A 72,089-nucleotide genomic window follows, 5' to 3' on the forward strand; every position below is an offset into this window, starting at 1 on the left:
GTGGGCCCTGAAATTGACGGCGTGATTGCCAGGACCCAATTTTTATCTAATAAACACGCAAATGCCATCGTTAATATTGACACAGGGAAGTTAAATGGAGATACTCTCTATGATAAAATGTCATCCTGGAAGAATTAATATGAAGATCATGAGTTTAAATACACAGAGGAGACATAAAGTGGAAAATTCTGGGCCCTGCAAATTGTGAAAGTGATAATTGGAAGGTAGCTATCTCTACAAGGTTCTATACATTTTGTTTCTTTTGTCTTTTAAGTTGGTTAGATGGAAAGGACTGCTATTGTACTAATTTCGGGGTAACTATTGTCTTCATCACCAATTTCAGGTTTCAGAAAAAGTGCATCTATTTCCAAAGAAATATATTGCCATTTCTGCCTTTCCATCAGCTGCAGGCCCCTTACTTCTGGCCCTGCAGGGAGGACAGTACACAATACAGATCTAGTGACTTATGTTTCAGGACCAGAGTTGTCTGGAGTCCTGTCCAGATCCTTCTTATTAGCTCTGCGGCCTTGGGTAAGTTGCTTAACATCTTTCCGCCTTTGTTTCCTCATCTGTCCGTTAGGGATAATCCTCACACATGAGATTCAAGATTAAATTAGTTGATGGATATAAAGTATATAAAGTGCTCATAAGACACAATATACCTAACAAACAGTTAAGTGTTCAATTAACTTCAGCTATTACTATTATTACTGCTTCTTCCTAATGCATTTGCTAACCTCAGAACACGTCTCTTTCTTGCTGCATTTGCTGTATCTCCAAGGTGCTTCTGTTTTACTGGCTCATGTTTTCTGGCTAGTTCTCTTCCATTACTATGTATTGTTTTTTGTGATGTGTGTGTGTGTATGTGTGTGTGTGTGTGTGTGTGCACGCGTGTGTTTAGGATTGAATCTACAGCAAGCAATTCCTGGTGCCAAACTTACTTGAAAGTTCCCGTTTGTGCTTAAGAAGGGTTTTCAATGGTGAAAATGTCTTACAGATAACAGGTACCTGTCAACCTTAATAGACAGAAGGGCTCCTGGATGTGTTTCCAGGGAGATGGACTACCACAGACCTCCGTATGCAGGCACCAAGATTCTGATAAGAGGCTACCACCACTGATTTGGATCTTAGTATGGAAAATTTTCCAGCTTTCTCTCTGCAGGAAGGGAGCTACACTCACTTCTCTTTCTAGATTTTGCTTATGTTTTACTGTCTTTACAAAATGTTTCCAGAGTCATCATCTTCCAAGAAGAATTGACCATTTTCTCCTTGGTGCTGCCACTGCATCCTACACCGACTTTGGTGACTAACATGGCATGGGACTCATGCCATTTTAGTGTAAGCTTTCGTGCCCATGTCTGATCTCCTCTATATATGAATCCCTGGAAGGCAGGTATCTCCAGTGCTAAAACCAGGCCTGGCATAGAATAGGCCCTTGGAAAATGCTTCTTGAGGGAAGATGAGGAGCAGGTAGGCTTCCAGGAAAATGGCTCTGTTGGTGAGGAACCTTGATGCAGGAACATTCATTTGTTCATTCAAACTGGATCAGGTTACGTTCAGACATCATTTTTTTTAAGGAAGACTTCTTTGTGAACACCAAGAAGTAACTCCCAGGAAGGGTACTGTCACCTGGACTTGGTGCAGCTACCTTTAACAACATTTGAATGGGGTTATCTATCTCAAGCATAAAGTCACACACACAGACATACAATAATGTACAGATATGTAGAAGAGTATTGGAATCAGGTTTAAAATACCAAACTCATACCAACATATTCCATGGTATGCTGAACTCCTTGGCCAGGAGGTTAGCATTTCATCTGGCCTTACTAAGGATCTTTTTGTTCTTGGATCCCTGGGTTTTGAGTCTTTAACTCATTTGGTTACCTCTGAGTCTCATGCCAGTCCTCTGGTATGGAATCCTCCTTGTGTCTGAACTAATATTTTCAATGTAGACAGGTCTCATCCACTTGGCCTATAAGCACAGATGTAAATTCTTCTAGGTTTTCCAATTTGATTATGCTGAGTATAGCAACTACATTTCAATGGTCATTGCTATTTTTAGAACCAATTGTTATTACAAAGTTAAGTTCAAAAAGTTAAGAGATGACCCAGAAAGTCCTAGCCTTCTCATACCTTCCTGTGCCTTCTGAAGTAGATGTGATTTCAGTTGGGTATAAAGAATATCTTTCAGGTTGACTGATGACTGCAATATTATTTGCTATTCAAATGTCCTCTTTCCTCTTTGTTTTCTGTCTATCACCACAAATGTCTCCTGATGACACTAGCTGAGGTCAAAGCTGTCTGCTCAGGATTCTGTTACAATATCTTGGCTGAATATAACATATTTGGACCCTTGTGAATTAACTCTTTCATGACAGTCACATATGGTAATGTAGTTTTGGTATAGACTTGATATTTAACCAAGCAACTGTCCAGTGAAACCTTTTACTATTTGCGTAGAGCAAGAAGATTAAGAGAAGAAAGTGAAAAGGCAGTGTGATACAGTAGGAAGAGTATGAATTAGGGTTATATGGATCTGACCTTGAACTCTAGGCCCATTTCTAAGCCACGTGATATCAGGCAAGTTATTTAACCTCTGTGAACCTTAGGTTTCTCATCAGAGATGTGGAATTAATAAATAGTGCCTATTTCATATAAGTATTGAGTATTAAATGAGATTATACAAATTATATGCAAGTAAATGTTAGCCTAAAAAATAAAACCCGTCAAATCATTGAGGCCTCTGTCTGAATTAGGTGATCAGATTCTTTCTACTCTGAGAGCAAGCTTGAAATGAATTTAAATAAGGAGCAAGTGCAAGTAACAGAAAGATCTAGAGACTGCAGTAAGATTGAAGAGCAGAGGGGACTTTAGGACAGGGATTACCCTAAAGAAAAGAAAAAATAGTGGAGCACTGCCACTTTGTCATAGACCTGGAGCTAGGCTGTCTACCCATATTATCTCATTCCATTTTGAAACCTTTTGAGTTATGCATTCAGACAATTGTACAAATGAGAAAATTAGGGGGTCCCACAGAGAGGGGAAATGATTTGGGCATTCTGTCACAGGGAAATGATAAAGCTTAAATGACTGAATAGAGATTGACTCTGAGGTTCACAGGCTGAGTTGTAACCCTTTTCCAGGGAGGAAGCTGAGGAGAGTGCTGTGGTGGAGTTCACGGGTTGGCCAAAACCAGCTTAATTCTCACTATTTCAGAAACAGCAGTTTATATATAAGACATGATAACATTTGATCCCCAGAAAAAGTCCACAGAAAAATTTTCACCTTTCCAAGTGTTTTAAGAGACAGAGGATTTCTTGGATGATTTAAGAGACAGGTTTTGTTGGTTTTGATTTTGTTCTTTCCTTTTCAAAATTGACCAAAAGGAAATTGTAAGGCCAAGACGTAGTCAGGCACTTGGTCCTTTTAAAATGTTGCTTGATGCTAGCTCCACCACCCACCAGAATGCCACTGGATTTAATGAGTCCCTAATGCATCCCAGGCACCGTGCTAGGCCCTGGAAACACACGGGTGAGCAAGGCAGCATTGCCTTAGCCCCACAGAACTGTCACTCAAGATGAGAAGACAGGCCCTGAATTATTATGCAGATAATTCTAATTACAATAATGAGAAGAGCTACGCCAGAAGAGTAAAGATTATTAAGATAATAATATCAGGAAGAATAACCTACATGGCAGTAGGGAAGATCGTCAAAAAAGCTGCCCCAAGGCTGTGACATTTTAGTGGAGTCCTGAAAGGAGAGTAGAATTTATGCAGCAGAAAGGAAGAAGCTCTCCAGGCAGGACACACGCTTGTCTGGCATCTGGCATATTGCTTTTTGACCTTCTTCTTCTTTTTATTCTTTTCTTTTTAATATTTGCTCATGCTTTGATTTTGGTACCAATCTCACTTTACTCTGAGCATCTTCCATTTCAGACGGAAGGTAATTGTTTCAGGCTTCAATCGGTGACTATCCTTGGCCTTTCTCCCTGGTTTTAGAACTAATTCACAACTCCTTTTATATTGCCTTCTATATGCCTCTCAATTTTTGCTTTCCTCTCTCTGCCTTGTGTTTGCACATTTAAATGAAAAGAGATTTTAGAAAAATATATTTTTCATCTTAGAAAATGCTAGTTGTGTTGGAGAGTGGTTCTCTGAGATGCAGAACAAATTTAAATTGCATCTCCTATTTGATGCAACTGCTTGTGAACATAAGAAAATAGCATCCATTTATTAAGGAAGCCATGTGCAAATGCAGAGCATGTTTGCAAAGGCTTATTATAGCACAAGAGGCAATTGCTGCTTTGTTTGTTTGGTTTGTGGCTAAGTCATTACAATGCTCCTCTTCCAGAAAATAAATATATGTATACTGAGATGTCTTTGGCAGAATAACTACTCCCATTTTATTTAAAGACAATCCAAATTTTAGAAAACCATTACTGTCATGGACATTGCTTATTCTGAGCTGTCCAGCATCCATTTTATCTACACTTAGAAACATCACCCCAATATTATTTGTATTATTGTATTGAAGTACTACTGACTGCTACACTGCATAACTAGTAAAACTAAGCCTAAGAAAGATGTACTTCTTATATGTTAGTCTAAGGTGCATGATCCCAGCAGGGTGACTTCTACTTATTCATTCAGAGAGCCCTGCTCCTTCTATCCTTCTTGGCTCTGCTCTCTTCTAAATTTTCACAGTGCTCTAATTTTAGCTGGCAGATGGAAAAATACAGAAAGGATCCCGTGTGAGAAGATGGTATCCCATAGGCAAGGCTTTTATGCCATTGGCCAGAACTCAGTCACATTACAACACTTAGCTGCAAGAGAAACCAGGAAATGTATTCTAGTTGTCTGTGTGTGATAAAAAGGAAGTACTGGTCTGTGCTATAGATATCTAACTCTTCCCCATGTTTCAGAAGATACTAACTCCATCAAAAAAAATATGAAGCACGTGACTCAATCCTTACCTAATCTAGTCAGAGATAGGCACGTGACCTAAACTAGTCCAATCAAACTAGAACTCCAGACTTTTGTTTGGCAGTTGGGTTGCATGCTTATTCCTGTTGGAGAGAAACAAGGAAACACACAGCTCTATGGCAGCCGTCTTGAGATGGGAGATGGATGACAGTAGGTGCCTCAGAGATTGAAGACAACACCTTTTGGCTGGGTCCCAAAATGGAATCAGAGAAACTAAGTTGGGATTATTGTTTAACTGTCGGGTCAAGTATTTCCTAAAGCCATATCTAGCGTTCCAGTCAAATGAATCAATTAATTCCTTTATTTTCCTTGTTTAATTCAGTTTGAATTAAAGTTTCTCTTCTTGAAAACTTGTAGTCTTACAGATGGCATCCTAAGTGTATAATTTCCCAAAGACATTGAAAATATATACTATTTATGTGACTTTATTTGGGACACAGTTTAATTGGAGAAATGGACTGTTTCTTAATTTAAGGCATCATAGTTACATCTGATTATGCACTCACTAGTTTAACCAAGACTTTATATGGTATGTCTATTGTGCCTTTTTAACCCCATCTGGGGCAGTTGCTATTATAAACACTGAGTTCTTCACTGTCCACTTCCTTGAATTCTTCCTTATTTGCAATATTGGTCATTCCACTATTTAAACTCATATCTCTAAATACATTGTGTTTTAAACAAAAGCTAGATTGGGGCAAGGATCAAACTTGTCTCATGGTTTGCACACATGTGGGTAAGAGCATTCAATGTTTTTACTCAGCACTTCCTGAGGGCTACAAATTAATGTGATTGTACATTGAAATCTGTTTATAAATGCCCTGGTAAAACACAAACATTTTCTTCAGTCCCCAGGAAATTCTGAAAGTCTTCTTTGTTACTATGACATTACACATTTTCAAACTTTTGTCTTTGAAGAGTGAGCAACTAGCCAGAGGAGGCATAGCTTATTTTATTAAGTAGGATATATATTTGCTTTTATCATTATTATTATTTTTTGTAGAGATGGGGTTTCACCATGTTGCCCAGGCTGGTCCCAAACCCCTGTCCTCAAGAGATTCACCTGCCTCAGTCTCCTATAATGCTGGGATTATAGGTGTAACCACCGTGCCCAGTAGTAAAATAGATTTTAGTTCAAGCAAAAGAGAAGTTTATTTCTCATTCACAGAGATATTCGATCTGGTATTGTGGCTCTGAAAATTCTTCAGGGATTTTCTATTTTGTTGCTCTTATATCAATCAGGATGTCACTCTTGTTCACTCACCATCAAGTCTGAGTTCTAGCTAGGTGATGTTGAAAATAAGAGGAGGGAGTCTTAGTTGGAATAGGCTGGATTGGGCTACAGTACTGATCATATTCAAATTACTGGTGACATATTTTGCTCATGTGACATGTTTGTCATGAGCCACCGGGGATTCTGCTTCACGTTACTCTCACTGAGGGACACCAGCTGATGAACCTTCACCATCTGGAGCCTTTCTGGGACCTGTAGTGGGAGAAGGACAAGGTGGGCAGTGTTGCCTCAGCAGTGAAATGACTTTGTGTTCTACCTGCTGCCCAGAATGGATCATAGGGCTACTCCTAACTTCAAAAACTCAGGAAGTACAGTCCTACAGTGGAATGCACATGAGCAGCTCTAATGACTACCACAGAGGGCATGTCCCTTCAAAGCAAAACCTGGAAACTGAACATATAAATTATCCTCACATGCTATGGTCAGAACCCAGGTGCATGGTTATACTTAGCCAAAAAGGAAGCTGGTAAATGTAGTCTTTATTACTGTTACAGTGGTTATGGTTTCCAGCATTTCATTTGTATTGTTTATTAGAGTTTTCCTCTCTCCTAGCACATTACCCTGTTCTTACATTTCATCTTTTCCCTTTATGGCCCTTAGCATATTCGTCATAGTTATTTTAAGTGTTTTGATAATTCCAAAATCTCTGCCCTATCTGGGTCTGGTTGTGTTGCTTGTTTTGTATCTTTATTTTGCATTTCTTTCTTAGCTTTTAGTATGACTTATTTTCTTTTGGTTGAAAACCAGACATGATGTATTGGGTAATAGGAACTGAGGTAAATAGAATTTTACTGTGAGTTTTTATGTTTATCTGGCTGATAATTTTGCTCTGTTTACTGTTTGCTCTAGCTGTAGGTGCTTGAGGCTTCAATTTCCTTTTTGTCTCCCTGGTTGTCTTTGGGTTTCCCTAGGTACACCTTCTTAAATAGTGTGTTAGCTTCATAATTCTTCTAGTTGTAATTTTCAGTCATTGTACTGGAAACTTGTCAATGCAGTGCAGAAGTGTGAGAAGAGGAAAGCGTTCTATACCTCTATGATTTGCTCTCAGTCTTTTAGTCAGCACAGCCCTTCGGTGACCTTTAGAAGTGCTTCTTTTGTTTGTTTGGTTTTTGGTTTTCTTATGTAGGTGAGACAGAAAGTTTAGAGAGGGGCTGGAGCTGGATGCTTCTCTTCTCCCACATAAGTTAGGCTCTGATAAAGTAGTTTTCCTTAATGGCAGGAAAAGAAGAGAAAACTTTGGGTGTATTTCAAAATAGTTTCTTTTCCCTTGGGCATATTTTGAAATAGTTACTTTCCCCCTCTCCCTGCTAGAAGCAAAAAAAGAATTTGCTCTGATCTTCACCATCAGAACTTGGTGAGGTTCCTGTAGATGCAACTTATGAAAGTTTGTGGTCCTTTCTAAGGTAGGGAGCCCAGGAGACATTAATTCTCAGGTTATTCCACATTTGGCTTTCAGCATTTTGTCAATTGCAGTTTAAATATTCTTACCCATTTCTGGCTCCATTAGCTTTTTCTCCTGGTAAGCTGTGATTCTCTGTATTTGTCTGTCTCTCCAGTTTTTTGAGTCATGGTTTGCTTGTCACCTCAATTCTCTGATAGATCTAAGAGAAGTTCATTTCAGTTCAATTTTTTTTTTCTATCTTTTTGAAGACAGGAGTGATGACTTCCAAGTTATTTACATGTCAAAGTGGAAATCTACCTTTAATGGTGTGTTTATCACTAAAGTAATGTTGACTGGTAAATATGGTCTCATTCCTGGAATAACAATATTTCAGCTAACAATTTAGTACCATTACTATATAATAAGATGGGGAGAATGGATATTGGGGGATGTGGCAGTCTCAGACATACCCACATCATTGGGCCCACAGTGAGAATACTGCAGGGCTTTGGTATCTGTGAAGGACCCACAAAACACCCATGAGTGGACAAATCAGCATTTGGAATCTACTACACACAGAAAGTCCCAATGCTGATTTACAGCTGTGCCAGGAAAGTTAGAACTTTCTTTCTCTTCCTCCTACAGCTGCAACTCTGGAGAGCCATTGACAGTCTGAGTGGACAAGAGGAGCAGAGATGAGGCAATACAAAAGCTAACTTTGTCTTATTCTCCAGTGGGCATGTGGGAGAGGCTTTTTCAATGAGATTTGTAGTTTTAATATTATAATAGACAAAGCCTTTTATTACTGGCCTGTGACCAGAGGACAATTGAGCTACTAGAAGAGCCACGGAAGCTGTGGCAGAGATTGCCAGGTGCCTACTGATTCTCCCTTTCCTACTTTGTGACAGACTTGAATTTTCAACTAGGCACATTGTAACCTACCTAAAAAACAAACATACAAACAAACGAAAACAACCCCCTAAAACCCAAAACCTTATTCTGCCTTCTTTGAAGCTAGATGTGGCCAAGCTTCATATAGCTAAATTTCTGGACGATAAAGCTTTAAGCAGATGTGTTGTGTTGCACTTCTGGTAAGTATTTTTAAGTATTCCTTTCCTTTCATTTTTCTCCATCCTACTCCTTGAATGTGGCTGTTGTCAGCCGAATCTCCTGCAGCCATTTTGGACCATGATAGGGTCACACTTGAGGTAGGGGGAGCAATGTGCAGTCCTTTAGAATATAAAGTTGCAATACCAGCTTTGGACATTTCACCCAAAGGGTGGCTTTGTATGAGACGGAAATAAGCTTCCATCTCATTTAAGCTACTCATTTTTAGGGTTTCTGTTTCTCCTAATAAAAAGCTTAATTCTAACTGACGTAAAACCCATTCAAGATTATATGCAGTGAGGAGAAAAATAGTTCTACGGAGGTAACACGAGGAGAGAAAAATGGTTCCATGAGAGAAGGTTTACAGGTCTGCAGTGTTAGAGAGAATAAAGATGATTTTTCTAGAGGTTAGGTCCTTCTGTAAACCAGTTACAAAATAAGAAACTTACTCCTGAACGAGGTCTCTTACACAAACCAAGAAAGAAAAGGTAAGCTGTGTTAGCTCAGGTCCTTTGAGAAGTATATATAAACACAGGATATTATATGCCATGATTTTATATGCAAAGAAATACCTGTATGAGGGAAAATAATGTGGGAGCCCAATAGGACTGAGAGAATCATCAGACTGCTATGCAAGTATAGCTTCATGTAGAGAGAAAGGGAGAATGTTGGATGGAAGCATCCCAGATTTTCATGAATTGAAGAAAGCCTGGGCAAAGCCACCAAGGAAACCTGGAGCCAAAGCTGACCTTGGAAGAATTGTGTGTCTCCTAGAAACAAGTCTGTCTTAATATCCTGCCACAGACAGCTACTGACTGAGGGCATACCTAGGCACAAATCCTGAGACTTTAAGAGCTCAGCAGCTAGAACCCTTGGCAATTGTACTCGCTAAACTGGGTGATCTGTAAAGTGCATTCTCATGGCCACCACAGAAAATAAGAGTAGGCATCTCCAAATGGTAGGTGCCTAGATGAACACAGTAGGCTGCTATGTAAGGGGAACAGACTCCTGGAGGGGTGGCTGGACTAGCCTACATGTAACAGGATCAAATTCAACCACCAAGATTTCCTGCAAGAGGGTAAATAAGCACGTGAGTAATGTCAACTCAGGAGGCGCTTTGAGCAGAGGCAAAAAGACCTTGTTGTGGAAGGAAACACAGACTGCAAGGCCCTATGCAGAAGTCAGATGCACTCAGTATCAGCTGCAGTAAAACAAGGCTGGCTGCAGTTTCTGTATCACATGAGCCACTCGAACCATCACTGGATTTGCCAAGATTTTAAATGTACAGTTGAGAGTTTTGTAATGGTAAAGGTAAGATGATGCATAAAAGTCATCTTAGAGATTTCTCAAAGAGTTGCATGTATAAAAATGATAATATATGATATTAGGGGATTCAGAGATAAAATTATTTTAATAATTATAAATTTATTTTTAGGGTTTCATGATTAGTTATATATTTTGTTGCGTGATGATTTAAAGTTTTTAGTTTAAATTTTAAAATTGTGTTAAAATTTCAATCAAATTTTAAAATTGTGTTAAAATTTCAATCAAATTTTAAATGTAGACTTTATTTAGGATTGCACCATAATTTAGAACTTTAACCTAATACAGAGGGCATGCTACCTGATGAGTCTTGTTCTGTTGAGGAATCTAGAGAATATGATGTTCATGACTTTGATGCTGTTCGTACACTCTGGTTTTTCTGGGTCAAAAGGTTTGATATTCAGACTTGCTTTCAGACAGGTTATTGGGCAAATGATCTACAGATAGCACTGAGTCTCAGATTCTGCTCCCCCTACCCTCCCATAGCTCTTTCAATCAGGAGATATGTAACTTCTCCAAGAATTCTGGTAGCTATGTTATATCAACTCTATAATTGAAAAAATGGTCAATATTACCATAAAACACTGATTCCTCTCTATTATAGCTACAAAAGATCTTCGGTTTCTTGTAGATATTTATAAATATCTGTTAGTTAAATGAGTGAGTGTATGTTTCTTATTCCAATTGATATAGATTGACTTTTATGTGTATTTTCAATAATGATTGTTATTCGATATCCCCCTATGGTTTGCTAGTTTCTCTGAAGGCAAATGTGGTCTATTCTTGTGTTATTATAAAGAAATACCTAAGTGCGTAATTTATAGGAAAAGAGGTTTAATTGACTCATGGTTCTGCAGTCTGTACTTAAAACAGTGATGACATCTGCTTCTGGGGAGGGCTCAGGAAACTTTTACTCATGGCAGAAAGTGAAGCAGAAGAAGGCACTTCACAGGGTGAAAGCAGGAAAGAGAGAGTGGGAGGAGAGGTGCCATATACTTAAATGATTAGATCTTGTGAGACCTCACTTACTATTGGGAACACACGACCAAGCCATGAGGGATACACTCCCATGAGCCAAACACCTCCCACCAGGTTCTACCTCCAACATTGGGGATTACAGTTCAACATGAGATTTGGTCAAGACATCCAAACTATGTCAGCAAGGGCTAGGTACAGCGTCATAAGCTCAAAGAAGTTATGCCCTGCAAGGGTTAAGGAAGAAACACTAGACAAGACATCATAAATCTTTAGTTCTTCTGTTGACTCTATCAAGAATATTTATTCTAATTAACATTTGTTGCATGCTTAAAATATGCTAGGCACATTACATGCAGTATCTTATTTAGCTCTCACAGTAAAGCTATGTAGAAGGTACAACAGGAGTGCCTAATGATACCTAATATTCCACCAGGATTTAGTGAGGTTTTCTCCTTCTCTGGCACACTGCTAGACACCATCTCTCAGCCCCCTTGTTTGAGGGAGTGGGTATAACTATTCCCTTTCATGGATGAGGAACACAAGTAATATGAGTCACCTCCTGTCAATGTGAATAAGTGCTCTTGGGCTTTCTCCATACATTCTCTTCTCTGTCCCCTGCCTGCAAGCAGAGATGGGGCCCAAGAAAATGATGACAAAAGTTAACATTATTAGCTCCATTTTATGGATGAGACAAGCTGAGACTAGAGAGATCGAGTAACTTTTATAGAACAGGCAAGTGTTAATGCCAGGATTTGATTACGTGGTTTTGGTTTAACTCAGTACATCTTCATAGCCACTGAGTGTACAGCCAGCCATGCAAACTTGAGTCACTGTGGCTAAGTCTCCATCTTTTCAGCCATAAATGGAGATATTAAGATTGTCTTACGGCTATGCTATGGCGATTAATGAGTTAACACATGAAAAAAATCTAGAAAGAACACAGCACAGAATAAGACAAAATAGTAAAGAGGTGTTTGTGTGCACGTGCACACGTGCCTGTACGCACAAGTGAGCTAGCGTGCATTTGGAACCTTGTCACATCAAGGCTGATTTTAATAAATGGACCATGGTTGAGGCCTGATAATCTCTTCATCACTCAGGGATTTCTATTCAGTGACATTTGTTGGATAGGATTAGACCTGTTGTATGAAATATGCCTTCCATCTAAGGAGACTGTTTGGATACTAATTTGCTCACTTGCTTCTCAGCAACCATGAACAGGGAGAGAGGGTCAGGCAATTCCTCAAGCAGTTTTATGGCAGCATCTGTTCCTGGGTCCTAGAGGGAGCTGTGTTCAGTTCTTCTCAGAAGAAGGAAAAGCAGCCAGGCTTAGAATGGCAGAGTGGGAGGCGGGGAGCAAATGCATAGCGGGGCAGGACCCTCCTGAGCTTCACTGAACTTCAGGAAAATGCCATCAAGATCATCATCCAAAGCAAAAGTGATTCAGATTTCTATATGGAATAAAAACATTTCAAGGTGACATGGTATAGAGGACCAAGAGTCAGAATTGCGGGGTTTTAGCCTTCGATTGAGCTAATCTTTGACTCTGGTGAACTTACTTTCTGTAAGCCTCAGTTTTCTTATCTATAAAATGGAGATAACATTGACTCCAACTATCTACCTATAATTGTTCTGAGGATAGAATGTGGCTATGCCTATGAAGACAATCTGTAAGTGCCAAACAATTTTATGAGTGTGAGTCCTTGTTGCAGCTGTGACATCTTCATGACACCTAAGTGGATATGAATACAGGGAAGACTTCCTGCAAGGGGTAACTTCTCGAGTCCTGAAGGGTGAGCAGGTGATATGATCTGGAAAGCACATAAAATGATCTGGGGAAGACGGGGAAAGAAAGGCATTCTGGGTAGAGGGACTACCATGATCAAAGTTGAGATAAGAAAAAGCACTCTGCAGCGTGACACCATAAGCAGTTTGGTGTTCTTGGGATATGACAATGTGTGTGTGTGTGTGTGTGTGTGTGTGTGTGTGTGTGTGTAGGGGGGGTGGAAAGATAAGGATAAAATGTTAAGAAAGTTTGATCAAGAATGGAAATATTGAAGGTTTTTTTTTTTTTGACAGGTTCTCACTCTGTTGCCCAGGTTGGAGTGCAGTGGTGCAATCATGGATCACTGCAACCTCTGCCTCCCAGATTCAAACAATTCTCATGCCTCAGCCTCCTGTGTAGCTGGGGTTACAGATGTGCACCACCATGCCTGGTTAGTTTTTTTGCATTTTTAGCAGAGATGGGGTTTCACCAACCAGGCTGGCTGCAAACTCCTGGCCTTGAGTTGATCCCCCTGCCTCTGCCTCATCCCAAAGTGCTGGGATTATAGGCGTCAGCTATGAAGGGTTTTAGGTGGATGGGGTTGGGTGTGTGGCTGGGGTTGTTGGAGGCTATGTTAGGAGAAATACTGTTGGAGTAACTTTTGTGGGAGATACTGAGAATCTGAACTGTGGTCGTAGCTGGGATCAAAATTTTTTTAAAGAAAATCAAGAGGTATCTTGAATGGAAAATCAATGTCCCTGGAAGAGGGAAAGGTTATTATTAGATTCTAGTTTCCAGTTTGGACAATGGGGCTGGTGGTTTTGTCATCAAATGAGAGGGAAAACTCAGGAAGCAATTCAGATTTACAGGAAGACAGTAAATTCAGTATCGTGTTTATTGAGTGTGAAGTCAGACTGTATGTCACTCGGGTGGGATGCCAGCAGGCATTTAGAAACCAGTTGAAGAGAACTTGTGGCTCTGTCCCAGGCACGGCCAGATCTTCCTGGGCATGTGCAGGTGGACTGGATCCAGTTGGGGACAGGTTAGTAACTGTAAAGTGAGGAATTTTCATTCTTTAGAGCAGACACTTCTTGCTGTCCGTGGCAGCTGTAATCTAGATATGGTATTCTCTCAAACTCTCCACCCTTAATTCCAGATAGCATCCTTGTGAATAAAAAGTGAAAAATCAAATGTGAGGTTCTACATCCCATAGCAGCAAAGAGCTCTGGGCAGGGAGTTGCGAGTCTTGGGTTTAAGTTCCTACTGTATTTCTGATTAAGTCAGTTCACCACATGGATCTCTTCTTTCTTATCTTTTCAAGGGTGAATTTGGAATTACTGACTTCACGTTTTCTTGAATACTTGAGAACAGCAGGTTCTCTACAATAATTTTTTTCAAGTCTTGAGGTTTTTGTGAACGATCTACACTGTGTTTCTGTTTCATGGTACTGACTTTCAACTCTGAAATTAGTAAAATATAAAGCAATAATCTGTCTTAAATAACAAAAAAGCAAAGGTGCAAAATTAAATTACTCTGCTGCTAGAAACTTGTCATAAATCTGCACACAGCACCCCTCTGCTACCAGATTTCCATTAACCCAGAGCTCTCATAACCAGCCCTGCACACACTGCATAACCTTAGAGTAGGGATCTAAGTTTACGCCCTCGGTATGTTGATTGATATTCAGCAAGCTTGCCTTGAGGCAATGTGAAAATCCAAAGTCATCAAAGACAGAGGAAATTATGTCCAGTCTAGTTTCAAAGGTGAACGGTATTGCTTTCACATGATTTGAAAGTCATTAATCTATGTGTGGTTTATACCAGGGCTCCCTGACCTTTTAGTGAAGAGAATTTTTTAATTTCCGTAAGACAGACTTTTTGATTAACCAGAACTTCCTTCCCCCCCTTCCAAATATATTAGATAACAGGGTTTCATATTTACTTATGAGATCCATGGCTATCTTCAGCTTAATTTGATGCCCATCTGATGTTAAGCATAGGGAAAGATGAATCTGATCTTTGAGGAACAGTGGGAAGGCCTCTGGATGAAAAGTCAGGAGACCCAAGGTTAAGTCATAGCTCTGTCACTAATATGCTGTGTGGCCTTGGACACACATTACTTTGCTTTCTGGGCTTCAGTTTCATTATCTGTGAAATTAGATGGATGCAGTAGATAATCTTAAGGTTCTTGCTGTTCTAAATTGGCATAAGTATCTGTTTTCTAACGCTTCAGTTAAATGTAATTTTATTACAGTATTTTGCATACAGGCTTATATCTAATCAGCATAATATTAGATCCGTTTTATAACAACAACAACAACAACAAAACTGAGACCTGGAAAGAATGAACACTTTATTAATGGCAGAGCCAGAGTTTGAATTCCAGTGTTGTTTCCTACACATGTTGTGTGGCTCTCATGAGCACAGAGCTGGGTGGCCGACTGGGGCTTTGAGAACAAGATGCTTTGAGTGCCACTCTCTCCTGAGAGGGTGATCTATATTTCAGTGTCTTTCTCAGTTTAAGGAATGCTCTGCACTGCTTTTTCGTGGCTTTTGATTGTTGCTTTCAATCTTTCTTGGATCAAATCATGTCTCCTGGCAGTTGTGATGCTGTAATATGAGGATCAGATCTGCCTGCCTGTCTCAATAGCTGGCAATTTATCTTGGTATTTTTAGGAGCCTCAGATAAAGGTAATATAAATATAATGAAAGAACGAATTTCTTTCTGACACTTCGTGCCATTTGTATGAGAGAATGAAAATCTCCTTTAAAAATGTTGTTTTTAAAGCAGTATTTCTCCAAATGTGTTCTCTGGATGTAACTTGGTGTTACAAAACTATCAAAGCATTGTAGTGACCAAGTGAATTTAGGAACTCTTAATGGTAATTCTCAGAACCTTTAAAACAGTAATGTTCAATTTGAATTTAAAAGAGGAGAAAACATATGTCTTTTTCCCACCCATAGTTAACTACAGAATCTCCCCCAGGCTGTCTTCCTAACCCGACACAAGAATACTATAGGCTTCCTTTCTAATGAACTGACTGTGTAAATAGTGGTTGAAAGTACTGTGTGCCAAAAGGTAGGGTAACTACCACTTATTAGCCACTCACTATGTACCAAGTACGTTTACAAATATTATGTATCTTTTTCATCTTTATGAGGTGGTCTTTTGATCTATATTTGTATGTTGAAGAACTCGAGGTTCAGGTAGGTTTGGAAACAGTTTGTAGGGGTGTAGCCTATGGTCAAATCTACATCTGTCAAGTCCCAGCTGTTCCCTGCACTTCACTGTGTGTATTAAGGTGATGTAGCAACAGTGATCCAAGTCTTTGAGCTAAGAGCATAGTATTCTCTGGATCACTCTGACTGCATTGAAACCTGTACACAGCCAGCTCAAGATAACATGGTGGCTCATCACTAGTGATCTTTCCTACCCATTACTCTTTTTTTCCTGCTATCTTGGGATTTCTGTAATGGTTTCCTTGAAACCAAAACAAAAAGTATTGTTTTTCTGAGTCTATGCCTTGATTCATAACAGTACATCTTCCAACATTTGGTTCCTTTTGAATGGAAATTTTCCCAACAGACAGGAGAAAGCCTAAGTGTGTGGCAATGTAATAAGTTGCTATTGGTGTCCACATCTTGGATGGATGCATTCCCATGACATCTGAGTTATGTGCAGTGTTTTGTTTATGTTGTTTGTTTTGTGACAGAGTCAGTGGTAGCTGTCTGGAAAGAATGAAGGCATTGGAGTCCAGCAGTTTACCATGTGAATTCCAGATCCAGAACTTACTTATTGTGAGGCCCTGGACATGTTATTTATGTCCCTGACTCTCAGTTTTTTCACCTTTCTTGCAAGGTAGTTGGAGGATTGTATTAGATGATACATGCACGATCGCTGGTACATGGTAGAAGTTCAATGAATGGTAAAAATTTTTGCTATTATTGGGTCTTACATTCCTGGGCCCTTCCTTTATATATCAGAATAGCTCTTCTTTGCTGCCCTTAGTGAAATGGAAATCAAAGGAATCTTCATGATTATTCATGGTGGGGAGAGTCATCTGGTGGTCTGTAATCTTCTCTGGATCTCCTCTTTTGACAATGAAAGAGCAAGTTCTTAACCAGGTGATATAGCAGGATATAAGCACTCCTGACACTTTTCTTCCATGGGCTGAGCATAATTGAAGTTTTTTGTAGGTTTAACCTAAAGCTCTTCTTCTACTAAAAGATGTAAATGGGTAACATGCAATCAATTTCAAAGCCCAGGACTATGGCTTTACCTAGCAGATCTGTTTCCTGTACCTTAGACCTGGTTTAGGATATCCCATGGGGATGTATTATGTCCCTTTAACCTTTCATTTTCCCACTGCCCCCTTCTCTGTCTTCAAAATCACGTTTTTGTCATCCCTGCTGTCTCCAACACTGGCCTTGGAATTTTCTGCTTTTCAATATAAATAGATTATCAGCTCTGTCTTTTTTTATGTGTTTTGCAAATGCTGTCTCTGTAGGTTGCAGCTAATTATTAAAAGGATTTTCCTTTGTTCACTCATTGATTGCCTCAAAATTGGTGATGGGAAAACTCTAGTCTGTTTGATGGAAGTCAGAGAAGGATAGGATGTTGTAGGCCCTGTTTTACAATTTTTAAGCCAGGCTTGTTATGTCTTCACCTGCTTGAGTTTCCTAAAAAGGAAAATAAAATGCATGCCTCAAAACAGGGGCTTTCTAGAAACCTAGCAGCCATAAATGAAAACAAGTCAGATTTGCAAATAGAACATTTATCTGACATAATTGTGGTGATAATTTGATTTAAAAATAACACTCTTGATAGGATACAAATGCAGAACACACCCATGTTCTGTTACTGAGTGGCACCACTACCAGTAACCAAACACCCACCACTAGAACAAGAGTTGAACTCCCCAATTTCCTATGTGAACAGTTCTGTAGGAGAATTGAAAGAGGAGGTGGTCACTGTTAAAATAAAATTTGTAAGTGCAAAAATTATTTTGCAGAATACATTTTTAAAAAAAGTCAAACGAGAGAAAGGATGAGACTTAGGTCAACATTTCAGAGGAGAAATGAAGCAAAGAAACACCTGAAAGGAATCACAGAGATTTAAGGTGAATTGATGAGAACTGATGAGAAGATAACCAATATTTTCAAGTGGGAAAGATGAAAAGAGAGACAAGGATATAGAATCAATCCCAGTTTCTCTTTCTCTCTAAAAATTAGATCTAAGAGAATAAGAACATTTAGGAAATATGCAATGTAAGTGCTAAACAAGTCTGAAAAGAGAAGGTACATACTGATTTAAAAGTAAAAAACATGATCTAGAACTAAGACCAATAAATCATCTCAGCAAAGCTAAGACCCTGTGGTGGTGAAAGAGGGAGAAATAGACTCATCTTATTAGGGTGGAACAAAGAGAGGGAATAGAATGTCTTGGTGAAGGAAATCGTATTTTTTTCCTCATAAGATTAGAATTTTTTTTTTTGTTATGAGAACAGGGAAAAAGAAGGTGATCACTATGAAATACAATATAATAAAACTTCCAAATAAATAAGGGGAAATAAAGTTAATGACAGTCTGATCAAATCAGCAAACACAAAAAGAAAATGAAGAAAACAATGTAAAATATCAACCTAAATCTGAAGAACATGGACAACTTCCTATGAAAAAAAGATTGCTGCAGAGGGATGCTGATTTTCACCATTCTCACGTTGCTAAAGAAACTTTACTGAGGAATAATACACATGAAAATATGCATCCATTTTAAGTGCACAGAATGATGAGTTTTGACAAATGTGTACATCTGTGTAACACACAACCAAGATATTGAATACTTCCATCACCCCAAATACTTCTGTGTTCCTTTCCAGCCAATGTCTACGTTATGAAAAGAATAAATCATTATGAAAAGAAGAAATCAAATCATCCCACAAAATATAAGCAGACCAGTTTGAGTCTTTCCTTCTAAAAGACAAAGATTTTTCAAATTGGGTTAAAACACAAAAATGAGCTGTATTCTTATATATGTTTAAAAAGGGATAAAGTAGCATAGAAAATTAATATGGGTCAAAAAGAGATACAAAAGCAAAAGGGCAAATGCAAACACAAAGCAGGAGAGACAGCGTCTGACATGTGGGAATTCAAGGTTACACACATTGAATAAAATAACAAGACATTATGCAAATACAATAATTTATGAGGTTCTATATATATTATATAGAAATTATATATATTACATATTATTATATATAATAATATAAATTATATATAATATAAATCATATATATTATATAATATAAATTATATATATTAATTCAACAAAATTGGAAGTAAATAATAAAATGGTGACAATCTTTTGTTTTTGGGAAGTCTGAAATATTCTACTGGATAAAACCATGGAACAAAAATAATTTAAGAGACAAATTATAAGCTACAATAACAAGGAATGAAAAATAGGACCAAATTTCATGAGACATAGAGACACACACAGAGAAAATTTTAGAGTCTTAAATATCTCTCTTATATCTTCATCATTAATGAAGAAAGAAAAACTATTACTCATTTTCAGAAATCAATAAAATGTCAAATCAAACAAAAAGAAACCAAAAGGAAGGAATTAATCAAGCCAAAATCTCGCTTAAATGAAATAAAAATGAAACAGAAATAGTGAAGCAATTCAAGAGTTGATTGCTTAAAAGTCTGCTAAAAATAAATAGACCCACTGTGAGAGTGATTAAGGAAAAAGAGAGTTCAACCATTAGTAAAGAGAAAGATGAAAGAACTTTAGGAAACTATGACACACACCTCCAGAGGGAGCCACGTTCTGCCCAGACCCCCTTCAGGACTGGGACACTCCTTTACTGATTGTGGGAAATGTTGGTGGCTTATAGCTTACAACTGTGTCTCTCTCTAGAAATTGCTTTTGGTCAAGGGGACTGTCTTGTCTAAGCTACCAGCCAATGTATAATATATTGTCCAATGTGTACTGGGGACAACTCATATCTCAAAATGGGTTGATAGAGAAATATAAAATTCTTATCCTCTCGTCTCATTTTGGGATGGCTCAGAAGGACCACAACTTTGGTGGAATAGCCAAGGCCTCACTTGCTTCACAATTCAATTCCTTCCTCTGCTCAATCACACCTGCCATACTTTCTTACAGGCACTATTCCTGCGAGCGCTCTCCAGTAGACCTCCTTCATACCAATCTCCTGCTCAGAATCTGTCCCAGGAAACCTGATTGAAGATACAGCCCTATGACAACAAGCACATGAAAGTCTAGAGAACGTGAACAACTCCCTAAGGAAAAAAAAAATACTAGAAAGGGATACTTATTTTCACCATTCTCGTATTTCTAAAGAAACTTTATTGAGGAAGAATACACATGAAAAAATTGCACTTATTTTAGTGCACTGATTGATGCATGTTGACAAACACGTGTATCTGTGTAACATACAATTAAAATACAGACTATTTCTATCACCCACAAATATTTCTGTGTTCCTTTCCCATCAACCCCTACTTTCTCACCTCTGGCCTCAAGTAACCACTGATCTTTTCTGTATCACCACAGATTTCGATTCTGGAGTATGTGCTAGCCACATGTGCTCTGTAGTGTCAGACTTGGCTCGCATAGCACAAAGTGTTTGAGATGTGTCCCAATTCATCAGAGGGCTTTCCTTATCTATTTCACTTCTCTCAACGATCTTCATCCTGCAAGGCTGATTGTCGATTTACCAGATACAGTTATTTCAGGTATTTTGTCTAATTTTATAAATCTTGAAAGCATTATAGTGAATCTGGTATCTTTTACTATTTATTTTATGTCTGGAAGTCAGAGCCCTCATCATCCTTATTAAATATATATTTTTAAGGCCAGGAAGTGGCTCACGCCTGTAATCCCAGCACTTTGGGAGGCTGAGGTGGGTGGATTATGAGGTTGGGAGTTTGAGACCAGCCTGGCCAACATGGTGAAATCCCATCTCTACTGAAAATACAAAAATTTGCTGGGTGTGGTGGTGGGCGCTTGTAATCTCAGTTGCTTGGGAGATTGAGGCAGGAGAATAGACAGGAGAATCGTTTGAATTCGGGAGGTGGAGGTTGCAGTGAGCTGAGATTGCACCATTACACTTCAGCCTGGGTGACAAGGTGAGCTTCTGTCTCAAAAAAAAGTTGTAAAGAATATTCTATAAAAATAAAATAAAATAAGTTTATTTTTATATAAAAATAAAATGATATTTGTTTTATTATTCATAAAAAATAAAATGAAAATAATTCAAAAAAAGTCGTAGAGAATATTCTGTAAAAATAAAACGAAATAAGTAGTTATTGATAATGAAATATAGGTAAAAAGAAGACAATGCTGTCCCTTCTGATGTTTAGTTTATTTATTAAAAAAAAAAAAACCAAAAAAATCTGGGCCTAGTGCAGTGGTTCACACCTATAATCCCAGCACTTTGGGAGGTCAATGTGGGAGGATCACTTGAGGCCAAGAGTTCTAGACCCAGCCTGGGCAACATAGTGAGATCCCTTTCCCATGTGGTGGTACATGCCTATATTTCAGTTACTCAGGAGGATGAAGTCAGAGGATCACTTGAGCCCAGGAGTTCAAGGCTGTAGTGACCAATGATCATGCCACTACACTTCAGCTAGGGTGACAGAGTGAGACCTTGTCTCAAAACAAAAACAACCCCTCCACTAAAAAAAACTCTCTAGGGAACCTCTAGGGAGCCTCCTAGCAATATTTTATGTGGTAAGATAATTTAGGAATTAGCATAAATATAAGATAAAAATATAACGTTAATTGTTTTTTTCTTTGTCTAGTAATAAACAACTAGACATGGATATGGTAAGATATACTACTTTTAGTAGCAACAACATCTATAAAATATTTAAGAATAAATTTGAAAAGGAAGATCTGGACTTAGAGGAAGAAAACTGAAAATCTTCTTGGTATACTAAAAAAATGGCCAAGTGCTTCCTTTGTTTTAGTCACTATTCTAACTGATTTGCATGTATTAACTCATTTAACCTTCCTAGAAACCCTGAAAGGATATTATTATTATTTTCATTTCATGGATGAGATAATTGAGATAGAGAGGTTGAGTAGCATGTCCAAAGCAATCCAGTGTGCAAGCCACAGAGCCAGTGTTTGAAATCAGGGCTGAATGAATGGAAAGATACCCTGTTCTTTAGTGAAGTTTCCTAATATAAAAATATTTTCTAAAATGCCAATATGATCATGTCACTTTCCTACTTTAATCTCTTTGTTCACAGTCTGCTGCTCTTAGAATCAAGTCAAACCCTTAAGGGTGTCTAACACTCCAAAATAGCTCTCAAATCCAGCCCTTCCATATTACTACTATTACTGTCCCAGCTCAGGTTCTCATCACCTGCTTATCTATCCATTCATTCATTAAACAAATAGATCATCTTGATAGTATTCTAGTGAGCATGTTTGAGGGGGCCAGGAGAGACAGGAGTGAACTCAATTGAGAGGTTGTAAACCTATGAAATACTATGTGATTACTGAGGAGTGATTTACTTCCAATTATGTAGTCATTTTTGGAATAGGTGTGAGGTGGTAATGTATGTTTTGTGTATTTGAAGTGGAGAGTTCTATAAATGTTTATTAAGTTTACTTGTTCTGGGTCTGAATTCAAGTCCTGGATGTCCTTGTTAATTTTCTATCTTGTTGATCTATAGAATCATTAGCTCTTCTTGTTACATTGATCCTTTTGCCATTATGTAATGTCTTACTTTGCCTCTTTTGATCTTTGTTGCTTTAAAGTCTACTTTATCAGAGGCGAGAATTGCATCTCCTGCTTTTTGTTTATTTGTGTATTTTTACTCTCTGGTTGGTTGGTAAATCTTCCTCCTTCTCTTTGTTTTGAGTCTTTGTGTATCGTTGCATGTGAGATGAGTCTGGATGCAGCATACTGATGGGTGTTGGCTTTTTATCCAATTAGAATATATATAAGTTTAATACTGGCATTTGATGCTAGCTGGCTGTTTTGCCCATTAGTTGGTGTACATTTTTCATTGTATTAATGTTCTTTGCTTTTTGATATATTTTTGGAAAGGCTGATACTGGTTATTCCTTTATATGTATAGTGCTTCTTTCAGAAGCTCTTGTAAAGCAGGCCTGGTGGTGGTGAAGTCTCTAAGTACTTGTTTGTTCGCAAAAGATTTAATTTTTCCTTTGATTATAAAGCTTAGTTTGGCTGGATATGAAATTCTGGGTTGAACGTTCTTTTCTTTAGGGATGTTAAATATTGGTCCCCACTCTTTTCTGGCTTGTAGGGTTTCTGTGAGATCTGCTGTAAGTCTGATAGGTTTCCCTTTATGGGTAACCTGACCTTTCTCTCTGGCTGCCCTTGGTATTTTCTCCTTCATTTCAACCCTAGTAAATCTGGCGATTATGTGTCTTGGGGTTGGTCTTCTTGAAGAATATCTTTGTGGTGTTCTCTGTATTACCTGGAGTTGAATATTACCCTGCCTTGCTAGGTTGGGAAAGTTTTCCTGAATGATATCCTGAAGAGTATTTTCCAACTTGGATTCATTCTCTTTGTCACATTCAGGTACACCTATCAAACGTAAATTAGGTCTTTTCACATAGTCCCATATTTCCTGGAGACTTTGCTCATTCCTTTTTATCTTTTTTTCTCCAACCTTGTCTTCTCATTTCATTTCACTGAGGTGGTCCTTGACTTCTGATATCCTTTCTTCTGCTTGATCAATTCGACTGTTTAAACTTGTGCATACTTCATGAAGTTCTCGTGTTGTGTTTTTGAGCTCCATCAATTCACTTATATTCCTCTCTAAATTGTCCATTCTCGTTAACATTTCGTCAAACCTTTTTTCAAGGTTCTTAGTTTCTTTGCATTGAGTTAGAACAAGTTCTTTTAATTCACAGAAGTTTCTTATCACCCACCTTTTGAAATCTGCTTCTGTTATTGGAACACACTCGTTCTCCATTAAGCCTTGTTCCGTTACTAATGAGGAATTGCGATCTCCTGTAGAGGGAGAGGCATTCTGATTTTGAGTATTCTCTGCCTTTTTAGGCTGGTTTCTTCTCTTCATTATATATTTATCCCTCTGTTGTCTTTGTAATTACTGACTTTCTAACTAGGTCTCTGAGCAGACATCCAACTTGTTGATTCCCAGTGCCGAAATCTAAGCAATCCACTGCCCTGACCAAAACAGCGGTGCTAAGATTGATGGTGCTTTTCTGCCCGGGAATCTCCGGACTCTGCACCAATTTACTTCTACATAATTTGAAGTAAATCACTCCTCAGTAATCGCATAGCATTTCATAGGTTTAAATGAAATATTGGTTGGCTGCTTGTTTGTTATTTTCTTCCCTTATTCCTTCCTGTCTACATCATTAAGTATAATTATTGATATAAAAGAGGTTTTCAATACCCATTACTAAACTGCATTTTAGCCTGGGCAAGAAAGCAATACTCCCATTCTCTCTCTCTTTCTCTTCCTTTTTCTTCCTCTTCTTCATTCTTTTTCTTCTTTCTTTCTTTCTAAAAAAAAAAAAAAGAGAGAGGCTGTAATAGAACAAGCTGAACATGAGAGAGTCCTAGGAATAGACAGGAGGAGCTGTTTTTGAAATATATTCAAGAGTTGTATTTCCAATATATTTAAAATATAGGGTAGCACTTAAAGTCTAGTTGGGTGTAAATGTTGAGGAACTTGTTTCACTCCCATATGACTCCTGGGATTGTAACTTAGATATCTGGTAAATACCTTCAAGGCCTTCACCTTGTTGGAGAGGATAGGTTCAATGATTGAGGCCTACACTAGAGTTCTTTAGTCAGACTAACATTAATCTATTAATAAATATTATTTGTTTTAAAATCAAAATTGTTTTTATTCCATCAACAAGTATATTGCTTCTTTATCAGATTCAGTGCTGATACCTTCAAAATCTAAGCAGTAGAGGAATAGAACAGTTGAGAAACTACAGATGCAAGAAATTCACTGGATACAGTGGCTAGAACTGGCAATAGTATTGTCTGGGGTGTGGTTCGTATCTCAGCTTAGCACTTATCAACTCTAGTTGGCCTCTGTGTAACTCAGCCTCCAAACAGGGGAAAAAGTGGATAAAGCTATGGGGCTTTGTAAAGATTTTAAAGGGTTGAGGTATGCAAAACACTTAGCAAAACACCAGGCGCATAGTTTAAAACTCCTCAGATGCTATCTATTATTTATAACTGATAAAAGTGTGTATTTTTGTACAAAATAAAACAGTAAGGACAGGCCATGATATAAAGAGACTGTCAATGCAATTGACTATATGTTAAGTTGTTAAACATAGTGTGCAATGGATTACTGTTAGATATTTCTTACCTGTCAGAGAATTTTTATATGTAATAAAACATATATAACATAAAATACACTATTTTACCATTTTAAGTGTACAATTTGGTGGCATTAAATGCATTTACATTGTTATGCAATCATCACCACTTTTCCTCTCTGGAATTTTTTCATCATCTCCAACTGTCAAAGAATTTTAACCATTATCCTTTTCCACAGATACTTATAAATGCATTTTGTCTCTTTGGAGATACCGTAAATATTAAAAGTTAACATGCCCTAATTTTGGTCTGCCACCCAAATGTGTTTGATGCCTTCCTAATTTTATGATTCAAATATTCATATATTGGCTTCTACTTCCCAGTTCCCTCCGTGGTCCTGGAGACATGGGGTAATTTGGATGTTTGATATGCTTTGGTTTGAGATTTGATCTGTAAATCAAACCTTATTTGATTTACATATTATTTCTCAGAAATATCTGGGAAGGTATTTTTCACACCTCTTCCCCAATACCTAGGTCATTTATCCCTTGATCTACCCATGAACACGTTTTACCAAAGCAAATGCACTCAGCCCACCAGAAAAGAGAAGGAGCTCCAAATCCCAGGATTGTTTCTCTTTAGCTCTTTTGGAAAGATTTAGTGTAAAATTTCTATGCTATTCTCTAATTTTCTATGCTATTTCTGTAATTTTCATTGTCTACTCTTTACATTCCCTACCTCAAATCCTTTTCTAATTATCTCCAACTTAATATCATTTCTCAAATAGTACTTGTATTCTTTTCTTCCATCAAATCTACTCTTCCTCCAGTGTTCCATGTCCCCATAAATGGTAAAATCATGTATCTACCCTCATGCCTGTGCAAGATGCCTAAATTTAATGCACAAAGGTTAGTTCCACCTTCTTGGCAATGATTGGTCTAGGAATTAGCAAACGACCCAATCTGGATAACAGGAAGTAGAGACCTACTATGGGCTTTTAGGGAAGTTGTTACTTCTGCAAACCCTTTTGAAAGTAATCCCTCTTTCTTCTCCTGAGTATTGTTGCACATAGAAACCCAGAATTCCTGTAACCATCTTGCCCCTAGCCTGACAGTTATGCTGACCCATGGATTTACGGTCCCCTTCAGTCAACTTTCAATTAAGCCAATGCGTTTCCTTCATGTCCAACCTGGTCTGAGTTGAGTTTTCTTTTATTTGCTGTGGAAGTCATCCTAACAGATACTTCACAACAGCAGTCAAATTTCTAAAAGTTCTGTCAATCAATGGAGTACATTTTAAGTATCTTAGAAATTCACTTGTGCCAATCTACATGCTAATTTTCTATGATTTTTTTTTTTCTCATGGGAGTTTGAGTTACCCTAAATCAAGATGGATGCTGTGGTGACAGTGCTGTCTGCATTAATTTGAGGAAACTATGTTTCCCCCTGGATACAGTTCTTGGAAAGTTATTCTCATGGGTATAAGAGAATGTGTTATTTAACCTCTTGTCTAGAGCATTCTCATATGAGCTATTGCTTGTGCTCCTCCCTTGGCACTAGAGGACAGATTTTCTGAGTCTTGATGCCTGCTTTCCAGGGGAATTTAATTATGCTGCATATGGCTCAGCCTTTTGAATTTTCTTCCCATTTTTTTCTTCAATAGTGATGTATCTGTCCTTTCCACATTCCAACTGCCCATCAACTCAGGGAAAACAAGATGCTGGGATCATGTTTTCTAATTCGGGACTATTTCTTAATAAAGTGGACTTGAACCTTAGAGACCAGATCAGAAAAATTCTGAGTTATCTCTTCAAATATCCCTTTCACTCCCATTCTTTCCATCCTGTTCTTCTGGAACTCCTATTAGATATTTTTCAGCTTTTCCACTTTATTCTCAACATTTTTCTATTTGTCTTCAGATTTTTCAGCTCCTCTGTCTATGTTACATTCTGGTAACTCCTTCTGATCTTTCAGTTCACTATTTCTGTCTTCTGTTGTGTCTAAGCTGCAGTTTAACATGCCCACTGAATTTCTATTTAAAATGACCATATTTTTCAATTCTGGCAGTTCTACTTTTCTGTCTTCTTCAAATCAGCCTGATCTCTTTAAATAATCTTTTGATCTTTTTTCATACTTTTGATAGCCTATTTTATTACTTAAAATACTTACTTCATATTCTCATTCTAAAATCCAAGTGTCTTTGTTTTTGTAGGTCTGATTCTGCCATCTGTTGCTTCTTCTGATTGTTCACACTCACAATGGCTGTTTCCTCATAGTTTTCTGGTTCTAATGTCAGTTTATAGTCGCTGGAACTTTGTCAGTAGTAATCATTTGAATCTAGGGTTTAAGGTGTATTTGCCACAGAAGATTTGGGTCTGTGTCTGTCTGACTTTTGGTGAGACAAAAATCCAGGTAGAATATTTTGGTTTGGAATTTTTTTCAGGGGCCCTAAACTCCTACAAGTCTGTGATTAGGAGTCTTCCTTTATTTCCTTTCTACCTGAAGCTGAGGTTGTTCTAGGTGGGATCCTCACTCTCTGTCTATAAAGAAAAAAACTGAATATGAGTTTTCCATTTCAGGGTCCAAGCCTTATGTGGGCATCTCTCTTCTAACTGCTCATGTTCTTGGTCTTCTAGTACCTTTTTCCTGTATCGCTCATGTGGTTGTTGCATGCTCAGATGTGAGGACATCAAATATTCTCTATGGAAAAATACTTTCTATCTCAATGATTTTGCACTTTCTTGACCTTTCTAGCCTTAAGAATTTTTTTTGTTTTGTTTTATCATGGCTCATCTATACATTATAAAAATACATTTTCTATATTTACCAAGCTTTTTTTAGTCTCTGGTCTTGGGAGGCATTCTCTGGATGTCTAGTTCTCCATGTTGCCTAACCCAGTAGTGCTCATTTTCATATGGCATAATCTTCCTCCAGATTAATCCCATTTAAAATATATGTCTAACCAGAGTTTCCTGAGGCTTCTATTCAAGAGTAATCCATGACAAGGGCCTCAGGTTCATACTGGCCAAATTGCTTAATCACTGCATTGCTGCCTGTGTGACCTGTAATCCCTATGGTTGGTGACCATTCCTGGGACAAAACACAGCTCTTCCCTTAGCAATTCTTTCTGGGGCATGACACAGATCTTATCCATTTATTCACTTCTGGCAGAAGGCTTGGAGATCTGGAAATAGAATACAAGTTATATTGCCACTAGAAGTAGCACCCACAGGCCTAAACCTAAGCTGAGAATTCTTTACCAGATGGGCTTTCTACCTAGACAAAGTCACATATTGGAGTCCCTTCTACCTGACCTGGCATAGTCATGTACTAGAGGCCCTTTTATCCTCTATCACTGGGTATACACACCATCTCCATTCCTCAGAATTTGATCTAAAGGGAGTGACAGTGGCACCCCTTTTATAATCCCTTACCACCACATTTTACATCTACGTATTGCCCCATTTTCTGTTCCAGGATTTCCCCATTCAAAGGATAATTGATATGGAAATAGCCATCTGATCAGGGGACTCCCCTTCTTCTCTCTTAAGAATGTAATCTAAGGCCTGGCATGGTGGCTCATGCCTATAATCTCAGCACTTTGGGAGGCCGAGGCAGGTGGATCACCTGAGGTTGGGAGTTCGAGATCAGCCTGACCAACATGGAGAAACCCCGTCTCTACTAAAACTACAAAATTAGCTGGGTGTGGTGGTGGGCTCCTGTAATTCCAGCTACTGAGGAGGCTGAGGCAGGAGAATCACTTGAACTCAGGAGGTGGAGGTTGCCCATTGATAATAGATTGGACAGGGAAAATGAGGCACATATACACCATGGAATACTATGCAGCCATAAAAAATGATGAGTTCATGTCCTTTGTAGGGACATGGATGAACCTGGAAACCATAATTCTCATCAAACTGACTCAAGAACAGAAAATAAAACACTTCATGTTCTCACTCATAGGTGGGTGTTGAACAATGAGAACATATGGACACAGGGAGGGGAGCATCACACACTGAGGTCTGTCGGGGGGGAAACTAGGGGAGGGACAGCAGGGGTGGGGAGTTGGGAGGGATAACATGGAGAGAAATGCCAGATATGGGTGATGGGGAGGAAGGCAACAAACCACATTGCCATGTATGTACCTATGCAACAATCCTGCATGTTCTTCACGTGTACCCCAAAACCTAAAACGCAATACAACATATATTTTAAAAAAATGTAATCTGGTCACATGGGCCCCCAAGGCAATAAAAGAGTCATTGCATTTCCTAAAGTCAGGTTTTGCATGTTAAGAACTCCCCCAACTCCTCTTGTATAAGGCACAAAAGAGTAGGGTCCAGGCTATGATGGGCCAAACAGAGCTCAGCTCTGTTCTTCAGGCTCTCTGATATGGCTTGGCTGTGTCTACACCCAAATGTCATCTTGAATTGCATTTCTCATAATCCCTATTTGTCATGGGAGAGACCCCATGGGAGGTAATTGAATCATGACAGTAGTTACCCTCATACTGTTCTCTTGATAGTGAGTGAGTTCCCACAAGATCTGATAAGGGGCTTTTCCCTCACTTCACTCTGCTCTTCTCCTTGCTGCTGCCATGTGAAGAAGGACATGTTTGCTTCACCTTCTGCCATGATTGTAAGTTTCCTGAGACCTCCACAGCCATGCTGAACTGTGAGTTAATTAAACCTATTTCCTTTGTAAATTACCCAGTCTCAGGTATATCTTTATTAGCGGCATGAGAACAGACTAATACATTCTCCTTCAGCACAGGGAAGAAAGGGCTGGCCCTTCATATCCATCTTCTGGGGCTTCACTTTTGCCTCTTAGATATATGGGCAAGGACATGTGTATTTTCCTAAGAACAATTAGTATAATTCTGAGAGCTAGGACTGTCTGCATCTGTGTTTAGAAGGAAAAAAAAAGCACTCTCTTACTATACAGGGTACCAGTGTTTAAAGTAATTGTTATGCATTTGCTGTGGTTAATTTTATGTGTCCACTGGTTGGGGCATGGTGCACGGATACACAGTCAAACATTATGCGGGATGTTTCTGTGAGGCTGTTTTTGGATTTATATTTATATTTAATATTTATATTTGGATTTAAGTTTACATTTAAATTGGTGGACTTTGAGTAAAGCAGATTGTCTTCCATGAGGTGGGTGGGCTTCATCCAATCAGTTGAAGGCCTGAATAGAACAAAAGACTGAACTCTCCTGCGTAAGAGAGAATTCTGCAGCAGATGGTCTTCTGAATGATCCGCAACATTGGCTCTTTCTGAGCTTTCAGTCTGCTGGTCCACCCTGCAGACTTTGGCCTTGCCAGTCTCTGAAAGAGCATGAGCCAGTTCTTTAAAATATATCTCTTTCTCCTTATATATATACACATCCTGTTGGTTCTGTTTCTCTGGACAACCCTAATATAGCACTTGGAAATGGAAGATTTCATGTCAGGCTGGAAGCATCTGCATTCCCTCTCTCTGGGATTCCACAATTCTCCTTCTTGGCTTTTCTTTCTGACACACTAGCCCTCTCTGCTTTCCCATTTCGTCTACCTGTTCTTTTGATGTTGCGTCTCTTTTAAAGGAGCTGTCCTGTTCTGGTTCTCTCCATCTACTCTCTCTCTCCTAGGAGATTTCAGTTAACCTATGGCTCTATGTTAAGATGTTTGTTTCAAACTTTAATTTGTTCTTTGAATTCCAGATGTATGTAGTTAACACGCTACTAGACAACTCCATCTGGATATCTCACAGACTTCTTAAACTTGGCTTTGCCAAAACAGAATTATTCTCCGTTCCAGATCAATTAAGTCATTCATTAACAATACTTGGGCTGGTTATATAATCTTTCTGACCTGGTCCATAAATTGAGGATAATGTAGTGTGAGGATTAAAATGGCAAATATTTGAAAAACATGTAACACAGTGCTTCGTATGTATCATATGCTACACACTATTGCTTTGTTGTATTTTATTTTTTCCTTCAATATCCTATAGCTAGACTGTAAATTCCATGAAGTCAAGGATCTTTCCTGCAGAGCCCAGAACAGTACCTTGAATATGAAAGGTGCTCATTAAATATTGGCTAAATAAATATAAAAGAGGACATATACCCAGGTACTAAAACCTAGGATTTAGCTTTGATTTTTTCCCCCTTTCATGCCCTACTCAACCAATTTATCAGTGAGAACTGTTAACTCTACTTCCAAAATACATCTTAAATCTGTTTCACAAGTACTCCCTAGTCCAGAAAACCATCATCACTTTGTTAGACTACTGTGATAGTCTAACTTTTTTGTTTTGTTGTTTCCTGTTTATTATACAATCTGTAGTTTGAAACATTTTAGGGAAACGGGGTGGGAGAATACAAGTAGGAGGTTGAAACTGAATGCTTCTTCTGAACTAAAAGGAGAAAATGATGCCCAGAGGAGTCCACATCTGGGTATTTCTTAGTCTAGGCTGTAGCTGGCACCCTGCTGGCTGGGACCAGGGCATGGCCAGCACCTCCATGACATGTTCAGAGCTAAAGCTATGCTTGATTGTATGCCTGAGAAAAGGTCTGTTTAGGGAGTGGCTTAGCTGCTCCAGGTGCTGCCTCATGATTTGCTTCTGGTCCTTACTAAGTCCTGCCCAGGTAAGCTCTGGTTGTCTGCTCAGTGGGGCCAGAGCTGAGAGTACACTTCTTTGTGCGTGGTGAGTGGGATTGCAAAAAAGCCCTCAATGCAGGACAGCCAGCAGAGCATGTCCTGGAGGCCACAGGCAGCCAAGAGGTCTGGGCTCTGGTCCTGGGGTGGGTGCTGAGAGCTGCTTTAGGTATTCTGTGGTTTTCTATCTTCACCTCTGGGCCTTTCCCTTTCATCTGTTTAGAATCAAAAGCATCTCTCAAACAGATGACGCCACCAGCTCTGTAGAACATGTTCCTACAATTTACCTCCTTGAATGCAGCTTTAGGATGGGAAGAGAGAATACGAGCAAAGAAATGCTTTTGGATAGTCTTTCTATTCCTCCTGAAAATTTTATCCTCTTATCTTGAAATACCTGCTGAGGAGAAAAGGGAGAGGAGGAAGTCTGCCATTCGGTACTAAATAACTTCTTGGATTGAATTAGAATGAGTACAATGGAGTACGTTCTTCTTGGGAGAATGTGACTTTAAACACTCTGCCTTGATGTCTGATATCATGAAATTGCTTAGCTAACTTGCAGATGAATGCTTTACCCAAGAGTGTGTGTGGGCAACAGTGAGTCTCAGGGGACGATGGGTTCCATCTGACAATTAGGTGTCTTTGCCACTGTGGAAGGTCATGGAGTCAGCTGCACTTGAATCAAATAAAATTAGTATTTGCTTTAAAACCATTATATGCTCACTATGGCAACAAATATCAAGAGGATGTAAGGATGCATTTTCTGTTGTTACTAGAGAGACAAGAAGTATAGGCTGGAAACAACCTGAATTATGTGAAAATAATATGGTTGCATAATATATTAAGGTACCAAACTGTGTTTTTCTCTCTCATATCCTAAACCCATCAGAGTTTCTTTTTCATACCTAAAGACTTCATCCTTATATAAGCCATGAGGAGCAAAAGTTGAGATAACTCTACAACTAGGTGGCTTGGTTAGGTGACCTATTGTTAAAAGAAAATTTCAATGTATATTTGAGAAGCCAGTTTTTCCTCTTTGAGAGCTAGATTCACTGTGTCACAGGCTGGGAAAGAGATGACTGGAAGGTATCCTGAAGGCTTCAGAGCTATAAGAGAGAAGCTGTGAAGCCACCAGAGTTAGAGTGCTGTGTGGAAGCTGAGCCAGGAAAAAATTGTTCACTGGCTGCTGCCTGGTGAGGATCAGCTATCAAACATAGGGCTCAGCCTATTGTTGTTAAAAAGTCACGTGTATCCCAAGGTTCTGTCTTAATCTTGTCCAGTCCATTGAGTGGGTATGTCTTCTCTTAGATTTAGATTCTTGGTAACCCCTTCTGGATGGGCAGGTGAGACGCTGAGACCCCCTACAAGTTATTAGTAGTCTGATGGTATAGCTATGCCCCTGGTCAAAGGGGACTTACAGAACTTTTAAAAAAATCTCCCCCTGAGCCAGGAAAGTGGTAAACACACCACAAGTGTACCTAAGTTCTCAAGGGGTGAATATTATTCGGTGGTCATGAGAAATATAAGATCCAACTTGGGTTTGTAATGGCGATGTTGACTATCCCTTGTGCAGATCCACCCTGAGTCCCTGCAGGTTAGGTAAAACAGATCTCAACAACTGTCCAAGAGTCAGAAGAGAGGTATGAGCCAGGGGTCTGCCAATTATAAGATCTCTGGCAATTCACTTAAGTTTCTGGAATTAATTTCCTTCTATATTAAATGTGGATAACAATTTTAAAATTAACTTACATGTGAAATCTTAAATAGTTGTATTTACAGAAGTAGAGAGTAGAATGATGCTTACTGGGGGCTGTGGTGGTGGGTGGGTTGAAGAGGGAGAAGAGGGAGTTGGTAGAAGCGTCCAGTTTTAGATAGACAAGAGGGACAAGTTTTGAGATCTGTTGCATAGCAATGTGACTATTGTCGATAATAATATTTCTTGACCTCGTGATCCACCCACCTCGGCCTCCCAAAGTGCTGGGATTACAGGTGTGAGATAATAATATTTCAAATAACTAAGAGTAAATTTCAAATTTCATCACAAAAATAAGCAAGGTGATAGATGTGTTAATCAGCTTGATTTAATCATTCTACATTGTTTACATATATCAAAACATCACATTATGTCCCATAAATGCATATAATTATGATTTTTTAACTAAAATATTAATAAAACAATAAAAAAATAAATTGTATTTGTGAAATCACTTTGGGAACTGCACAACACCTATAAACATAAGTCTTAGTAACTGTTTCTTCACATATAAAATGAGGATCTGAATAATATCTAACCTTAAGGGGTGTAGCAAAAGTTAAATAAGGCAATAAAAAATATTTTTGAAAGTACTTTGTACCTGGGAGAGCTTTTGTTATTTTTTTTAGTGCATTTGTGGATTTAATTGATTTGTTGCTTTAGAGAGCAAGGTAGTTTTGGCCTAGCTTCCTCTTTCCTACTTTCTTATCCCTCCATTACCTTCATCTTTCCCATACCAAAATAAAATAATATTTTTTCTGCTGCATATGGATAATAAGAGAGACTCTGTTTTGCTTGTAAATATAGTTAAAGGAGCTAAGTCCTTTCTCTTGGTGACTGAGTCTTACCTAAACAGGAATTAGCACATCTGCATGGACAATTCCCCTTCTGCCATTATTATATTTATAAACAAACGCTGCCCCCTGAGTGGTGATTTGTTTAACCATCATCACCATAACCCATTATTTTCAATGAAATGCACAGTGAATGCTTCTAATGCAACTTTCTACTCAAATTGTGGCAAAATTGTATCAAGCATCTCTTTAGATCAAATTATCCCACTACTTCATTTATTTTAAGTGGCAGAGGCTCCTGACATTTGCCTTACCCCTTTTGATGCAGCTACTCCCTGGGGGAAATAGTCACACCCTCGAAAACACAACGAATAAATAATGATCAAGTCATTGAGGCACACCTTAACAACTCACTATTTTTAATATCTTATAAACATTTTGTTAAAACAAATGTAAAGCTGGGCAAGGTGGCTCATGCCTGTAATCCCAGCACTTTGGAAGGCTGAGGTAGGTGAATCAGTTGAGATGAGGAGTTTGAGACCAGCTTGGCCAACATAGTGAAACCCCATCTCTACTAAAAATACAAAAATTAGCTGGGCTTTGTGGCAGGCACCTATAATCCCCACTATTCAGGAGGCTGAGGCAGGAGAATCTATTGAATCCAGGAGTCAGAGGCTTGAATCCAGGAGCCGAGATCATGTCACTGCACTCTAGCCTGGGTGACAGAGAAAAAGAAAAGAAAAAAAAGAAAAACGAAAACTACAATGCATAACAGAAAGTGTTACATTTTGCTTTTTTAAAAAAGTTTCATATATAGTTGCATTAGTTTATTTTCATACTGGAGACTGGGTAATTTATAAAGAAAAGAGGTTTAATGGACTCATAGTTCCACATGGTTGGGGAGGCTTCACAATCATGGTGGAAAATGAAGAAGGAGCAAAGAAATGTCTTACATGGAGGCAGGTGAGAGAGTGTGTGCAGGGGAACTGGCCTTTATAAAACCGTCAGATCTCATGAGACTTACTCACTAGCATGAGACTAGCACTGGAAATCCCACTCCTATGATTCAATTATCCCCACTGGGTCCCTCCCAGGACACATGGGATTATGGGAGCTACAATTCAAGAAAAGATTTGGGTGGGGACACAACTAAACCATATCATTCCACCATGGCCCCTCCAAAATCTTATGTCCTCACATTTCAAAACACAATCATGCCCTTCCAACAGTTCCTCAAAGTCTTAACTCATTTCAGTATTAACTCAAAAGTCCATAGTTCAAAGTCTCATCTGAGACAAGGCAACTCCCTTCCATCTATGAACCTGTAAAGTCAAAAGCAAGTTAGTTACTTTCTAGATACAATGGGGTACAGGCATTGGGTAAATACACCCATTTCAAATGGGAGAAATTGGTCAACACAAAAGAGCTACAGGCCCCATGCAAGTCTGAAATCCAGAGAGGCAGTTAAATCTTAAAAGCTTCAAAATGATCTCCTTTGACTCCATGTCTCATTTTTAGGCCATGCTGATGCAAAATTTGGGTTCCCATGGTCTTAGCTAGCTCTGCCCCTGTGGCTTTGCAAAGTACAGACTCCCTTCTGGCTGCTTTCATGGGCTGATATTGAGTGTCTGTGGCTTTTCCAGTGCAAGCTGTCAGTGAATCTACTATTCTGGGGTCTGGAGGACGATGGCCCTCTTCTCACAGCTCCACTAGACAACGTCCCAGTAGGGACTCTGTGTGAGGGCTTCCACCCCACATTTCCCTTCTGCACTCCCCTAGTGGAGATTCTCCATGAAGGCTCTGCCCCTGCAGCACACCTCTGCCTAGACATCCAGGTATTTCCATACATCCTCTGAAATCTAGGCAGAGGTTCCCAAACCTTAATTCTTGACTTCTGTGCATCTGCAGGCCTAATACCACATGGAAGCCACCAAGGCATGGGGCTTGCATCCTCTGAAGCAACAGCTTGAGCTGTACATTGGTTCTTCTTAGCTACGGCTGAGACACAGAGCACCAAGTCCTGGTACCAATTTGCTGTATTAGTCCATTTCCATACTGCTATAAAGAAATACCCAAGACTGGGTAATTTATAAGAAAAAGAGGTTTAATGGACTCACAGTTCCATATGGCTGAGGAGGCCTCACCATCATGGCAGAAGGCAAAGGAGGAGCAAAGGCATCTCATATGGCGGCAGTCAAGAGAGCTTGTGCAGGGGAACTGCTGTTTATAAAACCATCAGATCTTAAGAGATGTATTCACTATCATGAGAACAGCATGGGAAAACCTGCCCCCATGAGAGCTACAATTCAGGATGGGTTGAAACACAGCCAAATCATATCTATAGTTAAAATCTTAGATGCAGACTTAATATTTTTATAGACAAAAAACATAAAATAAAAAAAGAATTTAAATATTTTTCTAGGATCTCCATCAACGCATTTTACTTTTAATCATTATCGTCAATGTACAGTTTTTAATGCTCTACTTTCGTTCAGATGTATATTTTCATGAAGCAAGGCTTACTTTATTTGTTCGATGTTTTATTTCATAATTTGCATGATCATTTTTCTATTACGGGCTACTTATATTGCAACAGTTCATCTGGATGTAAAAAAGTCTTCGATTTTTTTTTATTGCTAATCTCCCCATATCCAAATTGTTTAAATAAGTGGTTCTCCCCATTTCATGAACATCTGAATCACTCTTGGAGATTATGAAAACAAAGAGGTTATTTTGTGTTATGCCAGACTTACTGAATCAGAATCCGTGAATGGTGGCTGCTTGTGATTTTGAAAAAGCTCTTTAGGAGATTTTGATGATGAAAAGTCTACATTGATTATATTGATGAAATGATATATGCTATGCAAATACAGCTAAGGTCAGCTTCAGAGCAAACCATTATCTTCTTTAGTTAATGTTTAAGCATGCATGCGCGCACGCCCACACATACACACACACACACACACACACACAAGTTTAATTGGTCATGCAATTCTAACTGTGATAGACATAGTCAGCTCTAGCACACCCTGTTCTGTTTTGCGTATTCTCTGCTAGCCTTACAGGTTTATGCACCTCATATCTCCTGAACTAGATTATAAGCTAAACAATTGGAAATTACCTTTTTGTTTCTTGTATCTCACCAGAGTACTCAAGTATTCAGTACAGGGCTAAGCACACAGTGGGGTCTACATTCTTTTTTTTTTTTTTACTTTGAGATAGACTCTTTCTGTCACCCAGGCTGGTGCAGTGGTTTTTTTCTTTGAGATAGTCTCATTCTGTCACCCAGGCTGGTTCAGTGGTGCTATCATGGCTCACTGCAGCCTCTACCTCCTTGGCTCAAGCAATTCTCCCACCTTAGCCTCCTGAGTAGTTGGAATCACAGTTATGCACCACTATGCCTGGCTAATTTTTGTATTTTTTGCAGAGAGGAGGTTTCACCATAGTGCACAGCCTGGTCCTGAACTTCTGAGCTCAGGCGTCTCTCTCCACCTTGGCCTCCCAAATTGCCGGGATTAGATACAGGAGTCACCATGCCCCACCTACGTTAATGTTTACTTTCTCTTCAGCTGCCTTTTTCACGGCACCACTCTTGTCTTCTCCACTCCTGGCCGTCTAAATGGAGCCAACCTACCCATTCCTACCAGGAAGCAGGTGATGAAACAGTTGCCGTTTCAGGTGTTTACTCAGGCTCAACTTAGCTTGCCCATGCAACCCTTCCTCTGGTTGAGCTCATCTCCCATGATTCCTTCTCTTAGTTTCACAGTTCTTGGAGATGCATTCATTTATTCACTCATTCAATCCTTTAGACACAATTCCTTACATGTCTATGCCAGACACAGAAGCTAGGAGGGCTAATACCATATCCTATCTGCCAGTGAGGATCTTGCTTTCTGGTGATCATTCTGTGTAAGACATTTTTCCTCAGAGAAGGAAGTCAGGTAGCCAGTCCTGGCCTCTGGGTTGGGGACAAGGATCTACTGCCCAAGCTACCAAACCCTAGCTCACGTTTTGTTTCTAAAATACTTGAAATTTTTGCGGTAAAATATAACTATATTTTTGTGCAACATGTATTGATATATGCATTAATCTTGTTTACCCAGCTAGGCTCTAAGCTCCTTAATGGGTCAAAAACAATGTTATTTGTTTTCTCTGTAACATGCAAAATAACATATAATGTGTGGATTTATTGATTTCTGTAAATAAGAGATGAAGTGGCTCTGAGACTTGGTGTATATTGCTAAAAGATTTGACTTGCCTTATACTGCTCTATACATCCCGCCTCCCTCTCTGCTTCACTACATTCCAGGACTCACCAATTTGACCACCGTCTGTGATTACCTTCTGCTCTTTTGACTCCTTGACTTGCTCTGCAGGCACTCAACAAATCATCAACTTTTTTCTGTTCTTATATTCTGGCAGCAGAGCCCTTTGGAGAAAAGCCACATCATGATACAGATGAGGACCCCAACACACTCCTGATCTCCGTCTTCAGCTGGGAACTCGACTCTGCTTGGCACACACTGCCTTTTCAAAATTTTTTTAATTTTTTAAATCTTGCATCAGTGTTTGCTCCTGTTCCCAGGGCAACTGCAACCCTTTCAACTCTACGCTTCTTTCCTGAGGTTCTCTTCCTACTCACCTTCTCCCTCTCTCTCTGATAATAAATATCACAGAGAGAATGGAGCTTTATGAAGTACGCCTAATCTCCCTAGAAATTTCAGCCTCAGTCTCTCCCTTTTGTTAGGAAGAAACTCACTTTTCTCATCTCTTTCATTTTCCCCTGCTGAAGGCCAATCCCTTCACCTGTACCCTTCCTTGGTCCTCTCCCCTCTTGACTTTTACAGGCTCATGCTCCATCTATTAATAAACTTCTGGCCTGACTCATTAATCCCTTATCTGTATTGACTATTTCCCTTTAGCACAAAATAAGATGCACTATTTTCCACCCTCAAAAACCAACATTAGTTCTCAGTATCACTTCTGTCTTTCTCTTTCTGAAGGATGATAGAAGTTTTAACTGAAGCAAGCAGACAGATTTGAAATGCCAGCATGAACTGTGAGACAGACCTAGAATGGGTTACATGACTGCAACCAAGGTAGGAAGATTGCACCAGCAGAAATGGGGAAGGATCCCACCAGATTTCTTCATGAACTCAATGTGTGCTTCCTGTAGTTGATCCATAGGTGTGGGGTGGTGCTGGTGGGGTCAATCTTAAGCATCAAAAAGAGTGTAAAATATCTCATGTTAATTTTTATATTGGTTACTCATTTAAATGACAGTTTTATATATCTTGGATTAAATAAAATGCATTATTAAAATTAATTTCACTTGTTTGTTTTTTAAGTTTTTAACGTGGGTACTAGATAACGTAAAACTAACCATGTAGTTCACATTTGTGGCTTCCATTCTGTTTCTATTGAACATTACTAATCTAGAGGGTAAGAAAGACAGGCTGAGAGAAGGGGAGTTCTTGATGTACTTGTATCAGTTTAAATTTTCAAAGTTTTTAGGCATACCTTTATAGAGTATTTCAGACATGAGCTGTACAGGAGAATGATCCTGGAGCTCCTTTGACCGCTACCTAAGAAGACTACCTGGCCAGGCCAAGATAGGACTCCAAAAGGCAGAATTAGAGTAGAGTGGACTCCTGAAAACCAGGGGTTTGTGCGGCAGTAGCCACAGGAGGAAGGAAGTGATTACCTACTTCACAGGAGTGGCCATAAGGGGGCCCAGCAGAGAAACCACAAACACTCTAAGAGGAAGACTCTGCTTTAAAAATCTCCCAGGCCCTATGAGTTTGAAGCTGGGTTACTGAAATGCCAGTCAAGGACTTTCTGGCTCCCTGAATAGCATCTAGTGAGTGGACGAGGAGGTCAATATGAGCAGGCTGAGTGTATTTCAATCTTTGCAGTTAGATTAAAGATGGTGAGGTCAAGGAAGTAGATCTGATCTCAGAACAGTGACTGACTATGATTTTGCTGGCCCTGATTCCTGGTCAGTTTGGCTGTTATGCAACAAAACATACCCCAAACACAGTAGCTTCAATACAGTTCATTTATTTAGCTCCCAATTCTGGGTGATCTGGAAGAGTCTTCTGGTATCAGCCTCCTTGGCTGATCTCTGCTGGGTTAGTTTGCATGCTTGTGGTGGGTTGGTACTTGGCTGTATGCTGGATGATCCAGGATACTCAAACATCTCAAACATCTGGCAGGCTGTTGGCCAAGTTATGGAAGTGACTGGGTCATGTGTCTTCCATTCACAAATCAGTCTGGGCTTCTCCACTGGCAGGCTCTGGGCTCCAAAAGCAGCAAGAAAGGAGTAGCCACAATGTACAAGCCTTTTTTTTTTTTTTTTTAAAGAGGAAGTCTCACTCCGTTGCTCAAGCTGGAGTGCAGTGGCACGATCTTGGCTCGCTGTAACCTCCACCTCCTGGGTTCAAGTGATTCTCCTGCTTCAGCCTCCTGAGTAGCTGGGACCACAGGCATGTACCACCATGCGTGACTAAGGTTTTTTTTGTATTTTTTAGTAGAGATGGGGTTTCACTATGTCGGCTAGGCGGGGTCTTGAACTCCTGACTTCATGATCCACCTGCCTCGGCCTCCCAAAGTGCTGGGATTACAGGCATGAGCCACCACGTCTGGCCTTGTACAAGCCTTTTTTCAGCCTTTTCTGTCATTGTGCTGACCAACATCCCATTGGCAAGTCACACAGCTAGTGGGAAGCCACTCCAGGTTGCATGGTCGGGGCCCCAATATAGAGTGGGGAAAAATTTGTTACCATCTGTCCAACAAACAGCACACATTCTCTCTGACTTTCAGTGCAGGCATCTCATGTCCTGTCCCTTCCAAAACTTGGTCTTGACTTCTGAATACCTCCACAAGAATGATGTGCTTTTCCAGCTTCCATAAATATTTAGTGAATAAAGTTGTTCCCACATCATTAGCTAAGTAAAGCTCTTGACACTGTATCTTTATTATTGATTGCATTATTATCTAGCAACTATTTGCTCTTCAATTCCTGTCTCTAAGGTATAGCAACAGTTTTCAAACATTTTGGCCTCAGGATGTCTTTTACTTTTTGAAAAATTATATATATTTATATATTATATATATTACTATATATAATATATATATGTTCATATATGTATATGAACATATATATTTGAACATATATACTATATATTACAATATATGAACATATATTTATATACAAATATAAATATATATTATAAATATATATTTATAATATATATAACATAATATGTAGTTGTATATAATTTATATTTAATATATTAAATATAAATTTAACAAATATATTTAAACCAATATATTATATATATATAATATAAATTATAATATAATTATTATATATAATAAGTTGTAATTTATATAATATATATAACATTATGTACATAATATTATATGTTATCACTGGTTTGCTCAGCCTATAGGATGTGTGTGAACAGAGGCCTTAAATGTATCTGCTCAATTTGACTTGGCTCTTACACTCTTGTGAGCTGCCACGAGCAGAGGAGGTGTTGGGCACTGCCTTGATGCGAGGAGAATGTGGAAATGTGGAGAAGATCTGAATTCAACCGTCAGACTGAAGCCTGGATCCCAGAGTTCAGCTGAGCCCAACCGTGTTGCAGTGGACTGGAGACCTGTGAGCAAGAAATAAAGCTTAGTAATTTGGAGGTGGTTTGTCACGCACCATTAGTGAAGCAATACAATCTGGCACTTAAAAAAAATAAAACAAACAAACATATAAATCACAGGGTGAAGAATAGATTGGCTTCTCTTTTTTCCATGCCCAGAAGGTAAACTTTCTGGTTGCAAAGGTAAGAAATTAATCTACCACAATAATGATCATCTTAATTCATTGACGTTCTTTCCTTCTAGTTTGTTTTGACTTCCTTCTTCCTTTCTTCCCTTCCTCTTATGCTTCCTTTTTTCATTCTTTACTTCTTTTATCTTCTTTGACTACTAAACCTTTCAAATTTGTTGGGCACCAGGAATATAAAACAAATAGGATCAGCCTTCTGATTTAGAGGGGGAAATGGACTGTAGTCAAACAACTGAGCAGCATGTGGAGGTCCTGCAGTAAGTTGCTTATAGAAGGTAGTTGTGTATAGAAGGCAGAAAAAAGGGAAACGGTCACGTCTGGGTATTCTTCCTCAGAGTCACTGAACACTTGTGTCAGTCCCTTGCTAGGAGCAAGGTGAACAAGGAGAACTCCTGCCCTTGCTCTCTTCCTTCCAGCTTTTTGAAGCATGGTAGTTCCCTTCTGTGAATCCACCACATTCCTATTTCATTTTTTTGGAGTCTTGCTCTGTTGCCCAGGCTGGTGTGCAGCAGTGGCAGGATCATAGCTCACCGCAGTCTCAAAGTCCTGGACTAAGTGATCCTCCCACCCCAGGCTCCTGAGTAGCTGAGACTACAGATAGTGCCACCACCCTCAACTAATTTTTAAAAAAGTTTTTGTAGAGATGGAGGTCTTGCTATGCTGTCCAGGGTAGTCTCTAACTCCTGGTCTTAAATGGTCTTCCCACCTCAGCCTCCCAAATGTTGGGATCACAGGTGTGAGCCACTGTGCCAGACCTATCACACTCTTTCTTATCTCAGCGTTCTTCACACACATTTTCCCTCTTCTGGAAATCTATCTCTTCTTCTTGACTTAGCCACCAACTTTGGGTCCCTTCTCTAGGGAGGACTTCTCTCCATCTGGGAGTAAATTAAATTCTCCTTCTGGTTTTATTCATAGCATTCGATCTGTCTTTCACTGTAATGTTGATCATGCTTGCATTTCTAATTAAATATCGATTTTTCCCTGCTACACAACTAGTCCAAAGCGGCTTTCTCTGGGTTACTGCCCTGTCCCCACCAACCGGGAACTACTAGCTCAGCACAGAACACACAGAAGGGACGCTCGGTAAATATTAAGTGAATTGAACTGAAGTAGCTCAGGCCTGTTGTGTGTGTGAGATAATAGGCACGCGAGGAGGAGGCAGGGAAGGGAATCTGCAAAAATTACATCAACAATCAGTTTACTTCCTAAGCCCCTTGAAGAAAATGCCTAAATTACTACCCAAGTTGATCCCTGAAGCTGGGGGGCGGGAAAAAAAGAGAAATCCAATTTGGGTTTCCAAAGAGCTGAGGAGCACTGGGCACCGCCGAGAACTCCAACAGCTGGAAAATTCCACCCCAGAGCAGCTGGCCTCACGGATGGCTCATGACGCAGGCAGGGTTTGGCGGTAACATTTCCTGGAATTGATGCGTTATCTGCGGCGTGCGCGGCCCAGCGAGCTTGTCTTATTCACAGGAATACAAAAGCCCCTGCAGGGCAGCGCTGCTTTTGTATCCAGCACATCCTCTCAGGCGAGGCGGGAGGCTGCGCGCGAGGAGTTCTGCGCGCTCCATTGGCGGCTCGCGCAGGTGCTGGGGGCTCAGGAGTCGGAGCGGAGCCCTGCCTGCCCCAGCACTTTGTCCCGATTGTTATTGCGAGGGGCGGCTGCTGCTCTTGCTCTGTCCCTGCTTTGCTAAAATCCTTGAATTCCTTCTCTTATTTGTTGGACTCACATAATAAAAATACTAAAAACTTTACCCTCCTGGCAACCACTAGGCTTCCTGCAGCATCTATCAGACAAAATTGAAAAGACTGTTCAGAATGAAAAGGAGTATTTTGCGCATGCAAGGAATCTTCCTGTTTTCAACGAGTTTCCGGTCATCATGGCCACTTGGCCTTGTAGACTTCGATAGAATGTGGTGGCATCACGCAGTTGAGTAGCTGTAGCCTTGCTAAGACAACAGGGCAGACAAACCTCTGTCTGTTTTTGTGCGGCAAGAATCGTTTTTACATCTTAAATGGCTGCAGAAAAAAATCAAAAGAAAAATGGTATCTCTCCGTGAGTGAAAGTTAGATGAAATCAAATTTCAATGCCTATTCATAAAGTTTTGTGGGAACATAATCATGCCCATTTGTTAGGGGTATTGGTTATTGTTGCTTTCTTTCAGGGTTGAAGAGTTGAAACAGAGACAGTGTAGCTGGCAAAACTTAAATTATTGATTGTCTTGCCCTTTACAGAAAAAAAATTGTTGACCCCTGTACTAGAGGGTTATGGATTTTTTAACTGGCTCAGCCTAAATTTACCAGAGACTTGTTCAAGGGCCCATCATGTGTTTCCAATAGACTGAACTTAAATTCACCCTCCAAGGAAAAATGTGTGGCTGTAGACATCTCTGCTTGCTCCTCGGCTTTCCTTCTCCACCCTCTTTTATATTATGGCATGTGTGTGTGTGTGTGTGTCATAATCACAGCCCAAAGGAAATGACTGACTGGCTAGGACCACATCATGATCCAGCAGAGAAGGTAGGGCCATGCAAATCTGCTGCCTACAAGGCTAGTGGGGCCATCTTTCAATGGGGGCCCTTAGACACTCAAGAAAACCCAAGTTCTTTTCTCCTTCCTTAAAGGGACTGCCCTTCCTTAAAGGGACTCACACCTCTCAGAAGAATAATTAAGCAAAGACCTTTGTCTACATTATCCGAGTGCACCTTCAGCAGGTCTTGTTGCTGTACGCTGTTCTCCACCACCCTGTCCTTCCCTCTGCCATTGCACACACACACAGAGAATTATGGCTCTTGACTTCTCTACATCTTGTAGACAGTGAGTTCCTTGAGGGCAGGTTTTTTATATTCTCTGTATAATGAATGCCTGGCAAAGGCCAGGTGCATGGTAGATGCACATGAGATGTTCAAAGAACCATTGAAGTCTACCATGCTTCTCACACACAGTTGCATATCTGGGGAGTCCACGGTGATGTGATATGAATAACCTACATTAATTCACAGATTAAGGATGATGTGGCTTTCTGGGTATTGATTGTACAGGTTGAGCATCCCAAATCCAAGATGTTCCAAAATTTGAAATATTTTGAGTGCCAACATGGCACTCAAGGGAAATGATCATTGGAGCATTTCAGACTTTGGATATTCAGATTTGGGGTGATTAACTGGCTAAGTATAAATTGAAAATTCTGAAATCTGGGGGAAAAATTGAAATCTGAAACATTTCTAGTCACAAGCATTTCGGGTAAAGGATACTCAAGTTGTGCTTGAAGATCTATGATAAAAATCATGATATTTGTATTTGAACAGCATGACTGGATCATAGAGTAAAAACTCAGAGTGCTTAAAAATGTAGCAGAGACTTCAAATGGTCTGAGTTGTTCTCTTTGTTGGGATTGTCTTTGACTCCATGTGGTTTTCGGTGTTTCTTCAGCAAGTCACTCCTAAGCAGTCCCTTACTCCTGTCTATTTTTCTCTCTTTCTGCTAATTTCCCTGTTCCTTTTTAGTTGTCTTTGCTCCTCACCTCATGCACTGGGCCACTAGAATCTGGATGGAGCAACTATAGTTGTTCCCTACTTCTCTGTTAGTCTTGGTGGGCATTGGGGATCATATAACATATACCAGACTTTTGGATACAGCTCTCCTGTGCCCATGGAATTCTCAGGTTATTAATGTCTGTCCAAGTCAAAATCTGAAAAAGGAGAGTCTACTATTTTCAGAGTGAGTGGAGGTGAGGAAGAGAGGATGAAATGAACCAGGAGGTTTGCTTGTGTTTGAGCTGCCAGTAAAGGGGAGGGGAGAGGTGCAAGTGGGTGCCAGTGTGTAGAACATCACTAGCAGCAGGCAGCAGCCATCACCCAATCACAGCCACGTGCCTACTGCACTGTGTAATTCTATAGCTCTTTTGGCTGTGCTTACAGACACGCTCTCTCTGAGTACTATTGATTTCTTGGAAAAGGAGATCAAAAACAAGCGTTAGACTTGGTGTCGTATGTTTTCTAGGGGAAGTAAATAGATTAGCCAAATTGGACAGACAACATCAGGGCAAAAAGAGAGGAAGCTCCCTGGAACTGCCTGCCCTGAAATGGGATCTCTTGAAATGATCCACAGGGGAAAAAATGATTAGGCAGGGCAAGAATTCGTCTTGTACCCAGATCAAATGTCACTTTTCATTCCATCTCAGCTTTGTGTCCTGGGACTCAACCCTCTCTCCTCTCTATTGAGTTGCTGTTTGATAGCAGTAGCTTTGCTTTCCTGTGTCTCAGCCATTCTTGTCTCCCAAGCTGCCAGGACTAATCATCACTTATGCTTCTGTGTGTTGCTCTATTGTAGCACTGTCCAGTAAAACTTTTTGTGATGATGAAAATGTGTTATGTCTCTGTTGTTGAATACAGTAGCCACTGGCCTCATGTGGCTTTTGCTATCATTCGGGACAGTGCAGTTTTAGACTCTTGCAATACAAAAATGTGAACCAGCAGCATCATCTGTACCACCTGGGTTTGGGAAGTTGTTAAAAATATAGTGTCTTGCGTCTCACCCCAGACCTTGTTAACTAGAATCTACATTTTAACAAGAACTCTTAAGTATAATGGTGTGCATTAAAGTTTGAGCAACAGTGTTTGAAATGATTAGGTCTCAGGAAAACACAGGACATCTGTTGGGGTTACCTGGGTTATGCCATGGTAATGAATAAATCTAAAATCCTAGTGACTTAAAACAAACAAGTTTTATTTTTCACAAATGCTTCTTGTCTATCATGGCTTAGAAGTGATCTAGTATACATCATTCTCAATCAGGGTCCCAGACTAATGGACCAGTACTCTCTAGATCATTCTTTGTTGCCGTGGCAGAAGGGAAAACAGGCAGTGTGGTGAAACTTGTCATTCCTACTGACATTTCATTAGCCAAATGAAGTAACATGACCACACCTAAATCTAAGGAGGCAAGGAAGTTAATCCTACCCTAGGCCCAGGAGAGGGAGAAACAGAATATTTGGAGAATTTATTTAGTGAACAGCACTAATGACTGCCATACACAACAAGCCTAATTAGAACTTAAAAAAAAATAGCTAATTCTCAGAGCATCATCATCTCAAGTTTCAATGTGCAATAGTCTTCTAATTGGTCCCTCTGCCATCCTTTCTTCCTTCACATTGCTACCATATTAATCCTCCTAAGGCATAACTCAGAGTATGCAACTTTTCTGCTCAAACCCTTCCATGATACCTCACTGCCCACTAAATTAAGTAACCTCCTTTCAGCATGATGTAGTGGAAAGAATGCTACTAATTTATCTGTGCAGCCTTGGACTATGTTGCTTAAATTATCTGAATCTCAGTTTTCTCATTATTTAAGTTGGAGATAAAAATACCATCCTTCAAGGGCTGGTCTGAGTCCTAAATGAAATGATGTCTATTAGCATGTCGAGGATAGCAGACATCTAGTAACTGAGAGCAGCACCATTCTTGTGTGCTCTTAGAGCGTACTGTGCTTAACCATATCATAATATTTACCAAAGTCATATTGAAATGACATATCACATGTCTGTTTCTCCTAGTAGACTTGAATTCCTTAAGGGTAGAGTTTGTGCCTTTGACTTTATCACTACTGAATCTAGCACAAGGCTCTGGAACATTTAACTTATTAAATGTTTTAAACTTTACATCATTAGTCAAGCATTTAGAGGTCTCCCTTGCAAGATTGCCTCATGTGTGTATACAGTGTGATAACCAAGCTGGACCACTTGCTGTCCTTTGAATGGACAACGTATTTCTCACATCTCTGTCTTTGCTCATGATATGTCTGTTACACCTTTTTTTTCTGCCTCTACCTAAGCCTTTCGAATGGTTACTTATCACTTAAGTCCATCTGAAATGGCACCTCTGCAACTAACATTTTCTAATTTCTGCACCTGGAAGCAACATCTCCATTCTGTGAACATCCATAGTGTTCAGAAGAGACTTCACACTAAAGGTGATGACTTGGGATTTCTCTGGGAAAGTGATGATCAGGAATTTATACTGGAAAGATAAGGTTGGGGACAAAAGACAGGGAGGACATTTCAGAGTGACCAAGGTAGGCTTATACATCTGCAGAGGGTTAAAGTGTGGGAGATGTGGGGAAAGAAGGCAGAGATGAGACACACAGGCAGGGCCTTGAGAAGACTGGCCTTACAGGCCGTGGTGAGGACTTTGACCTTTAACCTGAGCAGTGGAGTTGGCAGTAAAAGCAGGGAAGTGACATGATCACTTCTGTGACTTAGAAGAACCAGTTTATTGAGAATGAGGGTCTGATATGAAAAGTCACACCTAATCATCAAGCTCTAATTGTCCATGTTGAGCCACTCAGTGTTCTCTCTGTTTTCTGATCACGTGTTTGGCCTGCCCAATTCCTCTCCTTTATTTATGTCATTTATTTGCTCTAATTAGCTACCTATCATTTGAAGATATTTGTATTTTCAACTCCTTTCCTAGGCTTGCTTTCCAAGCAAGTATTATCTCCTGATAGCTTCAAATGTCTGTCAACTAGGAATTGCATTTTGCTGTTTACTACAAAGACATTTCTCTGACTAGTGACTTCAACAAAATAGAAGCTTATTTCTCTCCAATATATGCTTGGAGGTAGGTTTCTTGATGTTACCATTTTATCAGGGACAAAGACTTCTATTTGTTTCCTGTGTCATCTTTGGCCTACAGCATTTATTCCTAAGATTCTCTTGTACAAAATGGCTGCTGGTCTTCCTACCATCACATCTTCATTCCAAGCTGTAGGACAGAGGAAGAGGAAAACAATGCATGCTTTCCATGAGTTCTAGATAATACATTTACTTATAATCATTGGCAAACACTCAGTTACAGTGCTGCAAAGGAGGTGGGAAATACAGATTTTTATTCTAAATGGCAGTGTGCCCAGCTAAAATGTAAGATTTCGATTTGTTTGCTTTTGTTTTAGATAGTAAGAAAGAATAAGAAACTGGCAGCCTCTGCTATGAGACTTATGAGAGTAGGAAACTGACAGCCTCTGCTATACTATATGACTCTAGACTTCATTTTAATACATTTTTAAAGAAACTTTATGCTTCCACAAGTGAATTTTGTCAAGAGTTCTATCCTACCAAGTCCCTATCACTATCTAGTTTACTTCTTGGATTTAATGTAAATTTCAATTTACATATGACTTATATTATGTGTCTTGATAGATGCACATCTGATTCTCCAAATTTGACAATTCTTGGTGAGATTCCATTCTTCTTAATTTTTTAGTACTCCATCTCAATGAGAGGGAGAAGAACGAGAAACTATTGGGCAAACTAAATGCAGAAACTCAGACATCCTTGAACAGATATGCCTTAGTTGATACCCATCTAGATAAGGACAACATTCTTCGCTTTGCACAAATTAACTTGTCTCCTAACTGCCCTTGTTTAGATTGTTCATTGTCAACCTGGTGCCCCTATCACACTCTTCCTAGGGTTTTCTCTGCATTGCAGAAGAAGAATCAAAAACTGGATTTATCCATGTCCCTTGTCCTATACTTCTACAGCTGCAAAAGAAATAATGCTTGTAAATGTGAAGGGCTACCCCAGTTAAGGATCATACTCTCAAATACCTGCAGGAGCTAACTGAGTGATATAAATAAATGAAATAGCCAGGATGAATGGGAATTGTGTGTCCAATATAAATGGGAATCCTCAACTCACTGCATTTTTTAATGTTTGGGAGTGTAATCAGATGTCTCTATTTTTGAAGAAGACTTAGAAGATAGATTTTTTGAGGGGTGGGAGGGAAATGTCAGGATTTTAAAGTGATAACAGAACTAGCTTAACTTTTTAAAGACCAAGCAAAACACATTTGCTCATTTGTGGATCTCCTTGAATGAACTTTAAGTTACACAGATACCAATTATCATTATTTTTAATGAACGTTGAAATAAAAGCTATTGTTTTTAACTTTCCTGTGAGCTTGCTATCTCTTTGCTTCTGCTAACATGCCTTTCCCCTTGACCAAAGTCTGGCCTTTCATAGTTCCCCATCTAAGGGTAAATATTTGACCTCTGTAGAGCTCATCATGTTCTTTCTAGGAATCTGTATGTGGACCATGGGAAAAGTAGGCTATCCTTACCCACTTGTATTGCTCAGTGGTCTGATGTAGGCCTGAAGATGAAAAGATGGTGGAACTGGATCTATAATGGCAGAGAATGAGGCCAAAAAACAAAGGCAAGCAGAGGTAAAAGAGATTGGGCCCACCCAGAGTCTTATAGCTCTTCTTGGAATCCTGTGAGTTACTAAAATATTCTCCTGAGCCATAGGAACCGGTGAATTCCCTTTTAGTTTGCTCATGCTAATTTGAACTGGGTTTGTTTCAATAACTTCCAACCAAAAAGACTACAACTTTAAGTAATAATAACAGTATTGGTAGAACTAAAACTTGATTATCCATCGCTTCCTTTAGACACAAGGCAAAAGTAGATTTTTGGATTCTAAAGAATTTTGCTTGGACTACAATTCTTTTCAAAGGGTTTAAGAACTGTAGTAAGAGCGTTGGTATTTTAGGTAGTGGTATGATAAGTATAAAATGAGAAGTTTTATCTTAATAAGTACTGGTCCTTCATATGTTCTCTCCAGTCCATCATCTCTTCATAGACTTTTCTTAGAAAATTTTCCATTGTGTGAACAGCTCCATAGATGTTTATTCCCCCATAAGAGAAACCAAGAGAACAGGTCTGGAAGAAAAGATTCAGTAGTTGCTGCATTATCTGTCTGGGATAAGTACCAATTTGATGAGAAAATGAAAAATAATTCCTCAAATGGAGCACTTTCTGAGATGTCATTGTGATGTACATAACTAAATAGGTATATTTGTCTTTTGCTAAATATAACTTAATAGCTCTTAAAACTAAGCTATGAAGGGAGAATTAGAAAATGTAGAATAATATGTGGGATTCATATGTGAGATAATATAAAGGCAAAACATAATAAAAAGCAGAAATGCCTGGCACTTAGTATAATAGGAGATTATCTAGGCCTGAGAGGAGGTTACAGAGATGATACTATGGTAGGAAAAATTATACATTAACTTTATGACACTTCATAATGAAGTAGCGATTTCTGAACATGTGCAGTTACTTCTACTATAAATACTACCAGAGTGATCAGAGATTTAATAGAGGAAAACATCTTCCCTAGACATAGGTGAGCATCTCCCTGGGAGCACAGTTTCCAAATGGTCTTCAGTGATGGCTGAAGGCCTGTCACTGGCTGCACTCTCTTAGGCATTCTTTAGGATGCCTCAAGTGCCTTCTTCATTCAAGCCTGTGACTTCTTGCAATGTTGAGACTTCACTGGATTTAAAAACTTGGGTGTCAAAACAAAGCTGAACCAGTACATCCTGTGGGTGCTTGGGTTAAAACTAAACCTGTCAAGATACAGGGGATTGTGTTTGTGAAATTGATCACATTAATCTCTGTCTCAGTTAATTATGTAATAACGTCAACATGCCTGGAGGTCATATTTACAATTCTTGCTCAGACTTTGCTGAAAATGTGCCACTATGCTCTGAAAACAGTGCCAAGATATTAATAGTAAATAAAATTTTTTTGGAGGGGGCAGTTATAATTCCTAGTCTGGCTTTCCCACACATTAGAATATGAAAGGTAGCCCCTGTCATTCTACCCATCCCATGATACTAGACAAAATTTTGTGTTAAAATTTCAAATTTTACCTGACATCCCTCCTGAAAAAGTTCCTATATCATCTCTTCAGTCTTGAGATTATGGAAGTCTACCAGCAATGTGTTGGATTAGATATAATCTTGAGACATATTCTAAACTCTTCCCCTGGTCCAAGAATGACTATGCTTAAATTATCCCAAAAAGTTGTTTGCTATGTTATTTATTTTTTCTAAAAGGGAAGTTCCACAAGTTTGTTGGCAATATATTTTAATTTATTATAACCTTGAGAATCAGAGGATCACTGAATCTGGGAGAAGAATACTTTTTAGCTCATTTGTCCCAGGCTTCAACCTGAGGCAGAAATCTCTTCTGCTATGTCTTTTATATTTTTATGTAGTTGGGAAATATTTATTAAGTATTTACAATGAGTGGGGGATTGTACCAAGTTTTGCCAGGGACTCTGAGGTAAGATCTCTGATAATTAGGGATTATAGTCTTATAGCAATTATGCTTCACATTTGTAAGTATACTAGCAGATGAACAGGGATGAATAGCATAGCAGAACTTGAGAGATAGAATGCTGAAGGAGTTTCAAGGTGGGAGAGAATAATTTCGACTGGTAAAATTAAAAAGTATAGAGGAAGTGGCTTTTCAGCTGATGCTCAAAGAAGTGGAGTAAGGTTTGAACTTACAGGGATGGGAGAGAAGAAAATTCTACATGGAGGGATCATGTGTGAAAATAAAGAAGTTAGGTGTGGTTGCATCATCAAACATGATTAGAAGGGTAACTTGCTGGAATCATGGTTGGAAGGTAACATATGGAGAGGTGATTTTCTAGACGGTCATTGAGTCCTTTGAAAGGCAACCAAAATATATCGTATGTTATTTTGCAGGAGCAGAAGAGCCACTGCCTATTTTCAAGCAAGGAAATGGCATGATCAAAATGTACTAGAGGAAGATGGCTGGGGCCGGGGGAGGGTACTGAGTGTCAGGTGGATTGGTGAGCAAGGAGTCAGGGAACAAGATAGTCTATTACATGGTTCAGATAAGGGGTAATTAGAGATGAAACTAGAGAAGTAGCTACAGCAACCATACGAAGGGGAGAGGTGTTCAATGAGTAGGATTTCATGACTGAGTAATTGTGGCGGGCAAGGGAAAGCAAGAGATAGAAGTTACCTGAGCAGTTTTTATCCAAGTACATGGGAAAAGAGGTTATGCTGAGGAGGAAGAAAAAGTTTGGTGGAGGTAATGGTGGGGGTTGAGATGAGTATGCATGAGAATCTGGAAGCATATCAAAGTGAAGATGTCCAGGAAACAATGAAAGATATGAGACTGAAATTAGCTAAAAGTATCAGCAGCATAAGCAAAGACTTGGAAATCACTCATGTAGAAATGGGATTTGAAGCCATAAAAGGACAAGAGGTTATCCAAGAAGTGTAGAATATAGAAAGGAAGAAAAGAGGGACAAAGCCAGATTTATCTAAAGGAACTCATACATTTAGAAGGAAGTGGGAGCTCCAAGAAAAATGAGTATGAAATAGACAAGGAACAGTTACAGAGGAAGGAAGGTAATCAGGAATATAACATACAGGGTAATGAAATGCATGTGAGGTGAGAGCTTCATGAACCAGGGCTTGTGCATAATCTGAATTGTCCCAGGAAGATCAACAAAACTAAAGTTGGAGAGAAATCCAGTATCTGTTGGATGAAATAGCTATATGCTCATTTGAGAGAACCCTTTTTGGAAAGTGTTGTTGCCATAAATCTGATTGTAAGGGAATAGTTGGGATATCTGTTCAAGATGGGGCAATGAGCTCATGCTTTTTTTCCCCAGGCATATAATAATAGATTTCTAAAAAGTAAAAAAAAATACTTAGTGAGAGGTTCTAAACACAAGGCCAATGAAAACTCACAATGTTGATGACAGTTGTAGCTCAAGCTTCTGGGCTTTCTACTTTAAAGCAGGACGTGGATCTGGGAGCTTGGTTTCTGCAAATATGTTCCTTGTGTGGGAGGGAGCAGTGCTATGGCCACTGATGAAAGCTTCACAGTCTCCACCACTTGCCAAAGTAGACAGGAATAAAAAAGGTCTCATAATGTAGGATTGGCAATTGGCTTAAAAAATCTGTGGGCTGTGAGGTAGAGAAGAGTTTGGGAAGTGGAGGTGGGAACAGAGGTTCAGGACGGACAGACACAGAAAACCTTATGGTTAAGAACTGGGTTCCAACTGCAATCTGAGTTTGTATCTGGATCTGTGACATTCCCACTGGAAGAAAGCAGGCTTGGATCTGTACTGGGAGACCAGACTGATGGATGGAGGTAATGACAAACAGACAACAAGTGTGTGAGTGTTAACAGCTACAACACCACATACACACATAGCATTAGAACAAACATATTTTAAAACATCTATTCAATCCAAATGTTTGAAAACAGAATTTGAAAACAGATGGAAAAAAATAATGCTGAAAAAGACAATAAACAAAAATTTGAAATCAGAACACAAATTTACTCCCAATGAAATTATTTTGTAAACTAGTCTGACAAAGACTTTTGGATGGTGTATTTAAGACATTCCAAGTTAAAAAAAAAAAAACCAAAATGTACACCATCATTTAAAAATGCACAAATGAGCTAAAGGAATATATGCAATAAACCTACCATATGATTGATTTTATAAAGTTTAAAATCAAGCAGCTCTCACGTGGTTTTAGAAGTCAAGATAAGGATAGTGGATATTTTATAGGACAAGAAAGAGCATGAGTGTCAGTTGGCATGAGGAGGCACTTGAGGTAATTTTGGGATGGTAATAATATTTTGTTGACTAGGTTGTTATAATTTATTGGGTTATATATACTTATGATTTATGCTCTTTTCTGAACGTATGTTATAATACGAAAAATATTTTAAAATGGGGAAAGAGCCAGGTGTGGTTACACGTCTCTGTAATCCCAGCACTACAGGAGACCAAGGCATGTGGATTGCTTGAACCCAGCAGTTAGAGACCAGCCTGGGCAATGTAGTGAGTCCCCATATTTATAACAAAATATTTTTAATTAAAAATTTTTCCAGCACTTTGGGAGGCCTAGGCGGGTGGATCACAAGGTCAACAGATCGAGACCATCCTGGTCAACATGGTGAAACGCAGTCTCTACTAAAAATACAAAAAATTAGCTGGGCATGGTGGCACGTGCCTGTAATCCCAGCTACTCGGGAGGCTGAGGCAGGAGAATTGCCTGAATCCAGGAGGCGCAGGTTGCAGTGAGCCGAGATCGCGCCATTGCACTCCAGCCTGGGTAACAAGAGCGAAACTCCGTCTCATAAAAAAAAAAAATTTTCAAAAAAGAAAAGAAACAGTGTAAGAACTAATGAAAAGAAATAATGAAAAACCAGGCAGAAATAAGAACAAGTGGCTTTATAATTAAATCTTGGGAATTAAAAGTATAGTCATTAAACTGGCTAAAATGTAGAAAATTATGTGGGATTTTATGAGTTCCATAAATAACACCCCTGTCTGCATCACTGTGCTTAAAACCAGTTTTGAGATGGATTCAGAAGCCAGATAGATTGAGATTAAGAGTGAATTTCATTAAGTGGAAGAAGCATGACATGGAAGGCCAGAAATTATATTATTTCATTCATTTGAAATGAACAGAATAGACAAATTCACAGAGACAGAAATAGTTGAGTGGTTTCCAGGGGTTGGGGATGAGGTGTGATTGCTAATGGATAGGAGATTTGTTTTGGGGGTATTGAAAATGTTCTAGAAGTAGATAGTGAAAATGGTTGCACAATTTTGTGGCTATGTCACAATGAACAAATTAATTGTATAGTTTAAAGGAGTAAATATTGTGGTATATGAATCATATCTCAATTTTAGAAAGAGTAAAAAGTGAGTTTTATTACTGAAACAAAAACTGTTGGAGGACAAGGTCAAATTCATGTCAAACAAGTTTGCTGGTGTTCCCTGCCTACCCTATCTTTAGCTTATCCCTATCCATGAAAAAACTTGGGGTGTCAGACACACTTAGAATTGCTGCCTCACACCAGTGCAGAATGCGGAAAGAGATTGAATCCCTAGCACTTACAGTATTTTTAATAGATTAACTCCATCCAAAGAATGTGATATAAAGATAATTTTGGTGTTTGTTTGTTTGTTTGTTTTTGAGACGGAGTCTCGTTCTGTTGCCTTGCTAGAGTGCAGTGGCGTGATCTCGGCTCACTGCAACCTCTGCCTCCTGGGTTCAAGTGATTCTCCTGCTTGATCAGCTTCCCAAGTAGCTGAGACTACAAGTACACACCACTATGTTCAGGTAACTTTTGTATTTTTAGTAGAGATGGGGTTTCAACATGTTGGCCAGGATGGTCTTAATCTCTTGACCTTGTCATCCACCCTCCTTGGTTTTCCAAAGTGCTGGGATTACAGGTGTGAGCCACCGTGCCTGGCTGATTTTGGTGTTTTAAGATGTAATGACTGCTCTGTTGGGTTCCTGACTTGCATGGGAACTGTAGCCCCTTTCTTTATCATTGATACGAAAACTGCTGGAGGACAAGGTCAAACTCATGTCAAAGGAGTTTGCTGATGTTCCCTGCCTGCCCTATCCCTCAGCAAACTCATTTGTTTGTCCTCCAACAGTTTGGATCAGTGATTAAAAAAAAAGATGGGGGGGCTACAGTTCCCAATCAGGTGGGAGGAGTAAGTAAGGGGTGGAGCAAAAAGAAAGGATCTATCTTTATTCACTCATCTATTGATGAACACTTAGGTTGATTCCATATCTTTACTATTGTGAATAGTGCTGCAATAAACATGGGCATACAGTTTTCCCTTCGATATACTAATTTCCTTTCCTTTGGATAAATACTCAGTGTGTTACATATACAGATGGAACACTATCCATCCATAATAAAAGATGAAATTCTGTCATTTGTAACAACATGTATAGAACTGGAAGTCATTATGTTAAGTGAAATAAACAGGCACAGAAAGACAACTATTGCATGTTCTCAGTCATGTGTGGGAGCCAAAAAATTTGATCTCATGAAGGTAGAAAGTAGAATGATAGTTACCAGAGGATGGGGAGGTTGTATATGTATAGGGATGATGGATTAGGCTGTTCTTGTGTTGCTACAATGGAATATATAAGACAGGGTAATTTATAAAGAAAAGAGATTTAATTGGCTCACAGTTTGGCAGGCTGTACAAATGTGACACTGGCATCTGCTCAGCTTCCCGGGAGGCATCAGGGAACTTTTACTCATGGCAGAAGGTGAAGGAGCAGGCACATCACATGGTAAGAACAGGAGCAAGAGAGACAGGGGGAGGTGCCACACACTTTTAAACAACCGGGTCTCAGAAGATCCCACTATTATGAGGACAGCACCAAACCATGAGAGTTCTGCTGCCATAACCCAAACCCCTCCCACCAGACCCCACCTCCAACACTGGCAACTACATTTTAACAAGAGATTTGGGTGGGACAAATATCCAAACCATATCACCCTACTTTCAGCACCCCCAAATTTCATGTCCTTCTCACATTCCAAAATACAATAATCAATTCTCAATACTCCCCCAAAAGTCTTAACTCATTTCAGCATCACTCAAAAGTCCAAAGTCTCATCTGGAAATGACTTTATTGTACCTATGAGTCTGTAAAATCAAAACAACTTATTGACTTCCAAGACACAATGGGGGGCATTCAGTAAACATTTCAATTCCAAAAGGAAGAAATTGGCCAAATGAAAGGGGCTATAGTTCCCGTACAAGTCAGGAACCCAGCAGAGCAGTCACTACATTTTAAAACCAAAGAAGAAGACAAAAATCATCTACTTCGACTCCATGTCCCACATCCAGGACACAGTGCTGAGAGGCAGGAACTCCCAAGGCCTTTGGCAGCTTCACCTATATATCTCTTCAGGGTGCAACCTCCATGGCTGCTCTCATGGATTGGAGTTGAATGCCTGCAACTTTTCCAGGTGTCGGGTGCAAACTGCCAGTGGATCTACTGTTCTGGGGTCTGGAAGATGGTGGCTTCCTTCCCACAGCTCCACTAGGCAGTGCCCCAGTGAGAACTCTGTGGGGCCTGTAAACCATATTTCCCCTTCACACTGCCATAGTAGAGGTTCACTGTGAGGGCTCTGCGCCTGCAGCAGGCTTCTTCCTGGACACTCAGGCTTTCTCATAAATCCTCTGAAATCTTGTCAGAGACTTCCAAACCTCCTTCACTTTTGCACCCTTTGCATCCACAGGCTTAGCATCACATGAAAGCCACCAAGATTTATGGCTTGCACCCTCCAGAGCAGTGGCTTGAGCTATACCTGGGCCCCTTTTAGCTGAAGCTGGAGCTGGAGTAACAGGATTCTGAGTGATATGATTTTGTCCTGTGTCCGCACCCAAATCTCATGTTGAATTGTAATTCCCAATGCTGGAGGTAGGGCCCAGTGGGAGGTGATTGGATCATGGGGGTGATTTCTACAGGTTTAGCACCATCCTGCTATTGCTGTCTCACAATAGAGTTTTCATGAAATCCCGTTGTTTGAAAGTGTGCAGTACCCACCCCCCCAACCCCTTTCCTCGCTCTCTGTCTCTCTCTCTCTCTCTCTCTCTGTCCTGCTGGCCATGGGAAGATTTGCTTGCTTCTTCTTCACCTTCCACCATGACTTTAAGTTTCCTGAGGCCACCCCAGCCATGCCTCCCGTACAGCCTGCAGGATTGTATGTCAATTAAGCCTCTTTTATTAATAAATTACCCAGTTTCAGGTAGTTCTTTATAGCAGGATGAAAATGGACTAAAAGAGAAAATTGGTATTGGGAGTGGAACATTGCCATAAAGATACCTGAAAATGTGGAGCCATGGGCAGAGATTGGAACAGTTTGGAGGCCTCAGAGACAGGAGGATAAGAAAAGTTTGGAACTTCCTATAGACTTGTTAAATTGGTGTGTCCAAAATGCTGGTAGTAATAAGGACAGTGAAGTCCAGGCTGTGGAGGTCTCAGTTGGAGATGGGAAACGCATTGGGAACTGGAGTAAAGATCACTTTTGTTATGCTTTAGCAAAAAGACTAGTGGCATTGTGCTCTACAGGTCTGAGAAACTTTGAACTTGAAGGAGTTGATTTAGGGTATCTGGCAGAAGATATTTCTAAGCAGTAAAGAGTTCAAGTTGTAGCCTGGCTGCTTCTAAAAGCCTATGCTCATCTGCATAAACAAAGAAATTACCTGAAACTAGAACTTATATTTAAAAGGGAAGCAGAGCATAAAAGTTTGGAAAATTTGCAGCCCAGACATGTGGTAGAGAAGAAAAACCCATTTTCTGAAAAGGAATTCAAGCTGGCTGCATAAATTTGCATAGGTAAAGAGGAGCTGAATGTTAATAGCCAAGGCAATGAGGAAAATGCCTTGAAGGCATTTCAGAGACCTTCATGGCATTCCCTCCCATCACAGGCCTGGAGGCCAAGGATGGAAAAATGGTATCATGCACCAGGCCCATGATACTAGAGACTATATTTCAGCATGAGATTTGGGCAGGGTAAATATCCAGATCATGTCAGATGGATGAGAAAAGGTATATTAGTGGGTACATATATACAGTTAGATAGAAGGGATAAGTTCTAGTGTTTGATAGCAAAATATTAGGGTGACTGTAGTTAACAATAATATATTATATATTTCAAAATAGCTAGAGGAGAATATTTGAAATGTTCCCAACACAAAGAAATAATATATGCTTGAGGTGATGGACATCCTAAATACTCTGTTTTGATCATTACATACTGTGTGCATGTATCACAGTACACACATACCCCATAAATATGCACAAATATTGTGTGACAATAAAAGAACAACAACAACAAAGAGAAAGGAATTTATTCTTTTAGTAGACATCCTTTCATGTAGATATCTGAGGAGTGGGAATAACTATTACTTAATAACAAAATTTATCTAGATACGGTACCAAGTGAAAATTAATGAATTAAAGATAATGTTAAGAAATTCACTTTGTGTGCAATACTGTTGTATTATTGTGAGGAAATTACAAAATATCACAAAGAAAAGAAAATATTAGAGCTATGACAAAGAAAATACAAACTACCTATAAGAAAACAGCAACTGAACTCACAATAGACTTTTCAATCAGCAAAAACAGAGACCAGAAAACTATTAAGTATAGTTGCAAAATGTCAGTCAAGACTAATCACACAGCCAAATTATTATTTAGTAATGAGGACAAAGAAATACACCTTTAGAGATACAATGTTACAAAGGTTTACTGCACAGAGATTGTCAATATAAGAATTTTTAAAACATGTTACAGAAAGTAGAAAAGTAAGTGCAGTTGGAAGCTCTGGGATGCAAGGTACAATGGAAGACATTGAAAGTAATCAACTGTGTTGAAAATTTTCATTGAATTGATGTAAAATAAATACATTAAAGAATGTAATATTGTTGATATCATACAATGGAGGGCACTAAAAGCAATAAACTGCATTGAAAAATTTAATTGAGTTGATGTAAAATGAATAAAATAAAGAACACAATATTGTTGTGTTTTTTTACAGGTGAAACTAAGGGGGAGGGGTATTTGATAACATGCTAAAATCCTTGTCTGGGAAAGCCAGATAAAATATTATGATCTTTAGAACATTCAAATAATGTATAGTTAATTCTATATACAAAAAGTTAACTAAAATTATAGAAATAAAATTCATGGGTGGAACACCAGGGGAATGCAAAAATGTTTATTCACCTAAGAGAGGCAAAGCAAGAAAAGGAAAAAAAAACTGAAGTGAAGAAAATGGTTGGTAAACTCCAAATACAAGTAAGATTCAGAAATAATTCCAAATATACCAGGTATTATGGTATGTGTAAGTAGACTAAGCCTTCAAAATAGAGAGATTATTAGATGAATATAAAAACCTAAGTAAAGCCATATGCTACTGATGAAGGACATCACAAAACAAATCACATAGAGAAGTTAAAAACAAAAGAAATTAGAAAATATGCTAAATGTTTAGCAATGTTAATATCATGCAAAATAGATTTAAAGTATTAATAGAAAAAGAGAAGAATTGTGCAAAAACAATTCTCCAAAAAGTGAGAATCACAATACCATTGTATATAACAGGATATCACCGAAAAATGCAAAGTAAAAATAGACCAAATTTCAAGAGGAGGTGGGAAAATCATCAATTTTAATGGGAGATTTAACATATAGCTGTCAGATATTTACAGAATAAACTGAAGAGATGTTTGTAAGAATAGAGATGCTTTAAGCAACACAATGTAAAAAGCTAACTCTAATAGACAGCATAGAACTCGGTCAAACAAGTGGAGAATATTATATGCCATTCAAATATATGTAGATTATTTACACGATGATCACATTGGGACAGAAAGGAAGTCACAATAAATTTTAAAGATCAGCATAGTAAATTCTATGTTCTTTAACCAAAATACTACTAAACTAGAAATCAATAATAAGATATTTAAAAAACAGTTCTCATATTTTTTAGAAAAATAAAATTATACATAAAATAATTAATGAATCAAAGTGTAAAACCCAATGAGAATTACAAAATATTGGAAAGATGTCCAAACAATAGTTCTCTCAATTTATTTTATTTTTTAAATAATTTAAAAAAATTTAATTTTTTTCTAAAAAACAGGATAGCTGTGCAGAACATGCAGGTTTGTTACATAGGTATTTGTGTACCATGATGGTTTGCTGCACCTGTTGACCTGTCCTCTAAGTTTCCTCCCCTCACTGCTGACTCCCCAGGAGGCCCTGGTGTGTGTTATTCTCCTCTCTGTGTCCATGTATTCTCATTGTTCAACTCCCACTTATGAGTGAGAACATGTGGCATTTGTTTTTCTGTTCCTGGGTTAGTTTACTGAGGATGATGGCTTCCAGCTTCATCCATGTCCCTGCAAAGGACATGATATCATTCCTTTTGATGGCTGCATAGTATTCCATGGTATATATGTACCACATTTTCTTTATTCAGTCTATCATTGATGGGCATTTTGGTTTGTTCCATGTCTTTGTTATTGTAAATAGTGCTGCAATAAACGTAAGTGTACATGTATCTTTATAGTAGAATGATTTATATTTTGGGGGTTATATAACCACTGGGTTATATAACACTGGATTGCTGGGTCAAATGGTATTTCTGGTTCTAGATCTTTGAGGAAACACCACACTGTCTTCCACAATGGTTGGACTTATTTAGATTCCCACCGACTGTGTAAAACGTTTCTTCCTATTTCTCCACATCATTTTCAGCTTATATTGTTTTCTGACTTGTTACTAATCGCTATTCTGAGTGGTGTGAGATGGTATCTCATTGTGGTTTTGATTTTCATTTCTCTGATGATCAGTGATGTTGAGCTTTTTTTCATATACATTTTGGCTGGATAAATGTCTTCTTTTGAGAATAAATGTCTGTTCATATCTTTGCTCCCTTTTTGATGGGGTTGTTTATTTCTTGTAAATTTGTTTAAGTTCTTTGTAAATCCTGGATATTAGACCTTGGTTAGGTGGGTAGACTGCAGAAATTTTCTTCCATTCTGTAGGTTGCCTGCTCACTCTGATGATGGTTTCTTTTGCTGAGCAGAAGCTGTTTAGTTTAATTAGATCCCATTTGCCAATTTTGGCTTTTGTTGCAATTGCTTTTGGCATTTTTGTCATGAAGTCTTTGCCAATGACTATGTCCTGAATGGTATTGCCTAGGTTTTCTTCTAGGGTTTTTATGGTTTTGGGTTTTACATTTAAGTTTTCGAACCATCTTGAGTTGTTTTGTATAAGGTGTAAGGAAGGGGTCCAGTTTCAGTTTTCTGCATATGGCTAGCCAGTCTTCCCAGCACCATTTACTAAAGAGGAGATCCTTTCCCTATTGTTTGTTTTTGCCAGGTTTGTTGAAGATCAGATGGTTGTAGATATATGGTATTATTTCTGAGGCCTCTGTTTTGCTCCATTGGTCTATATGTCTGTTTTGGTACCAGTACCATGCTGTTTTGGTTACTGTAGCCTTGTAGTATAGTTTGAAGTCAGGTAGTGTGATGCCTCCATCTTTGTTCTTTTTACTTAGGATTGTCTTGGCTATACAGGGTCTTCTTTGATTACATACGAAATTTTAAATAGTTTTTTTCTAATTCTGTGAAGAATGTCAATTGTAGTTTGAAGGGAATAGCACTGAATTTATAAATTACTTTGGGTAGTATGACCATTTTCACAATAGTGATTCTTCCAATCTACGAGGCTAGAATGTTTTTCCATTTGTTTGCATCCTCTCTTATTTCCTTGAGCAGTGGTTTGTAGTTCTTCTTGAGGAGGTCCTTCATACCCCTTCTTAGCTATATTCCTAGGTATTTTATTCTCTTTGTATTGATTGTGAATGATAGCTCATTTATGATTTGGCTCTTTGCTTGTCTATTGTTCGTGTAAAGGAATGTTCATAATTTTTGCACATTTATTTTGTATCCTGAGACTTTGCTGAAGTTGCTAATCAGCTTAAGGAGTTTTTGGGCTGAGATGATGGGGTTTTCTAAATATAAAATCATGTCATCTTTAAAGAGAGACAACTTGACTTCTTCTTTTCCTACTTGAATATCCTTTATTTTTTCTCTGGCCTGATTGCCTTCACCAAAAATTCCAATATTATATTGAATAGGAGTGGTGAGAGAGAGCATCCTTGTTTTGTATCAGTTTCTAAAGGGAATGCTTCCAGCAATTGCCCATTTAATATGATATTGGCTGTGAGGTTTGCCATAAATAGCTCTTATTATTTTGAGATATGATCTAGCAATACTTAGTTTATTAAGAGCTTTCAATATGAAGTGATGTTGAATTTTATCAAAGACCTTTACTGCATCTATTGAGATAATCATGTGGTTTTTGTTATTGGTTCTGTTTATGTGATGAATTACATTTATTGATTTGCATATGTTGAACCAGCCTTGCATCCCAGAGATAAAGCCAACTTGATCATGGTGGATAAGCTTTTATATGTGCTGCTGAATTTGGTTTGCCAGTATTTTAGTGAGGATTTTTGCATCAATGTTCATCAGGGATATTGGCCTGAAATTTTCTTTTTTGGTTGTGTTTCTTCCCAGTTTGGTATCAGGATGATGCTGGCTTCATAAAATGAGTTAGGAGGAGCCCCTCCTTTTCGACTATTTGGAATAGTTTTAGAAGGAATGGTACTAGATCCTTTTTGTGTTTCTGATAGAATTCAGTTGTGAATCCATCTAATCCTGGGCTTTTTAGTTGGTAGGCTATTATCTAATGTCTCAATTTCAGAACTTGTTATTAGTCTATTCAGGGATTTGATTTTTTTCAAGTTTAGTCTTGGGAGTGTGTATGCGAACAGGAATTTACCCATTTCTTCTAGATTTTCTAGTTTATTTGCATAAAGGTGTTTATAGTATTCTCTGATGGTAGTTTGCATTTCTGTGGGGTCAGTGGTGATATCCTTTTATCTTTTTTATTGTGTCTATTTTATTCTTCTCTCTTTTCTTCTTTATTAGTCTAGCTAGTGGTCCTTCTATTTTATTAATTTTCTCAAAAAAACAGCTCCCAGATTCATTAATTTTTTGAAGGTTTTTTTTTTTTTCGTGTGTCTCTATTGCCTTCAAGTCTTTTCCGATCTTAGTTATTTCTTGTCTTCTGCTAGCTTTTGGATTAGTTTGTTTTTGCCTGTCTATCTTTTCTAATTGCAATGTTAGGGCGTAGATCTGAGATCTTTCTAGCTTTCTAATGTGGGCATTTAGTGCGATAAATTTCCCTCTTAACATGACCTTAGTTGCATCCCAAAGATTCTGGTATGGTGTCTCTTTGTTCTCATTGGTTTCAAAGAACTTCTTGATTTTTTCCTTAATTTAATTATTTACCCAGGAGTCATTCATGAGTTGTTAGTTTCTATGTAATCATGTGGTTTTGAGTCAGTTTCTTAATCTTGGGTTCTAATTTGATTTCACTGTGGTGTGAGAGATTGTTTGTTATGATTTCAGGTCTTTTACATTTGCTGAGGAGTGTTTTACTTCCAATCAAGTGGTCGATTTTAGAATAAGTGCCATGTGGTACTGAGAAGAATGTATATTCTGTTGATTTGGGGTAGAGAGTTTTGTAGACAACTGCTAAGTCCATTTGATCCAGAGCTGAGTTCAAGTCCTAAATATCCTGGCTAATTTTATTTCTCATTGACCTGTCTAATACTGACAGTGGTGTGTTAAAGTCTCCCACCATTATTGTGTGGGAGTCTGTTTCTTTGTAGGTCTCTAAGAATTTGTTTTATGATCTGGGTTCTCTTGTATTGAGTACACATATTTAGAATAGTAGAATAGTTAACTCTTCTTATTGAATTGTTTCCTTTATCATTATGTAATGCCCTTCTTTGTCTTTTTTGATCTTTGTTGGTTTAAAGTCTGTTTTATCAGAGACTAGGATTGCAGCCCCTGCTTTTTTTGCTTTTCATTTGCTTTTCATCCCTTTATTTTGATTATGTTTGTCTTTGCACCTGAGATGGGTTTCCTGAAGACAGCACACCTGTGGGTCATGACTCTATCCAATTTGCCAGTGTGTGTCTTTTAATTGGGGCATTTAGCCATTTACATTTAAGGGTAGTATTGTTATATGTGTATTTGATCCTGTCATCATGCTGCCATTTGGTTATTTTGCACACTAGTTGATGCAGTTTCTTCATAGTTTTCATATATTTGAGGTGTTTGTGCAGTGGCTGGTACCAGCTTTTCATTTCTATATTTAGTGCTTCCTTCAGGAGCTCTTGCAGGACTGGCCTGGTGGTAACAAAATCCCTCAGCATTTGCTTTTCTGTAAAGGGTTTTATTTCTCCTTCACTTATGAAGCTTAGTTTGGCTGGATATGAAATTTTCTTTAAGAATGTTGAATATTGACCTCCATTCTCTTCTGGCTTGTACAGTTTCTGCTGAGAGGTCCGCTGTTAGTCTGGCGGACTTCCCTTTGTCGGTGACCTGACCTTGCTCTCTGGCTGCCCTAAACAGATTTTCCTTCATAGTGACATTAGAGTATCTGATGACTATCTGTCTTGGGGTTGATCTTCTCATGGAATATCTTTTTTTTTTGTTTTTTGAGACAGAGTCTTGCTCTGTCACCAGGCACCAGGCTGGAGTGCAGTGGCGCGATCTTGGCTCACTGCAACCTCTGCTTCCCCAGTTCAAGCAATTCTCCTGCCTCAGCCTCCCGAGTAACTGGAACTACAGGCTCATGCCACCATGCCCAGCTAATTTTTGTGTTTTTAGTAGAGACGGGGTTTCACCATGTTGGCCAGGATGGTCTTGATCTCTTAACCTCATGATCTGCCCACCTCAGCCTCCCAAAGTGCTGGGATTACAGGCGTGAGCCACTGTGCCCAGCCCTCATGGAGTATCTTAATAGTGTTCTCTGTATTTCCTGAATTTGCATGTTGGCCTGTCTTGCCAAGTTGGAAATGTTCTCCTGGATTATATCCTGAAGTGTGTTTTCCATCTTGTTTCCATTCTTCCTGTCTTTTTCTGGTACTCCAATAAATCATAGGTTTGGTCTTTTTATGAAATCCCACATTTCTTGGAGACTTTGTTCATTCTCTTTCATTCTTTTTTCTCTAGTCTTGTCTGTATGCCTTATGTCAGCAAGGTGGTCTTCAACCTCTGATATCCTTTCTTCCTCTTGGTTGATTCAGCTATTGATATTTGTGTATGGCTCTTGAAGTTCTCGTGCTTTGTTTTTTTTAGCTCCATCAGGTCATTTATGTTCCTTTCTAAACTGGTTATTCTAGTTAGCAATTCCTCTAACCTTTTATCAAGATTCTTAGCTTCTTTGCATTGGGTTAGAACATGCTCCTTTAGCTCAGCTTAGTTTTTTTTTGGTTATCCATCTTCTGAAGCCTACTTCTTTCAATTCATCCATCTGATTTTCCGTCTAGTTCTTTGTCCTTGATGTAGAGACACTGCAATCATTTGGAGGAGAAGAGGCACTCTGATCTTCTGGGTTTTCATCATTTTTTCATTGATTCTTTTTTGTCTTCATGCATTTGTCTAGTTTTGGTCTTTGAGGCTGTTGACCCTTGAATGGAGATTTTGTGGAAGCTTTTTTGTTGTCATTGTTGATGGTGGTGGTGTTGCTTTCTGCTTGTTTGTTTTTCTTTCAATGGTCGGGTCCCTCTTGTGTAGGGCTGTTGCAGTTTGCTGGGGTTTCATTTCAAGCCCTATGCATCTGACCTACTCCTGTGCCTGGAGATGTCACTCAAGGATGTTGGAGAACAGCACGGATGGGTGCCTGCTCCTTCTTCTGGGACCTCTGACCTAAAGGGGCACCAACCTGATGCCAGTAGGATTGCTCCTGTATAGGGTGTCTGACAGCCCCTGGGAGGGTCTCACCCAGTTGGGTGGCATGGAGAACAGGACCCATTTAGCAAAGCACTTAGTCCCTTTGTGGAGTCCTGCTTGTCTGGGCTGCCTGGATTCCTCAGAACTACCAGGAGGAAAGGCTAAGTCTGGTGGTCCACAGAGACTGTGGCCACTCCTTCCCCTATGGGCTCAGGCTCAGGGAGATCAGGTTTCTGTCCCTGCTTTTGGCTGGAGTTATTGGAGTTCCTGCAGGGAAGCCCCACCCAATGAGGAAGGAGGGGCCAGGGTCAGGCCTGAAGAGGCAATTTAGCTGCAGACTGCCACAGTCAGTGTGTTGGGCTGTGGGGGACCAGTCTTGAGACCAAGCCATCCAGTCTCCTTGGCTCCAGCTGGGAAAAAGCACAGCCTGGAGCTATAGAGATGTGTGTCACCCTTTCCCCACCCAGGGAGCTTAACATGTTAGGCAGTTGTGAGTTCCAGTGCTGGTTGTTGTCCCTTCTCCAAGGATCTCAAACAGCGTAGGCAGCAGGCAGTTGCAGCCACGGTTCTGGTCACCCATCTCTCGGGGAGTTCAGTAGGTTTAAACAGATTCCAGCTGAGAGGGTGTTAAGAGTCTGAGAGTTCCGGGGTTAGAACATGAGGCCCTGGCGGCATGGGTTCGCAAATGGGATCTCTGATTCATGGGTAGCACAGTTCCATGGAAAAAGCATGGTTTCCCTGGCTGGGTAGCATGCTCACTCACCACCACTCGCTCAAGGTGGGCCACTGCACCACACAGTTCTTCCTTCTCTCCGTGGGTCAGGCCAGTCTCCTAATCAGTTCTGATGAGAGAACCTCGGTACTTTGATTGCCAGCGAAGGATTCACATGCTTATTATAGTTTTCTTCAATGGGAGTCTCTGAACACTGCTGTTTGTAATTGGCCATCCTGGCCCCATCTCCCCCGGATCCCAACTTTTAATTTATTTTTTTGAAACAGAGTCTTATTCTATTGCCCAGACTAGGGTGCAGTGGCATGATCTCAGCTCATTGAAACATCTTCCTCCTGGACTCAAGCGATCCTCCTGCCTCAACTTTCCAAGTAGCTAGGACCATAGGTGTGTACCACCACACCCACCTGACTTTTGTATACTTTATAGAGATGGGGTTTCACCATGTTGCCCAGGCTGGTCTTGATCACCTAGGCTAAAGCAATCCACCCGTTCTGGCCTCCCAAAGTGCTGGGATTATAGACCTAAGCCACTGCACCAGGTCTAAATTCATTTCTTATTAAGTAAATGATTAAACATAAATGAATTATTTGAACCAAAAGCTAAAAGAAAAGGTAAACTTAATGTAGGTACAAGAAAATAGTGCATTAAAAAACAAATAAAAACATTTAAACAGAAAGTAAAAAGACTATAAGAAGAGTCAGGAAAATCCAAATGCCATTCTTTGATAAAAACTAATAAAATAGATAAACCCCTAGCAAGACTGAAGAAGAACAAAAGCGTATAAAAGAATAAACAAGGGTATGTAATTATGTACAAAACAGAAATTTAAAAACATCAGAAACAATACTATAAACATATTTTTGGTAGAAAAGTAAATTTCAACACTTAGATAAATAATTTTCTAGAAAAATATTTTTAAAATACCAATTTGAGTCAGAAAGATGTGGAAAATTTAATTAAAAAAAACTATCAAGAAGTAGAGATGATAATTAAAATTTTCCCCCTCCCTCTATTAACCCAAATTCCCATTACTCCCACCATACAAGGATCACACTTACCTGTCTTTTGGCCAGGATTGTTTTAACAAGGAAGTTTTACCAGTCATTTGAAGAACAGACTATCTCCATCTTAAAAAAACATATTTCAAAGAATTAGAGAGCTATTCAACTTATTTTGTGACAATATTCTAGTTTTGATATTCAAACTAGACCAATAAAGTAAAATAAGATAAAATAAAACTATAGATCAATTTCACTTAAGAGTACAGATGCAGAACATCTAGTTAAATTATAAACAAATGGAAAGGGTCATATATATATGTTTATGTATATAAATGTCAAGAAGAGATTATTCTAGCAATGTATCTATATGAGAAAATCAAATAATGAAGTTCATCATATTAACAGATTAAAAGGAAATACCACATGATCATCTCAACAGATAGAGGTAAAAATTAATATAATTCACACTCAGCCACAGTTATATATTAAATTACACATAGTATTATTTAAAATATTATAAATCAAATTATAACTATTAAAATATTATCATAATACATTAAAAACAGCCAACTGGAAATGAAAAGAAACACCTTTAAATTGTTTATTCCATTAAAAATTTATAACAAATATTATACTTAAAGGTAACACTGTACAAGCATTCATATTAGTCAAAAAAAATAAAGTAGGCAAATTTTAATTGTGTCTATTATCATTCTGTTAGAAGTTATATCTGATGCAATAAGCCAAATGTCAAGAGAGATCAGAGTTTAAAGGGAGCAGAACAAATATTCTTAATCACAGAAAACATGCTTGTCTCTGCAATAAAATCTAATAGAGTCTATAAACTATTAGAAATACTAGAGTTTAACAAAGTTGTGAGGGGATCAACGTACAAACATTAACACCATCCTAAACATCAGAAAAAACAAAGTGAAATATGTAATAATGTAACATATTATAAGGTACAAAGGGGTAAATTTAATAAAAGATATTTAATATCTTTATGGAGAAGACTGCAAATATTTTTGAAGGTCACAAAATGGACAGGAAGAAATTGAGAGATATACAGTTACTCCCTGATACCTGTAGGAGACTGGTTCCAGGACCCTCCCTGAGTACCAAAATCAACAGCCCTTCAAATAAAACAGTGTAGCATTTGCACATAATCTATACACATTCTCCTGTATATGTTAAATAATCTCTAGATTACTTATAACTTAATATAATATGAATGCAATGCAAATAGTTGTTTTGCTGTACTTTTACAATTTTTTATTTTTTATTGTTGTGTTCTTATTTTTTCCCAAATATTTTCAATCTGCATTTGGTTGAATCTGCAGATGTGGTACCCATGGGTAGGAAGGGCCAACTGTATTACGTTCATGGCTAGGAAAATTACCTCATAAAGGCATCAGTCCTCCATAGGCTATTCTAAACATTCACTGAAATTCTACTTAAAATTGTAATTTTTCATGGAATTTGATAAGCTTGTCCTAAAACCCATATGGAAGTAGAAAGGGACAAGCATAATTAAAACAAAGTTTTAGAAAAAGAAGATGGCAGATTGTTTTATAGATACTGAGAGTGATTATAAAGCCATAATAATTAAGAAATAAAGCATTGGTTAAGAGATAGACAAATGAAGCAATACAACAAAAGAAGTCTAAGCATTTGTGGAAAGTTGGTATATGGCACAAGTGCCATTGCAAAGCACTTGCAATAAATTATTTGAAAAAAAAACTATTGGAAAAAATAATTAAAATCAAACTCTTCCACATACAATACATATCATGATTAAAGAAAAAAATGTGATAAGCAAAATGTTTAAATATTTAGAATAAAATATAAATCGTTCTATTATAAAGAGACATGTACATGTATGTTCACTGAAGCACTATTTACAATAGCAAAGACATAGAATCAACCCAAATGTCCATCAATGATGGACTGGAAAAAGAAAATGTGGTACAGGCCGGGCGCGGTGGCTCACGCCTGTAATCCCAGCTCTTTGGGAGGCTGAGGTGAGTAGATCACAAGGTCAAGAGATCAAGACCATCCTGGCCAACATGGTGAAACCCATCTCTACTAAAAATACAAAAAAATTAGCTGGGCGTGGTGGCACGCCTGTAGTCCCAGCTACTCGGGAGGCTGAGGCAGGAGAATTGCTTGAACCCAGGAGGCAGAGGTTGCAGTGAGCCGAGGTCGCGCCACCGCACTCCAGCCTGGCGCCTGGTGACAGAGTGAGACTCTGTCTCAAAAAAAAAAAAAACAATTAAAAAAAAAAAAAAAGAAAATGTGGTACATATACACCTTGGAATATCATGCAGCCATAAGAAGGAATGAGATCATGTCCTTTTCAGGTACATGGATGGAGCTGGAAGCCATTGTCCTCAGCAAACTAATGCAGGAGCAGAAAACCAAACACCACGTGTTCTCACTTACAATGAGAACACATAGATACGAGGAGGGGGACAGCACACACTGGGGCCTGTTGTGGGGTGGAATTGGGGGAGGGAGAGCATTAGGAAAAATTGCTAATGCATGCTGGGCTTAATACCTAGGTGATGGGTTGATAGATGCAGCAAACCATAATGGCATACATTTGCCTATGTAACAAACCTACATCCTACACATGTACCCTGGAACTTAAAACAAAAATTAAAAGAAGAAGAAAATATAGAAGCAAATCTTTATAACCTTAGATTAGGAAAATATTTCCTAGACAAACAAAAATGCACAAACTATAAAGGAAAAGGTGAGTAAATTTGAGTATACTAGAGTGAAAAAATTTTCATGCAAGCTAGCATAAATTTGAAAGACAAGTCACAGACTAGGTGAAGATACTTACAACATATATGTTACAAATGTTTATCCTCCAAAATTTGTAAATAACTCCTACAGGTCTGTAAGAAAAGACAAATGCTTCAATAGGATAACAAATAAAGAAAATAAATAGACATCCACAGAAGAGGAAATGTGGCCAACAGACTTAAGAAAAAGAGGTCAACCTCAGTAGCAGTTAGGGAAATGCAAAATAAAACAGTAATGAAATACCCTTTGCATAGTTATCAGATTTGAAAAAAATATAATTCCAAAATGTGGGAGTTGGTGTGGAGGCTTGGTTTAACTCGCATACCATTGCTAGGGATGGAAGGGGAA

The sequence above is a fragment of the Aotus nancymaae genome, unplaced genomic scaffold (genome assembly GCF_030222135.1).
Source record: "Aotus nancymaae isolate 86718 unplaced genomic scaffold, 86718_ANA_hifiasm-v0.15.2.pri h1tg000006l, whole genome shotgun sequence".
Lineage (NCBI taxonomy): Eukaryota > Metazoa > Chordata > Mammalia > Primates > Aotidae > Aotus > Aotus nancymaae.